Genomic DNA, 53,487 nt, shown 5'->3' with positions numbered 1-53,487 from the left:
TCTGCCTGACTCTTTCTAAAGCTAGTGGCCATCACCTTTATGGGCCGGGAGCACTTCTCCAGTTGCTTACAATTCCTGGGGCTTAGAGCAGCCTGGTTCCTCAGGGCAAGGCATCCTTTAATGGAGGGCTTGTTAAGCGGAAAATGAGAAGAGGTGTGGGATACGGATGCTCTTTCCATTTGCTCAGAGGATTCTCTCACTGATGGCCACTAGAGGTCCTCAAAAGTTGTTCTTTGATGACCAGCAACTGCAAGACTGGGGTGAAAGTCGAGAGCGGCAGAAGCAACAACTGGCAAGGTCAGTGATTCCCCTGGGCTTGGCCAGTGACGGTCAAATGCCATGTGTGTCCACTGGCCAGTCAAGAAGACATTGTGCGCTATGGAGGATGATGGAATTGTTGGAAGGGGAGGACTCAGCACTGTCCCTTCCCTCGGGTTTCACAGGGGGACAAACCAAAGAGTTAGAAAGGTAGAGAGGTCAGGGCACTCTGGTTACTGTTTACTGCTCTGACTGTCCTTTGATACGTAGATTGCTATTCTCAGGATCAGGGCCAGTGCCAGGGTTTCTGGCACCTGAGGCTGGGAGCAGCTTCAGGGCTGTGCGTGCACACCTGGACTGTGTGACGATGTCACTTCATATGATGTCATCACGCGGCATGCCGCTGCGAGCCGGCCCCATTGGCGCGGTAGGCAGCTGGGACGGCGTGTGGGTGGCCTCCCAGCCCTCCCACTCAGTTGCCCCACACCACCCCAGCTGCCTGCTGCACCTGGCCCGCAGCTGTGTGCTGGTGGTGGCGGCAGCGGCAGCACGGGACAACTGAATGGGAGTGCTGGGAGGCTGCCCGCTCAGACTGCCCCACACTGCCGCCGCTAGCACACGCTCCTGGCTGGGTGCAGCAGCTGCAGGCTAGGTGCAGCAGGTGGCTGGGGAGGCATGCGTGCGTCCTCCCAGCACTCCCTCTCAGTTGCTCCGTGCACCGCCCCGGCTGCCTGCCGCATCTGGCCAGAAGCTGCTGTGCCCAGCTAGGTGCTTGTGTTGGCGGCGGCGGCAGCACAAAGCAGATGAGTGGGAGGGCTGGGAGGCTGCAGCAGCTGCGGGCCAGGTGTGGCCGGCAGCCGGGGTGGCGCGTGGGTGGCTTCCCAGCCCTCCCGCTCAGCCGCCAGTGCTGCCACAGCCAGCTCCACAGCACACGCCCCCTCCCCGAGCACTCCCTCTGGCACCTCAGAGCCGGAGGTGGCTGCTGGACCCACCTCCATGGATGTGCCGGCCCTGTTCAGGATTTCCTCCTCCTGACTTCCTCCCTCTCCCCTCTCCTCTTCCAGGCATTGTTCCAGGCAACACCTTTCTCCTTCTCCTCCCTGCAACTTGGCAGCATGGATGCAGGACTTGTCTTGGCGTCCATGTCCATCCTTAGGGGGGTGGATCCTGGAGAGGGCAGAGTTTGGGGGGGGGGGCGCTCAGAATGGTATAATGCCATAGAGTCCAGCCTCCAAAGCAGCCATTTTCTCCAGGGGAACTGCTGTCACCTGGAGAGCAATTATAATTCCGGGAGATCTCCAGCCACCACCTGGAGGCTGGCAACCCTACTCCTTACCTCTGGGCAGTTTTGCCTCTCTTTGTTGATTATGTTGTTACAGGGTTAGCCACCCTGCCCCTGCTTTGTTCAGCTCTTAACCACTACACCAAAATAAGTAACAGTATAAAAATATTATTCGTCTTTTCTGCCCCCTTTTTAATTTTTTCAAGCCCTCTTGGGTCTTGACGGAGAAAGACGGGATAAAAAGAATTTAAATAAATAAATTCACAGGAGCCCTGAAACTCGGTCTGAAAATCACTGGAGATAGCAAGTTATTATTTTATTTTTATCCCACCTCTCCTCCAAGGAAAAGAGCCCCGTGGCACAGAGTGGTAAGCGGCAGTACTGCAGCCCAAGCTTTGCTCACGACCTGAGTTCGATCCTGGCGGAAGCCGGGTTCAGGTAGCCGGCTCAAGGTTGACTCAGCCTTCCATCCTTCCGAGGTTGGGAAAATGAGTACCCAGTTTCCTGGGGGTAAAGTGTAGATGACTGGGAAAGGCAATGGCAAAGCACCCCATAAAAAGTCTGACAAGAAAACGTCGTGATGCGACATCCCCCCATGGGCCAGTAATGACTCGGTGCTTGCACAGGGGACTACCTTTACCTTTACGTCCTCTAAGGAGCTTGGGACTGTGCGCACGGCCTCCGCTCCTCTATTTTATCCTCACAGCAAACCTAGGAGGCAGGTTAGACTGCGGGAGTGAATGGCCCAAGATCACCCAGAGTGTTTCATGGTGAGCAAAGAGCTTAATCAGGGGACCTCAGAGTCCACGTGTCAACTGGCTTCATTGGCTTTGTAACATATAAATCGGCCCTGACTTCTTGGGACACGGAGTGTTCATAGTTCTGTCGGAATCCCTTCAAACTGGCAATTTCTGTCTTCCAAAGATGCCAGGAATAGACTTGAGCTCCTGCAAGGTACAAAGGTGGCTAATATTTTTTTAAAATAAATAAAAATAAAACAGCTGCACAATGGCATGCCAGACCATTTTACCTATTCAAAAATAAAGAGGCTTTCCCCACAAGTAAATGCCAAACAACAAGAAACCCACACCAGGGAAAGATTCAATGAATAATATTTCTTAAATGCTATACTTAATGCAAACATACAGAATAATATTTCTTAAATGCTATACTTAATGCAAAAATAATGATCAACTCTCATACAACATTTTCAAAACACTTATCGTCCAATACACCCTTCAAGGTGATATTCAATGTCCCAGTGTCCAGAGGGGTGAACTTTGGAGTTCTGCAAGAAGGAATGTCCTTAAGCGACGATTCTCCATGTTGCAGACAGAAATCCGTCTGTATCTCCAATGCAATCAAACGACCACCGTCAGACGAGTGCGCTGAATTGTATGCACGTGAGAGTTTCTCTGGTGATTCTTTGAATATTGCTTGTCTGGTGGTCGTTTGATTGGCCCCTGAGGAAGTGGACATCACACAAAACAAGCTAATTTTGCTGGCCGCTTGTAGGGTGGGGGGGACCCCTTCGGGGGTCCCATTCCATCTCCACTGCTCCACCAACCTGAAAAAGAAAAAACAACAACTACAAAAGATATCATTCTAATTGCATTGGAGATACAGACGGATTTCTATCTGCAACACGGAGAATCGTCGCTTAAGGGCATTCCTTTGGACACTGGGACATTGAATATCACCTTGAAGGGTGTATTGGATGATAAGTCTTTTGAAAATATTGTATGAGAGTTGATCATTATTTTTGCATTAAGTAGACCATTTTACCGGGCACGTGAGGCTGGTCCTTTGCTAGGTTTGCCAGCCTCCAAGTGGTGGCTGGAGATCTCCTGGAATTACAACTAATCTCCAGGCCATAGAGATCAGGTCTTATGTATTTCTAGAGTTGGAATGGAGGGTCCTGAGGCCTACAGGGCCATTGGTGTTTGTGCAGGGGATGGCCAATCACAACTGTTGCTTTATCGCCCAATCGCTGGGCTGCAAGTAGTTACTTTGTAAATAGTTCATGCAAATGAAGGATTCTAGTTGCTTACTTTGTATTGGTTCTTGTTTAGGGCGGGTGTGGTTTCTGTGAGTATAAATTGAGTCCTGCTGAGCCTAGCAGGTTGTTCAGGCTGTTCTAGTTTCAATAAAGATAAAAATGCCTGTATGGTTAACAGCTGTTCCTGCCAATATATAATAAGTTCCCCTGGAGAAAATGACTGCTCTGGAAGGTGGACTTTGTGGCATTACACCCTGCTTATATCTCACCCCTCCCCAAACCTTGTCCTCTCCAAGCTCCATCCCCAAAATCTCCAGGAATTTTCTAACCTGGCATTGGCAACCCTAAAGGACCAAGATGAAGCCCTGAGGCAATGTGTTAGCCCTGAAGGTTGTGTTAGAACTCAGTTTATTCCCAAGGTGTCTGGTGAAGCAGTACCCCTCCACACCCCTGTTTGATGGCACACTGGTATCTTCACAACTGGGACAAACTGTTGCCTACCTGTTCACTGGTCATCGTTGGTGGCCCTGCCATTTGAGGCTAGACAGAGGGCAACCCGAGAAAGGGCCTTCTTGGTGTCAGGCTATGGATGACAGGATACAGCAGACAGATCTCTGGGCCGTTGCATCAAGACACAGGTTCCTGGTTAAATGACTTTTTATTCAGAAATCTGATCATTTCCATATACAGGTCCACAGCTTACTTAGAAACAAGAAAGCTTCTAGGCAGTACAGCTTCCTTGAGAGGACTAGAGGCTTGAGGAAAGTACAGGTCTAAATGCTCAAGCATTTTCCCCCTCCCTAACCCACCAGTTTTGAGCAGGAAGAAGTCTGGGAAACTTTTGCTGGAGATTATACATCAGCTAGACAAGACAGAGAGAAATGGTAACATTTTCAGACACCCCAAGGTCATTTCGGTGAGCTTCAAATAGATAGATAGAAATAGATAACCCAGCTGTGTTCTCAGGCTGGGAGAGAGAGAAACGAAAGTAATGCACATAGCATTTGCAATATGAAATCAAAACACAGCAACACAGTATTAGCAATTAGCATCCCCTAGAATAATGACACGGATGTAGGGGCTACACACATGACACTTGGTTGTGGCACTAAAACTTGGAACTCCCTCCCCATGAAGATTCTTCTATCCCCCTCTATTACTGTATTCAGCAGTGGGTGAAGACTCTTTTGTTTTGTTTAGCATATTCCCAATAACTCTTTATCAGCCTCCTCCCTGTACTCTGCGTTGTGTCTTTGCATGTGTGTTGATTTGTTTTTACACTATTTTAAATGCAGCTTTAAATTTAAATCGTTTTAAAACATTGTGTTAACGTTTTTAATGTTTTAATGTGTGCTGCCTTGGGTAGAAAAGCAAAAAGTCAAAAGCATGTATTAAGTACAAAATATTTCCTTCATATATAGTCAAAATTTCTCACACTGTTCACATAATTTGCAAGGTAAGTATCAAACAATCAACATTATCATCACGGTGCAGCTCAAATACGATCAGGAGAAATGTCCCACAGGTAAGCTTCCATGAAAGATTACAAGGTAAGTTGTAGAAAAGTCCCTTTTATAGTTTATTTTTCCAGGTGGAGCCGGCTCCACCTGGAAAAATAAACTTTGCACTTTACTATAAAAAGGACTTTTTGTGTGAGAAATTTTGACTATATATGAAGGAAATATTTTGCACTTAATACATGCTTTTGACTTTTTGAATTTGTTAACTGGTATTGTTTCCTACTCATGTGTTTTCACTTCCTAGTTGTAGATTTTGAGTAGGTACCTCTCTTAGTTGTTGCTTGGGTAGAAAAGCGGCATATAGATGTTTTGAAAGAATGAATGGATGGATGAATGAATATCCCTACTCTGTGTTGACCAAATCTTCTTACCCAGTGGCTCGTGGTTCTAGAAAAAAGACAAACATATTCCTTTCAAAAAGTTATTTCCCCTGACAATTCTGCCCTTGGGCTCATCCTTCCTTGCTTACAGTGGAGAGAGAGGTAAACTTGGCCTAGATCTGTGAGCTGGGCTGGGATCCTGTGCACGTGAACTTAGGAATTACTCCTGGGTAAACATGTATAGTCTTGGCCTACAGGAATCTCACTGGGATCTCCAGGCTGATAAAGCCATGAAAAGACAAAAACAGATTCAAAGAAGAAGAAACTGGCTGGCGGAAATATCCCCCTCCTCTCCTCTCCCCAAACCCCACTTTTTCCAGGATACACCCCTAGCATCTCCAAGAATTTCTCAACTTGGAACTAGCAACTATATGGGAAGGAGAAGCTGCCCCTGTTGGATTCCCACCCAGGGAACAGGTCAGGAGCCCCTCAGGAGATCTAAGCCGGGAATAAAAGGGGGGCTTCCTTGAAGGGTGGGTCAGCTCTTGGGCCTCCCACCATGTGCTGGAGAAGGCTCTACTTAAGGTTGCCAGTTCCAGGTTAGGAAATTCCTGGAGGCTTTGGGATGGACTGTACGGTTGCCATCCTCCAGGTGGTACAACAAAAGGGGACACCGTGGAGAACTGAAGAGGAAAAAAGATCGAAGGATCTCTTGCGGCAGAAACTTACAATTCCTATTAAATGTTAAAGTGCACCGTGCAAAAGTCAAGTAATAGTCAATAACTCTATATTTGAATATAAAGTGCAAGGTGTGCAATTTTCAATAAATAACAATAAGTAAGTACCAGAAGGAAATACAGTTCAGTGTTGGAGAAGGTTCTACATAAGGTTGCCAGTTCCAGGTTGGGAAATTCCTGGAGGCTTTGGGATGGACTGTAGGGTTGCCAGCCTTCAGGTGGTGGCTGGAGATCACCCAGAATCACAACTGATCTCCAGGCCAAAGAGATGAGTTCCCCTGGAGAAAACAGCTTCTTTGAAGGGTGGACTTTCCCCAAACCCTGCTCTCCCCAGGTTTCAACTCCCCCCCCCCCAAATCTCCAGGAATTTCTCAACCTGTTGCAGCGGGCAACCCTAGCTTTGGTGAGGTGGTCTCAGTGGGGTGGAGTGCCCCTCCAAAGCAACCCTTTCTCTGGGAAGCAGATCTCTACGGCCTGGAATGAAATGGTAAAGAGTCTAGCAGCACCTTAAAGACGAAGCAACTTTATTGTAGCAAAAGCTTTCGAGAACCACAGCTCTCTTCATCAGATGTATCATGCATCTGACGAAGAGAGCTGTGGTTCTCGAAAGCTTATGCTACAATGAAGTTGCTTCGTCTTAAAGATGCTACTGGACTCTTTACTATTTCGCAACTCCAGACTAACACGGCGAACTCCTCTAGTACTATGGAATTAAATTGTAACTCTAGCCACCCCCTGGAGGTTGGCAACGCCCTCCCTCCCCTCTCAAGGCGGCCCACTTCCGGGTTGGCGCGCGGTTCCGCCCGGACGGCTTTGGCGGTGCACCGGAGGCGCCGGGGGCCGGAAGTGCGTCGTCGCTTGCCGTCGGTTCCGGGCGGGAGCGGAGCGAGCGAGCCAAGGCCGGCGGCGGGGCCTGCTCGGCGTGGTGCGGGCGGCGGTTCTCGGGCGCGGGCGGCGGCGGCGCGAGGCTCAGACCGGAACGCGAGGCGCGCGGGGCGGGGTTTCCGCGGGGAGCGTCCTCCGGGGACACCGGCCCCCTGCCGCCCGCTTCCTGCCCGGTAACGGACGCGGCCGGCGATGGGCCGGGCGGCCTGAGGAGGCGGCCTGAGGCGGCGGCGCGGCGACCGAGGCATGGATCCCGGCGGGGGCGGCGGCTGCCCCGGGCCCGGCGGCGGCGGCGCGGGCAAGCCCAGCCTGCAGGTGGTGTACCAGGCCGTGCAGGCGCTCTACCACGACCCGGACCCCAGCGGCAAGGAGCGCGCCAGCCTGTGGCTCGGGGAGCTCCAGAGATCGGTGAGCGGGCGGGACCGGGCCGCCTGAGCCGGGCAGGGCCTGGCAGGGGCGAGGCCGCAGCCGGGCCCGCAGGGGTGGGGAGGTGCTGGGGAGGGGGCCTCCAGGCGAGGTCCAGCTGGGCCCCTCGCCTGGCCTCTAACCATGTGTCTGCTGAGGCCTCGTTGCTTCGGGGGGTGGCCGTGTTGGCCCGCGGCGGAAGGGCACGATTCGGGGCGGGGGCACCTTGGGGCTGGTCTTGAAGGTGCTGCTGGGACCAAACGCCCAGACCAGCTTCAGGTGGGGTCGCAGAAGGACAGCAGGATTTGAGTCTGGCGGCACCTTAGGGACCGACCAGATTTTCAGGGTGCAGGCTTTCGAGAGCCACAGCTCCCTTCTTCAGATAATCTCTTCTTGAGGTGGATAGATTTGCCCTCCATGCCACCGAGTGGGGTGCCTTCCCTGAAGATAGTTACATGGGTGGCCATGTTGGTCTGCAGTCGAACAGCAGGATTGGAGTCCGGTGGCACCCTTAGAGACCAACAAGATTTTCAGGGTAGAAGCTTTCGAGAGTCACAGCTCCTTTTTTCAGACACGAGTAGGAATGGAGATCCCTGAGCCTTTAAGTCGCAGTTAAAGGCTCATAGAATGGCAGGGTTTGGGCCCAGTGGCACCTTACAGACCAACAAGATTTTCAGGGGGTAAGCTTTTGAGAGTCAAGCTCCCTTCTTCAGAAGCAGGGGGCAACACTTTGGCATTGCCCGCCCCACCCCGTCCTTTGCAAGAGGTCCCAAGGCTGCTCCTGAGGAAAAGCCGTTGCTGTTCTCTTGGGCAGTGGCATGCCACAGCTTCGAATGCCCAGGTTTGGGGACAGTGAGGGGGGGGCTTTGTGTCTCCCAATCCTGGTGACTCCTGCCCCGAGGGGGCAATGGCCGCTTAACTCCAGAGAATCTGAAATGACACTTTTTCCCTGCCTCACATTCCTGCTCTGCTGAGACCTAACTGTTGCGACAGCACTTGGCATAGTTCTGCACTGAGCTTGGCAAATGTGTGCGTTGCTGTGCAGTGGAATCATGGTGCTTACTTTAAGGGGCAAGCTGCCAGACGCAGAGCCTTCCAAGGGTTAAGAGGCAAGAGGTGGCTTTTTGCCAGTGCAAGGATCCATCCCTGTTCGGGTGGTGATGCTGGTGGTGGAATTGGGCCTCTTGGACCTCCGTTGTGGTGTTTTTCTAATCTGTAATTTTCACACAATCTGTTTCTGCCCAGTGTCATGAATGCCAGGGGGAGACACTGCTTCCTTCTGCTCCCGGCCATGCGCTTGCATGCTTGGATAGCCCAGAAAGGGGCCGGATGTTTGAAGCACAGCTTAAATAAGCTGAGACACTGATAGGTTGCTCAGAAGCCCTGACATGCTGGGCCACTCTGTTTGGCACAGGAACCACCAAGCTCAAAGAGAAGGACACTTTAAAAAAAAAATCCAACGTTTCTTCTCGCTTGTGAAAGTTATTTCATGTGCTTGATAAAACTTGTAAAATAGCTTTGTACTTTACCACCCCGCCCTTTCCTGGGCTGAAGCTGAAAGTAGATCTGCTCCTGGTGGCAGCTAAGAGCGGTTACATGCGAGAAAACTCCGAACCTATTGATGAGCTTGAATAGCGGCTTGCAATTTCACTGCGGCTGAGAACTTGCATGCTTTCCGGTCTCTCCTCGCTCTCTTACCAGTCCAGTGGAAATGGGAAGCTGTGTAGTCAGCGGGGAATGGGGGTGACGTTGCTTCTGCATGTACAGGGTTTAGGGGGGAAATTAACTGAGTAGCAAGTTTGCTTCCTTGAACTGTTTCTCATAGATGTGGGTGTGTTCTTGGGACTTGCTCTGTTCTGAAGATGGGTGAAACTGGCAGTAGTTGGATCTAGGAGACTTGGGTTTGAGGCTAGTCTTTGCCAAGGAATCATCTTTGCCAGCACCCCTCTGTGAGCACTGAGAAAGTAAAGCTATGTAGCACATGCTATATAGGATCTGGCACTGGGTACATCCTTAATGTTCTTGCAGAAATCTCTGCTTTTTAAAATTTGATTCTTTAAAGAAAACATATATCCTGCTTTTCCATTCTGTGAATACACAAAGCGACCTACAAGGAAAACAAAAAGGTTAACAATTTCAAAAACATCAAACCCAATCTAGTTTAAGCCATCAGGCAAGACATAAAAATCCTTCAAATACTGTCAGGTGCATTCCAGACAAAATATATGTTAGTTTTTTTCCAGAAAGTGTGTGAGAATGAAGGTGAGCATTCTTCTTGTGGGAGGGAGTTCCACAGATGGGGGGGGGCAGCCAGGAAGGCCCTCCTGTGAATCTTTAATGAGCAAACTTCTGAAAAAGCAGGTCCTTGCAGGACCCCCCCCCCCCAATCTTTGTAGAATTTGGGCTGGGAAGTGGAGACATTCCTTTAGGAACAGTGGACTTTCTAGGACTGTACCTGGTTGCAAATGTTCTAGAGAGACAAGCCAAAGAGGTTTCCACAGGTGAATATTAGAGCAGCGACTGAACTAGAAACTCTTATTCACAACTGTCTGCTTTTATGGACATAGTGCAAGGAGGTGCTCAGAGTTTCTTCTCTGCCCTTCTTGTATCCTCACAACAGCACTCTGAGGTAGGTCAGGCAGAATAAGTGTAACTGGATCAGGTTCACCAGCTTCACAGCGTTTAAATTTTGGCCCCCAGTCAAAGGCCAACACAGTGGACAAATACTGCTCCGGTAGTCCATATTCCGGAATATTGGGCTACTTTTCAGGTTTTTTGTAAGAGTTATTGAGAGAGTTTACGGTTAATGCAGCAATCCGAACTCTTAAATGTTACCTGCTTCTTACTTGAAGCATAGAGTTTTATTAACTTTAATTATCTTTCTCTCCAGCGGGCCCCCAAAGTAGCTTACATTGTTCCCCTCGCCTCTATTTTATCCTCACAATTACCCTGTGAGGTTGGTTAGGCTGAGAGTATGACTGGCCCAAGGTCACAGAGCAAGTTTCCTGGCAGAGGCGGGATTCAAACCCAGGTCTCCTGAATCCTAGTCCAACACTAACCCAGGGCTTCCCAGCTTGGTGCCTGTGAGCACCATGGCACCTGCTGATACCTTTCCTGGTACCCACTAAGTGTGTTTAGAAGTAGGTGGGGCTCCTGATTGTCCATTAGAAACCCGATTAGCTGTGTGGATAAAAATAACATTGGTTCAGTGGCAGGTGCCATCGCAGTGTTGGTTTTATTCTCTTGCTGCTCTTTCCAGTGTATTTTTAAACATTTCTCCTCTTGTCTCCCGCACTTGGGACTTCCTATATATGTGAGTGGTTGGTTGGCTTTGCCTCCTGAGGTGGCCGTTTTATGGTTGCTCCCACCTCCCTGTGTTGGAATTCCAAAGCTGTCCACAGGCACAGAAAGGCTGGGGACCTCTGCACAAACCACTATACAACGCTGGCTCTCAGAAGAGCGGGGCCTTCCTGTCTTTGGGCAAAAGCCCGGGCTAGATGATCTGGGTTATAAAGGTGATATACTGGTTCTATTTTCACGTTGCAAGGAGGGCGAATTTCTGCCCAAATTGTGCTGGAGGTGATTATTGGTTCCTTTTTGTGTGCTGTAGGGATCCCAGACTCCTGGCTACCCGGGTCTTGAAATCTGACCCTGACCTAAGAGCATATGAATACATATTTGGTTCTCTGTAGAGTTTATCTGAGGAGTCTGAAATGTCTTTCTGCCACCAAATTTGGCATCATTTGGTGCAGGAACTCATTTGGTTTCATGGCTGCATTCGGTAGGTCTTTGGAACGGGTGCGCTTTGATTCCCTGTCCTCTTCCTGGCTATTGGGTGCCCCCATTTCCTAGGATAGGCCGTATCCCTTTCTCATTGCATCAAATGCCCTCTTAGCTTCCTTATGGCATTGTATTGAAATGTACTAGATACTGATTGTATTAACCTCACACTGTGTAATCCGCCTTGAGTCTCAGTGAGAAAGGCGGACTATAAATGACGTAAATAAAATAAATAAATACCTCTCATCTCTGTCCTTGTGCTTAATTGCCTGCACTGGGCAATCTGCAGGTTTTTTTCCTGCTGAGATGCTCACTGGCTGAGTTGCCAGCCCAGCCATGCAAGCTTATGGGCCTAGGGCTTGAGAAAAATTTGCAGTCAGCAGTCGGTGGTAAATATTTATTTATTTAAAATACTGGATATACTCGCCGTTCTCCCAGGTATCTCTAGCTGGGCGCATGGCAGTGCATCTTGTATCAAGCACAGAACTGGGTATTCTGAGGTCTGTGGCTTGAATTTTTCAAGTGTCTAGTCTTCATAATTGCTGAAAGAGCAGTTCTTTGATCTGGTTGGGGAGGGCCCTTGTGAACGCTGAGGAGCTGAGAATGTCTCTCTATTCTTTGGTTGCTCGATCTTTAAGAATCTGGGCAACGGGTTCTCATCACTGGCTCTCCCGAGGCCGACTGTCTAGGGTGGCTTAGTGGGCCCTGTCACTTGGTCATGTCTACGTGGCCGATGAGGCACCCTGTCTTTGCTCTCCCATCTGATTGGTAACTGCTGGCTCAGGGAGCCCGTCCTGCAGGGTTCACTGTAACGCCAGGCGAGGCACTGGTCAGAGATGGCTGCTTGGCTTAACCCGTTTTGCCTAGCTCCTGTGAAATGAGGTAAGGAAACAGTAGCGTTTGACCAGAGCCCTCCCGATTCTTTGGGAAGGAAATCCAAATTCTTAACCTCTTCTCCCCCCCCCCCACTTTCTCTGTCCCCCAAGCAGGGAAAGAAGACAAGAGATGATGTAGTCATCTCCAAGGTTGTCCAGGCGCTTTTCCCTAGGACTCAGAGAAGTTTACAGATAACGGTGGGGATGTGTTCCTCCTTGGCATAGTTTTCGTTGGCAGGAGTGTGGGGAAAGACAAATCACTGCTGGGAATGGGGCGCAGCACCCAAGAGGGAAGAGAAATGTTGACCGTAGTCAATGGGCACGCCTTCGTTCTGGGCTCAAGGTTTTGTTCTGAGTTTGGACAGCTTTGTAGCTTATTCGATATACAAAGGGCTTTCGAATTCCTCGTCTTTGGACCCATGACATTTATTGCAAGAAAACAATACCTGGTCATCAGTGATAACTGATTCTTTTTAAAAAGGGTGGGGGTAGATAAAACCCAAGGCAGATCAGCCTGTTGGTGGGTTGTGTAGCCCCAAATGCTCTATCACACACGCCTTTCTGATTAGCTGATGCTGGCACAAATAAGGGGCGTAGCGGCCTTCGTGTTGTAATTGTGCATGCCTGTGTGATGTGTCCCACTCAGCATTCTTGGGGGAAAGTGTTGAGTCAAATGGATTACTGTTCCATTCAGTACGACAGATTGTATGTTCTTTCTTTACAGCCACCCTATGAGATCAGTCACAATTACTCCCATTTTATAGCTAGGGACAAAAGAGACTCGGTTGTCCAGGACTGTGGAATTGTGGCTGAGCCCCAGTGTCCCAAGTCTAATAATCTCTCTGCTGGGGCATGCTGGAGCTTGGATTCCCCCCCCCCACCTTCATTTGTTTGAATCGAGGTCTAGTGGTGTTCTCGGAATACTATTTTTCTGTTTAGAAGGCAAGCTCTGTGGCACGTTGTTTGGATATGGGCCTTCAAGGGCCTTATGGCTGCTTCTGTGTCATTCTGCCTCCTGCTTCTAACTACCCTGTTAAGAAATGTAAGGATTTCCCCAGAGGTCTGCTTTGAAGGTGTTTACTGCAGGGAACAGCTAATCATTTCATCCAGTGCCTGGTGTGAACTTGACTTGGTTTCCAAGCAAGGTTGGATCAGTTTCCAGTCTCCGGGGCAATGCTGGATCACAATTTGAGAAGCAGAATTTGCTTCTGCAACTTTTTGGAATCCTGGGTCACCCGTCATTTTAAAAAAATGGGCGCGTTTTTGTCTTGCCTGCCTCAGGTTTTGTGTTTGACCAGCTTCTACTGAACTTCCTTCTCTGGCACCTTTTTTCCGCTGAGCCGTGCGATCCGGTCGCAAAACCACCTCCAGGAAGGCCCAGGAACCCGTTTCTCAACCAGGTTCCTCTTTGCTGGTTCAGGCAGGAGGGTTGGTGAGGGGGGGCTGGGGGGGCTCAACTGCTTGAAGGATCCCATTTCCAATTATAGGGAAACGAGACACTCTGGCCTCCTCTGTCAGGCTTTCCCCTTGATTGTCCATATTCACTTTCAAGCACTGCCCTGCAATTCCCCTCGCTTTTGAAAGAAGGAAAAACAAAGCCAGCCCACCCCCAAAGTTACACAATTCCTGTGGCATTTGGTGGCTGCACAGCGTCTGGGCCCTGGTGGAAAAGTCTTTTGAGGTCAAACGAGCGTTTCCTTAGAACACAAACATGAGCGCTGCCGAGGGATGAAATTCCATTCTGTTCCCAAGAGCAAGCGCCATTCCCCCACCTTTCGATATATATATTTTTATTGCTCTTAATCTTTTTGGTGGGAGGGGGTGTGCATTTGGAGATCTTGTTTCAATGTTGACCTTTGCGTAAATGACAGGGGTGCGGACATTTAGCAAAACCTTCGGAGCCTCTTGGAGGGCAGAAGAGGCAGGAATCTGCCTGCACCAGCAAGGGGGGGAGTCCCTTCTCAGTGGGACCCTGGCAGGGGTCACTTCGTAGAAAAAGAGCTGCAGGAACTCATTAGCATATGCCACACCCCTTGCCATCACTGGAAGTGTGTCATTAGCATAATTGATTTGCATATGCCGCACCTCCTGACGTCACCTGTCCTGGCTGTTTTGGACCCAATCCTGGCCATTCAGGGCCGAAAATGGGACCAAAATGGCAAAAAGGAGCTGAAAATGGCCGAAAAGGGGCCTGAAATGGTCAGGATTGGGCCGCTGCTGAGCGGGAGAGTGATCCACCACCTGTCAGAGGCCTGATTCTGGCCATTTTGGGACCAATCCTGGCTGTTTTGGGCCCAAATTGGGCCCAAAATGGCTGAAAGGGGCCCAAAATGGCCAGGATCGGGCCTGAAATGACTGGGATTTGGCTGCTGCCAGATGGGGGAGTGTTCCTCCTCCTGGCAGTGGCCCGATCAGGGCTGTTTTCGCCCCAATTCAGGACGAAACTGCCCAATCCAGGCCAAAATGGGCTCAAAATGGCCATTTTGGGCACATTTGGGCCTTCATCGGCCCAAAACAGCCCAGATCAGGTCAGTGCCAGGCAGGGGAGGGGTTCCTCGCCAGGCACCGACTCAATCCTGGTGGTTTTGGCCCTGATCCTGGCCGAAGTGGGCCCCAAATGGCCGACCTGACACTGCCATTTTCCTGCGTGCATTTCTGCAGTCCCTTTTGACCCTAGAAAAGTCATTCCTGAGGTTGCTGGACCTGAGCAAAGGAACAGCCATGAGAGTCAGGGGGCTGCAGTAAGGGGGCCAAAATGGCCAGGACCGGGTAGGTGCCGGGCAGGGGACGGTTCCCCCGCCCGGCACCAACCTGATCTGGGCTGTTCTGGCCCCAATCTGGGCTGTTCTGGCCCCAATCCGGGCCGAAGGGCCCAAAATGGCTCAGGTGGGCGGGGCCACCTGACACGTGACCTTTTCGGAGAACTGCTGGAACTGCGTTCCTGTGCGTCCCCCCTCAAAATGAGCCCTGGACTCTGGTGATGCTCAGCCCTGTGGGAGGCGCCCTCCTGCTGAGTGACTGCTGGCTGCACAGATTCCGTGGGGAGGAAAGATACTCTGCACATGCTTGCCGACACTATTCTGACTTGCACATACATGTCCTGCAGCCTGGCTCTTGCATCAAACGTTAGTCTGTAGTTGCAGAATAGTACAGAGCTGTGGTTCTCGAAAGCTTATGCTACGATAAAGTTGGTTAGCCTTAAAGGTGCTACTGGACTCCTTACTGTCTGGCAGTATAAAAAGTTACACATTTAATCGTTCCATATTATTGTATGTATGTGTTTGTGGTGGGGCACAGGGTTCACCGTAACTGTGTGTCTCTCACTGGGGGTGTAGGGGAGTAGTTGTGAATTTTCTGCACTGTGCAGGGGGTTGGACTAGAGCACCCCGGAGGGTCCTCTATGATTCTTTCGGTTGATGATAATAATAACATACTTTGTAAACTGCTCTGAATGGGTGTTAAGTTGTCCTGAAGATCGATATATAAATCGAATGTTGTTGTTGTTACTGTAAATATGGCTGTCTGTGAGCTGTGGAGTGTGTGCTGCTGGCATAGCGGATTAGAACGCGCCTCCTCTGGAATAGGTCCCGTCACACAGAAACCAGATCCGCTAAGAAGCAATTTAATTCCACCTCCAGTTACAGCAACCCTGTTACAAAGGGCGGGGGGGGGGCACCAGCTGTGAATGTTGCAGGCACGCCCTGAGAGTCCTGTTGGGACAGAAAGGCCCTGCGAGCTTTCCTCGATGCCTTCAGGTGGGTGTTCCCCGGGGGAGCCAGTTCCACAACATTTGGCTCAGATCTCAGTTATGTCGTAAACATGTGCTTGAGCTGTATCATGATTATAGCAGGGGATTAAATGCCTGAGCGCTGTTCTATAAGAGGGAACGATCTTTGCGCGTAGAAAGCTAGCATGTCAGGGGAAAGGATTCTAGCCTAGTTTTGTGTTCAGTCCCTGCCATTTCCAGTTAAAAGACAAAGGCGGGTCTGAGAGAGAGAGAGAGAGAGAGAGAGAGAGAGAGACCCTTCCCTTGCCTGAGAGCTGCCAGTCAAAGCGGACAGTGCTGAGCTGCGGTCTGGTTCAGTGTAGGGCGGCTGTGCAGGCGATGTTCCCCTGTGGTCCACTTTGCACTGAGTCAACTAGTTCTTCTGTGCATTAGCCATGAATGGACGGTGGGTATCCTGACCCTCTTTGGGCCGCCACTTACACCTGAGGCTGGAGGGCTCAAGAAGAAACATCTGTAGAAGGCAGCCTGGCAGAAGTTTGACCTTTGCTGCTGCTGCGTCGAACAGGTGCAGAATTTCTCTTAGAAACATTGAGCTGGAAGGGATCCCCAAGGGTCATCTAGTCCAACCCCCGTGCAATGCAAGAAATTCACAGCTATCTCCCCCCCTCCCCACAAGAGTACCACTCTTGATGGTGTGTGTCTTTGTGTGCAGAAGTCCAAGAAATAGTTATCTTGTTGCAAGTGCACTCTTTAGAAGCTGCTTGCTTTTTCACACCCTTGGTTTTGTTTTGAGTGCTGGGAAGGGGGGGGGGCTTTGGAGCAGCGCTGAGAGGGGTGGGAGCTCCTCAAGAACAGTCGTTGCCAGAGCCCACCTTAACCTTATACTCTAAGGTAATAGTTCAAAAAGATGTTTTGGCAAAAGGGTAGGGGCTGTAGACTACGCTGGACTCTATAGACTACGCTGTCTGTTGCTACGAGTTTGCTTCTGCTAGGTAATTTCGGCGTCATCTATGACAGTGACCAGCATCTGCACTAGAAGCCACAGTTTTGCACTTGGCATGAATTCTTAGGCTTTCTGATTGCAGCTTTTCAGGAGACTTCAGCAGACCTGCCAGGTTTCCCCCTGCCTGACTCTCCTATAAAACAGCCTCCGTATAGCTCACGCTGCTGATAAATCCTCCCGCCTGCCATGGCCTGACGTTGTCGTTCCATGTTGCCTCCCCCTGCAAGGTTCATGCCTGGGAGATTTCGGATCAGTTGCTGCAGATCCGGCAGGACGTGGAATCATGCTACTTTGCAGCCCAAACGATGAAAATGAAAATCCAGACCTCATTCTACGAGCTCCCGACGGACTCGCACGCCTCTTTGCGGGACTCTTTGCTTTCCCACATCCAGAACTTGAAAGACATGTCCCCTGTCATTGTCACGCAGGTAAGCCTGTTTGGTGTAGTGGTTAAGAGCGCAGGACTCTAATCTGGAGAGCCGGGTTTGATTCCCCCCTCCTCCACTTGAAGCCAGTTGGGTGACCTTGGGTGAGTCGCAGCTCTCTCAGAGCTCTCTCAGCCCCACCCACCTCACAGGGTGTTTGTTGTGGGGATAATAATAACATACTTTGTAAACTGCTCTGAGTGGGCATTGTTGTCCTGAAGGGTGGTATATAAATCGAAGTTACCCTTTATTGGCATATATCAGCAATTCAAGTTATTAAAATACAGGCACAATAAAAGGAAAAAGCAATCATAACTTAATTCTGTGATAACCTTTTGACGCCACTTCAAAGCAGCATGGAGAAACTTAGCCACCATCTTGGTTACCTCGGGAAAAGAATTGTTCAACGATCTCTAAGCTTTGAGCGAATCAGGGCAGTCCGTCCTATTAGCTAGAACAGATTTTAAATATGTGCGATATATATCAACATACAGATGACAATGCAGAAGAAAGTGTGATTGACTCAACACAATTTTGTTTCCATAGGCAATATCTGGTTGAATAGGGTGTCTTGTTAAATCTGCCATATAAAATGGCGGGCCGCATAGTATTACACCTAGCCAGTGAAAACACCCTACGTTGATGTGGAACTTGTAAGGAGGATAAATATGGAGATGTACCTATATCATTGGCGTGCTGTGCTGGGCCAGTAGCTCACCCAGAGCAGTCTGTAGCCATGCCACCAAGGCAGACCCTGTTCAGAGCAAGGTGGTGGTAGATGTGGTCTTCTCCTTCCTTGCTCCTCCTTTTCACAGTGTCTCCATGCTTGTATGTCCATCACATAAAGGTCTGGAACTTCCAGTGGCCCTGCTGCAACCCCCAACATCCCTTGGTGTTGTGTGTGGGGGTGTTGTGCACAGTTTTAGGGGGCTGGGGCAGGCAGTCTGGAAGCTGCAGGCCTCGCATCCTCTTGCAACATTGTGAGAAACCTCAGGGGGTGGGCTTCTCGGATAGTAGACTATGTTGCTGGGGCCCGTATGCAGATTGCTTCTTTAAGCCACTACTCGAGATTGCTTTTGCAGCCAGGCCAGCTCTGGTTCCTCCAGGCGTCTCTCCACATCTTGTCAGTCTGGGAGACCTTATGCTCACCGGCCTGGTGTCTCTGGAACCCCCTCACCGAAATCTTCTTGTTTCATTCTTAGTCTACTGTGAGAATCCAGGAGATCTGGTCATAGCAGTAGGCCAGTGTAGTGCCTTGCAGTGCTTGTCTGAAGACGCCAGTAGCATTGGGCGCCGTTTCATGGTTTTTCAGGGCTGGGGGAGGAGGTCGACCATTGCTTGTGAAAGCTTTTTTGACTCTGGCGCTGTTTCCTTCTCCTTTTTGCAGCTTGCATTAGCAATAGCAGACCTTGCCCTGCAGATGGCCTCTTGGAAGGGCTGTGTACACACACTGGTTGAAAAGTAAGTGATGAATGCCCAGACGGTGAAAAACATCAGAATGTATAACAGTTGTGCGAGCTGTTATTTAATGTAGCTTCTAGGTAGATGTGCTTGAAATATAACTCCCTTTATGTATGTATGTATGCATGTATGTATGTATTTATTTATGTCAGTCATTTATATTCCGCCCTTCTCACTGAGACTCAAGGCGGATTACATAGTGTGAGATTAGTACAATCAGTGTCAAGGACAAGGGCAGGCATTCCCATACAGTGTCAAGAACATTTCCATAAACAATGTCATAGGCTAAATGAATACAAGTTCACAAAGACCTAGCATTAGCAAGGATTCAATACGGGGTTGGAGAATTGCTAAACAGAACACAATCCGTTCTAGAACTTAGATTAAACAACATGAAGCATAGGTAGTATATGGGAGTACGTATTTAAAGCAACAGATAATATGGAAGGCAACATAATGGTGAAGTCTATGCTTCCTAACTCATTAGCGAAACATCTGGGACCCCTTTCCTACAATACCGCCCTCTTAGCTGAGAAAAAAAGCCTATAATAGGGTGGTAGTGCATGCTTTTGGGCCCCTTCCTGTCCTTGGGCCCATTCGCTAGCACAGGTGGGGATGTGTTCTGTGCGTCTCAGGCGGCCTAGAGGAGCTGGCCTCTCCCTCGACACGGCGTGGCCCCTCTTCTGTCCCTGTTCTGGTCTTGTCCTGCTCCCTTGGCAGTGCTGTGCGCCGTCCATAGATTCCCCCTCCCCGCAGCGTTTTCACCTCTCCTCTTCCCCCCCTGCCACTTCAGGTACAATAACGATGTGATGTCGCTGCCCTTCTTGCTGGAAATCCTGACGGTGCTGCCAGAGGAAGTTCACAGTCGATCCTTGCGCATCGGAGCCAACCGCCGCACTGAGATCATCGAGGACCTGGCCTTCTACTCCAGCACAGTGGTCTCGTTACTGGTAGGTCGGAGCTTTCCGAACAGACAGCCGAGGAGGGGAGCTCAGGAGGACGTGTCTGTGGCCCGGCACGGTCCTGCAGCCAGGGCGCTGCTCTCGGCCAGTGCAGACTTCTTTGAGATCGGCTCCTGCCCAGTTCTCAAACCAGTTGCCCTCCCCAGCTGTTAGAAGGGCAGGATGGAGAAAGGGAGAGCTGCATAAGTTTTGCAAAGCTGTCGGCTGCTTGTTGTTAGCCAGTCCGTTAAGAGTGACAGATTTTCAGTCCCGCAGACCTGGTCTGGGAAGGGTCTTCTTTGGGGAGGGGGTGTGGTTCTGCTGTAATTGAACGCCTGCTTTATGCTGAGAAAGTCCAGTCAACGCTGCCCTATGCTGAGTCAGGCCTTTGGTCTATCAAAGCCAGTATTGCCTACTCAGACTGGCAGCTGCTCCCCGGACGAGGTCACCTGCTGCTCTCAGTCCTTTTAAGGATTGAAACTGGCACCTTCTGCATGCTCGGCAGGTGTTCTGCCACTGAGCCACAGTCCTCAGCCCTGGCATCTCACATGGCTGCTGCCAGTCTTAGCAGGCAGCACAGTGCTAAACAGGTAAGGGCTTGACTGCTTGCAAGTGTCACGTATGCCTCCCGCATTAACCTGCCATTAATATGTTTTGTTCTGTTCATGTATTGCATTCTGTATTCTGTATGGTTCATCTGAGAGCGTGTAAAATGTATTCACAGATGTACCCTGCTAGGGGCGGGGGGCGGTGTCTGGCGACTGTTATCTGTAGGAAAGAATGTTCTTTCACTTATACAGCAAGTGTCCTTGAAGCCGGGCTGGGAGCGCCGGAGCGTTTGTATCTTGCTCTGCTATGAATCATTCTGTAACACGTCTAGACTAAACTAAGCAGTTCCCATGTAACTCCTGGGGGTTCGCGCCAGAATGCCAACAGACCCTAAAGGGCGGGAAGTTTCCCTACAATAACAAGTGACCAAGTCTGAATAATCACTTCTGCCAATGCCTGCTTCATAGTGCCTTGTACTGAATAGATCTCTAATCAGGTCTCCTTCAACCAATGCACCTGAGTGCTTGCTGTGAGGGACTTGGGGGTCTAACTGCCCAGGGCTGACAGTGAGGCAGCTTTGGATGGGGTGATGTCATGTCACATTGGTGTGGGCTTCATCGGTAATCTGGATGGGGGCTCACAGGGAGCTCCACAGGGAGGCCCAGTTTTCATCTTCCGTTAACGCTGTGGTTGATCCATCTTGCTGACTAACTGAGGAAAGCTTTTAGCAAATGGAAATAATGGCAGCCTTCCTTCGAGGTGTGATCAGGGGACGAGCAAGGTTTGATGTTCCCTCGAGTCTGCTCTTGACAGGACGGGACAGGCACTCAGCACCTCAGGTCTGGAGGATTCTTCCTCTTTCGCCCTGTGCTGGCTTTTGCTGAGCTTTCGTTTTCATGTGGCTTGGGGTTCCGTGGAATAGCTTGCAACTGACTGACACAGTGCGTTTCCTGTCTGGGTCACTCCTGGATTCCCGGGCTCTCTTGACGAATTCCCAGAGGGAACTGCAGCCAGCTCAGTCTATGCCATAATGGCGGCCATCGATTGCATTTGCAGCTCCTGGTTTATGTTGGTTAGCAGCTTATGAGGTTCTTACTGTAGACAGGGCTGTGTGTGTGTTACCCACTGCTGTTTTCATAATGTTGTCGGGGGGGGGGGTCAGTGCTTTATTTTTAAAATAGTTTCTCAGAGTTGCGAGGGACCTCTGCCCTTTGCCCCTGAGGTGTGCCCTGCTTTGTGTGTGGAAATGTATTTACTTTATTTATCACCTGCCTTTCTCGCAGAGACTCAAGGTAGATTCCACAGTGTAAAACAATGCACTCAGATAGGATGAGATGTCCAACAATGACGCAATAGGACTAGGGTCACAAACATTGGAAACAATGCAAAAATGCATAATGACCTGTCATAAACAGTGCCAGAAAGAATGGCATTGCCGAAGTAGAAAGCAGTGCAGTAAGAGCAAGGTAATGCGCGCAATAAACTGCGGAATAGACTTCAGTCATGTTGTAGGATGCGGTTGCCAAACGTTGAAGGAAAGTCATCCTGTGCATGGTTGGAGATACTTTATTGGGTCTTTTATCGGGATCAGTTCCTTGAACAAAGGATATAGTGCTGAATTTTCTCTCTCAAAGGTTAGCAGGGACCTGAAGGCCATTGACCTCTCCCCTGCACCGAGGCATTGCTCCATGGAGCCATCGACCTCGTTCCGAACGGGGTACGCAGAGCATAGTGCTGCTCCAAACATGCTGAAGTGTGGGTCGTGCCGACAAAAGTGACTCTGGATAACTCCAAAGTTAGTCATCGAGAAACTCCCCATCAGTTCCGCCTCTCCTTTTCCTTCTCTGCAGGTGACCTGCGTAGAGAAGACCGGCAACGATGAGAAGATGCTCATCAAAATTTTCCGCTGCCTGGGAAGCTGGTTCAACCTGGGGGTCCTGGATAGCACCTTCATGGCCAACAGCAAGTTGCTCTCGTTGCTCTTCGAGGTTCTGGTGCGTCGTCTGTTCTCCCAAATTGGGCACGTTCTGTGATGGGCAGCCGGAAGTAGTTAGCTGTTAATGCTGCGGTGGGGCAGTAAGAGATTTCTGGAGGCTGCATCTGTGTCCTCTCTCCTTGGCCACTGTTGCTGAGGCCAGGGGTCACCCTATCTGGGCTTGGCTTGCTAGCCATCCTCTCTTTGCACTTGTCAACCCTCGCTCATCTCTCAAAAACGGCACGGGATGCCAAACGGTGGCCAGACTCCAGTGCAAGGTTTGTCTGATCCACGGCTGCTGTTGGGAGACCATTCCAGACTCCTAGTGTCTCCTTATGAATGTTTTTCCTGATACTGGCGTAAATTTATTGTAGCAGCAGGTTTTGTGGGTTGAAGCTGACTTTGTCGAAAGTGTGATGTTATGTCATCTTCTGAGTTGGTAGATATACACACCGAGGTTCAGATTGGCAAGAACAGGGACTGTTTTCTCACTGTGTAACACTAAGAGGTGTTACAGCTTTATCTGTGTATTTATTTAAACCTCCTTTGCCCCACCTTTCTCTGCATAGCAAACTCAAGGTGATATACAGAGCCAGTTTAAAAAGAGATACCATACCATTTCACATTAATAAATATCCAAATGGCTTTATCAGCTCACCCCCATATAGACTATGTCCACAGTTAAAACAATCGGTTATAAAGGCCCTCCTAAACCAGCTCTGCTTAGGAAGATGAGGTGGGGGCATTTCTGACATACTCGGTGGAAAAGCTGCCCTGTAATGTGGGGGCCACCGCAGAAAAGGCTCAGATGTAAGCTGCAGCAGAATGGACCAGTTTCCGGGAGGAGAGGAGGTGCCACCTGGGGATGTATAAGGAAGGGTAGTCTTGCAGATATGTGGGTCCTGGACCATAAAGAACTCTGTAGGTAAGGACCTGTGCCTTGAGTTGAACTCAAACAAATAGGCAGCTGGTGTAAAGATCTTAATATTGGTGTGATATTTATAACACAGCTTGTTGCAGACGATAAACAAGCTGCCACACTTCCTACCAACTGAAGCCTTGGAATTGTCCTCAAGGGCAGCCCCATGGAGACTGTGTTACAGTAGTCTAGCTTCGGATTTATTGTGGTGTGGTTCAACATGGCTAGGTTGGCCAAGTCCAGCAAGGGGGCCATTTTACATGTTAAATGAAGTTGCTGCAGCATTCCCCCGTTTCTCAAGGAACAAAGCAGGCTCCAATGATACTTCAAGAGTCCTAACTGAGTCTGGAAGGGGTTATTGAACCCTGTCAAAGGTGGGAAAGCATAATGTCCTCGAGAGCCATCAGCTTTGCCAACCAGCATCACCTCCATCTTGTCTGGATTTATCTTCAGCATGTCCCCCCTCAGCCATTTGACCCCAGCTGACAGATATTGGCCCAGGACAGAGACAGCCACTTCTGGAGGCTTAAATAAAGTAATATACTGCTGGGTGTTGTCAGCATATTGAGGATGCCCAACTTCAAAGCTACGGATGATCTCATTTAAAGGTATCACATTGATCTTAAACAACATAGAACCCTGTGGCCTTCTGTAGTACAAATCCTATAAAGCAGACTTGGTCTCATAAGACGTAACCTGGTGGACTTAAATCGCCTAGGAAAGCACAGAACCGCCCTCTGTAATCTACTAGTTTAGGAGGTGGTGGTGGAGAGTGCCCTCAAGTCATAGCTGACTTATGGCGACCCCTGGTGGGGTTTTCATGGCAAGAGACTCACAGAGGTGGCTTGCCATTGCCTGCCTCTGCAACACTAGTCTTTGCTGGAGGTCTCCCATCCAGTTACTAACCAAGGCCCACCCTGCTTAGCTTCTGAGATCTGATGAGGTCAGGCTCACCTGTGCAAGGAAGGCCACTTCATTCATTGGATGAAGTGAACTGTAAGCCTTTGAAAGTTCATGCCATGCAGTAAAATATGCTTTTCTGTGCGATGTCACGGAGTCTGTTGCATGATGTCCCGCTCCCTATCATTGTGGGATTTGAGCTAAGCTTGTTAGAGTCTTGTTGGCAGCAGCTGGTTCTTGCACATATCTTCCCTTTTCAGTAATTCCAGGACTGATTTATTTAAAACATTTTAACGCTGCCTTTCCACCCAGCTCAGGGTCCCCGAGGCGACAAACCATTACAAACATTAAAGCAAACTTTTGAAGTACATAGTATAAAAAACAATGGAAAGCAATCAAATAAAACAGAACAATTTTAAATCCAGAGGAATTAGCTGTGTAGTTTCAAAATAGTAGAGTCCAGTAGCACCTTTAAGACGAACCAACTTTATCATAGCATAAGATTTTGAGAACCACAGCTCTCTTCGCCAGATGCAACTTTATTGTAGCATAAGCTTTCGAGAACCACAGCTCTCTTCGCCAGATGCAACTTTATTGTAGCATAAGCTTTCGAGAACCACAGCTCTCTTCGTCAGATGCAACTTTATTGTAGCCTAAGCTTTCGAGAACCACAGCTCTCTTCGCCAGATGCAACTTTATTGTAGCATAAGCTTTCGAGAACCACAGCTCTCTTCGCCAGATGCAACTTTATTGTAGCATAAGCTTTCGAGAACCACAGCTCTCTTCGCCAGATGCAACTTTATTGTAGCCTAAGCTTTCGAGAACCACAGCTCTCTTCGCCAGATGCAACTTTATTGTAGCATAAGATTTCGAGAACCACAGCTCTCTTCGCCAGATGCAACTTTATTGTAGCATAAGCTTTCGAGAACCACAGCTCTCTTCGTCAGATGCAACTTTATTGTAGCCTAAGCTTTCGAGAACCACAGCTCTCTTCGCCAGATGCAACTTTATTGTAGCATAAGCTTTCGAGAACCACAGCTCTCTTCGCCAGATGCAACTTTATTGTAGCATAAGCTTTCGAGAACCACAGCTCTCTTCGCCAGATGCAACTTTATTGTAGCCTAAGCTTTCGAGAACCACAGCTCTCTTCGCCAGATGCAACTTTATTGTAGCATAAGATTTTGAGAACCACAGCTCTCTTCGCCAGATGCAACTTTATTGTAGCATAAGCTTTCGAGAACCACAGCTCTCTTCGTCAGATGCAACTTTATTGTAGCCTAAGCTTTCGAGAACCACAGCTCTCTTCGCCAGATGCAACTTTATTGTAGCATAAGCTTTCGAGAACCACAGCTCTCTGCATCAGATGCATCTGATGAAGAGAGCTGTGGTTCTTGAAAGCTTATGCTACAATAAAGTTGGTTAGTCTTAAAGGTGCTACTGGACTCTTTATTATTTAATTTTTTTAAAAAACACGTAAACAGGAAGGGGTCAGTGAGGGAATGCCAAACAAAATAGAAAAGTCTTCACCCTCCAGCAGGAGACGGGTTGAGGGGGACAGACGGAGCTCCCTGGGGAGAGAATTCCGTCATTTTGCTGCGCAATGAGGAACTGGGTTGCTTTCCACCTTGTGTCAGACGGTGAAGGCCCCTGAAAATGAATCCAGTGGTCCAGTAGCTTCCCTTGGGATCCCAGGCTTTCTAGCAAAACAATCATAAGCAAGTCAGGTGTCATAAACCAGTCTAGCACCAATAAAGTTGAGATCCCTCCAGTGCCTTTTAAAGTGGGCTGTTTCCCTCCTATATGTCAGTCTGTCTCTCTGTCTTCCTCCCCCATTCCCTCCTCTAAGCACTTCCGAGCCTTTTTGAAAGCTCGCTGCATGGGCAGCACCCTCTTTGGCCCACTGGAGTCCCCCTTCTCTGCTCCCTGCAGCTCACCTGCCCCCTTCCCTCTTCCTCATCTTCAGACCCTGGCACATCCCTGACTTTGCCATCGAATGCAGACTAAGCACCATCTGGGTCTTTTCCGTGTATCCCCTGGCTTTTAGCTATTCTGGTCGCTAAAGTGATACTGACATTAGCAGTTCTAGGAGATGGGAAATGCAGCTGACTAGGGAATGTGCAATGATAGAAGCAGCCCCAAAAGTTAGTGGCCAGGCAGGCCCCGCGGGATGTCTCAGCCAGCTTACGCTCCGTTGCCTTCCAGCAACAGGACAAGACGTCGTCGAATCTGCACGAAGCCGCTTCGGACTGCGTCTGTTCGGCGCTCTATGCCATTGAGAACGTGGAGACCAACCTGCCCCTGGCGTTGCAGCTCTTCCAGGGGGTGCTGACCCTTGAGACGGCCTACCACATGGCCGTGGCCAGAGAGGATCTGGACAAGTGAGTAGCCCCATTGGAAGGCCTTGAGGGTGCCTGTAGTAGCGAAGGCACGTTGCCTTTTCCGCATTAAGCAGTCTAAAAATTCTGTTCACGAGGTTGAGCTAATTGGCACTGATGAGAAAATATGTGACAACCCTTCCATTTTATCTTTTCCTAGTTTATTTTTAGTAGGGAAAATTCTCAGATGTTCCAGGGGTCTCATCTCACTGCTTTGATGAAAATCCATTTGTCAAGTTAACGAGACATGAAAGTTTCCATTTAAGTTATCCATTCAAGAAAGGGAAACTCTTGACTATGTTCATAGTTGGGAAATGTGGCTCTTATATAGAATATTTTCCCTGCAAAGAAAATAGCTGCCGCCTGGAATGGAAACTTATTGGAAACTCATTGAAACTCACAGTTACTACTCATTGGAATATATGAGGGTTAAATCCTTGCAAGCTTATAGCTGCTATGGATATATTTTTTGGTCTGTCACTCATTAAGTCTAATGTTTAGTGTTCAAATCATTGCAAGCTTGTAGCTGCCTCTGATAATTTTGTTTGATCTCTTACTTACTGAGTTTGTACACTCACTATTGTACTCTGTGGTATACGGGAGTACAGCTGTTCGTTGCGAGCACTTGCATCTTAAACTGAATACTGTTTAGCACTTTTGCACTTTGTAAATCTGTATGTTGTATGATGCTGCTAGCTCGCTCCTACACTGTACTTCCTATGAACTGTTTGTAGCCAGTTTTATAACTGCTTAAGAGTCTTGGTTGAATTGCAGTTAACTTCACATATATAAAAAAGAGCCTTTGACTATATTAGATATACTGTATTTATAAATTGCTTTAGTTAGTTGGTCACGGTTTGATATTTGTTTGTCGGTTACGCTTTTCCGTGACTCTGTTTTGGAAAGGCAGCCTGCTGAGCAGCTGGATTGGGTTACCTGGAGAGTGCGACCTGGAGGCGGGGGGGAGTGTGCATTCCCATATTTCTGTGTATTGCCTCAGCCAGTTACTTGATTAAGCTAGGAGACCTGGTGCACAAAAGCGAGCAGGGACCCCTGAAGTGAAATGTACATAATAGATATTGGGCATACCTTGGGTGTTGAAGGGTTTTTCTTTTTATGCTGAAGAAGAGCTCCTTTGTAACATAAAAACGAAAACATGATGTGAACTCCTTCAAAATTAACCTCGTGGGTTTTAAAAATGTGTGTTTTTGTGCAGAAGGAGAATTTCTAAAGGTTTTTTTATTTTTTCACTGGAGAAGATTGCAGTCCTGCTTCAGAATTTTAAAATGCATCCCCCCCCAGTCTTTTTACATCCCGTAGCTGTGTTGCTGGGCTTTGGAAGGACAAGAAAAATAATTAAAATTTTGCATACACCTTCCAACGTAGAATGGTCATACAACCAGTGATCAGCTTGAACACCTCCTCAAAAATACTTCTGGTTCAAGAATTTGGGGCTAAAACACCCAGGGAAGAAGTTGAAGCATAAGTTTGAAACAGGCTCAAAAAGGCTGCGCGTCCAAGAAAGGCACTTTGATTTTAGAATTAATTTCCTCTTCCCGATGCTTTCTGTCCCCTTGACACACAGGTCCCCATGATGAAGGCTGCCACTTGGTGACCCACCTTGCCCAATTCTCTCTTTCAGGGTTCTGAATTACTGCCGGATTTTTACTGAGCTCTGTGAGACACTTCTGGATAAAATTGTTTGCACTCCGGGCCGCGGCCTGGGGGACCTGCGGACTATAGAGCTGCTCTTGATCTGTGCAGGCCACCCGCAGTATGAGGTAGGAAGCCCCCCTGGTGGTTGACGGGACTGAAGGAGGATTGAATTGCTGGGGCACCATGAGAGGGGTGTGTGCAGTGATCGTGAGTGGAGGTGCTGGGCATCGCTCTTGTGTGTGTCTGCCAGTTGAAAATGCTCTTCTGCCTGCAACAGGTGGTGGAAATTTCCTTCAATTTCTGGTACCGGCTGGGGGAGCACCTTTACAAGACGGACGATGCCGTCATCCATAGTATCTTCAAGGCCTACATTCAAAGGCTGCTCCATGCCTTGGCTCGACACTGTCAGCTAGATCCAGACCACGTAAGCGTTGCTGGTGCCCCTCTTTGCCCCTTGAACGAAATGCACACAGCTTCTTGAGTGTGGTCACCAGCCAAGCGGCTCCCCCCCCCCGCCCCCCCACCAAGAGAGGCAAGAGTTTTTCCCACATGAGGTTCTTTCCTCTCAAAGAGGCAGTTCTTTCTCGCACAACTGTGGGCAGAGATCACCAAGCCCCCAATACCCCCCTCCCCAAATACAAATGGCAAATGATGACTGGTTTGGTTTGGGAAGCGAGCAAGGAATGCAGCAGAAGAGATGTTGGATACTTATGTGCAGTTTACGCCGAGGTGGAAGAACTTCCCCCTGTGTTTTGCAGTTTAAGCCCCCAGTAGTTCTGGCTTGACGCCACGATCACCAGCCTCCAGGTAGGGCCGGGAGATCCGCTAGAATCACGACTCATCTACAGACTACAGAGGTCACTTCCCCTGGAGGAAATGGCGGCTTTGGAGAGTGAGCTCTGCGGCCTTATACCCTGCCGAGGTCCCTCCCCAGGCTCCAGCCCCAAACCTCAAGGAATTTTCCATCCCAGAGTTGGCAACCCTACCTGGCTCAGATGAGGGTTCTGGAATGATTTCCTTGAACAGGAAAATATTGTGTTAACTAGCACAACAATGAAACTTGCTGCAATCACGGAATCGGCATCCTTGGGATCTTAGGCACGCAGAGCAGGGGCTGCGACTGAGCAGTAGCCCCTCCCTCCCAAACAATCGTCTTGTGCTTCCTGTTTCTTTACTTCCCGTGTGTTGCAATGAAACGGTTCCCTCTGCTGCTTTTCCCCCCTCCCTGCGGTGGTTGTGGACTCGCTCATCTGCAGAGGTAACTGAATCAAATCAACACTGTAAAGATGCCACGTCGCACAAAATTTTTTTTTTCAGCAGTGGTGCTAGCTTTTCTCACCGCACCCTCTGCAGTCCTGTGAAAAGACCCATTAAGACAGGATTTTGGCTTTTCACCGCTTTGAGCTTCCGAAGAAGCAGTTTGTAAGGTTTTTTAAAATAAACAAAGCTGCAAGCGAGAAATGAGCATGGACTTTGTCTGGATATCCAAAGAATGACGTTGGCAAGGTCTAGAGAAAACCCATTTCCCAGCTGTGTTAGTGTATTTGCCTTTTCTCTCGCTGTGTGGATCAGTTTGTCAGTTTAAAACATGGTTTCTTTCCATTTCATGCACCCCCCACTGCTGAATTTCCTCTACTAGGAAGGGATCCCCGAAGAGACGGATGACTTTGGGGAGTTCCGAATGAGGGTGTCGGACCTGGTGAAGGACTTGATCTTCCTTGTTGGCTCTGTGGAATGTTTTGCCCAGGTGGGGAGACCGTGCAAAAAAGCGGGGGGGGGGGGGGAAGTGATCTTGTGTGGTTTCCATTTTTTTCACATTGCCTGAGATGCGCCAATGTTTATTTTCGTTGTGGGCGGAGAACTGACGTTCCAAAGGGGCTGCGTTCTGTATCCCGTGTGCATCTCCAATCTGTGCTTGCTTGCGTGCCTGTCTTGGTGCCTTGCTGACTTGGAAGTTGTCTGCAGGCTGTACCATTCTCTAACTGTGCAGATGTTTAGTTACGGCTTTGCTGGCTCTGTGCTCCCAAACCATTAGACTGTTGGCTGGAAAGCCCCAGTTGCTGACTGTGGTTCCATGGAACTGGGGTCTCAATGAAGGCGAGAAAGGGCTTGGCCAGCAGTCCTGGGGACTCATTCTCTCTCCCTTGCTCCATTCCTTGCTGAAATCTCTTCTTTAGCATCTCTCATCCTTTCTCTCCACAGCTTTATGCTACCCTGAAAGAAGGAAATCCTCCTTGGGAAGTAACGGAAGCTGTTCTTTTCATCATGGCCTCGATTGCCAAGAGCGTTGATCAGTGAGTAGTGGGGGAGCCATTTGGTTGCCTGGTGGTGTTTGCGCTTGGGCTGTGGATAACCACCCTCTGTGTGCATGCCAGGTGGGTTGAGCTGTACTCACCTGTGCCATCCACCTGTGCCTTTTCCTGTTGACTCCAAAGGAGCTTTCACTGCTGTCTGGGGGAGGAAAAGATTGGCCTGAGCCACGTGGGGTCCTCCTCCTCAGTGCTGGCTGCCCTTCTTCTCCCAGGAAGCCTGGTGCTTTCCCCCTCTTTCCAGTGTGAATTTGCTGGTGGAAATCAGTGGGGAAGCGAGAGGGAGGAGGCGGGAGGAATTTTGCCCACGGGAGGGCATAGACTTAAGGGGCTGATTGCTTGTCAATTCCAGATGTGAGGAAGGCATGTTGTGTTGAGGATACATGCCCAAGTCCTAGGAAAGGAATTTCTGCCTGCTGTGTGTTTGTGGATAGACTTTTGATGAATGTCCAAGAATCCTCAATGTAATTTATTCCTAGCAGCCGCCGTTATAGAGCAACTCTTTTAAAATGAAATTGCAGACTCAGACTGTGTAGATTGAAGAAGCCTTCTTCAATCTTCTTTTTTTTAAAAAGAAGGTTTGACACCAGTCCTGGTTAGAACAAACACCCCGAAATTTCAAAAATAGGTTTTGAAAAGGATCCTAGTGTGATTTTTTTTGGTAGTTTCTAACCCTGTGTATATATGGTTTTTAAACATTTTCCTAGCCTTTGTTGCCCTGACAACTTGACAGTAGGTTTATAGTTGCTTTCGTCCACAGAAGGTGAAGTAAAGTAGAATAGTAATTCACCAAAGTCAGGCTCAAAGTTTCAGTTGCCGGCAGAGAAGTTTGAAAGAGAGAGGCAAGAAATACTGGAAAAATCACCATCGGCCTGGATGCTACCACTCTGTGCAGCAAGTCTGAAGCCTGTCTGAAGCCTCCTTCCAGCCGAATTGGCTCTTCCTCCAAGGGGAAAAGCCACTTAAGTTTGGAGGGAGGCTCCCTAGGCTGGCAGGGGGCTTCATATTTTGCTGAACGGAGCGGGAAACCTTAAGCAAAGGCAATCCCTGGCCAAAAGCCAGTTCTAGTGCAAGCCCCACTCCCCGTGCAGGCTGAACCAGCAAAGCCCAACAGAACCAAACTACGGCAAGGGAACCTATGTCCAACCAGAGCACCCCAATATCAAACCAGAGAATCCTCCTAAACTGAAATGGGGGTGCGGGGGTGAGGCTCACTGGAGCCACAGAGTTAAAAAGGCTGCCTGAAGTGCTCTGCTGGAGTTTGGGCAGGGGTGGAGAGGTGGGATGGGAATCCACACGGCCCTCCTCGTGCTGTTCTCCTGCTGCAGCGTAGAACTTCCTTGCAGCTGAATGATCCGGCCTGTCAAAGTACAGTTTCCTGGATCCGATTTGGGATTCTCCATAGTGATCTGACATAGTTGAATTATGCCAAATTGGCATAAATCTGGCTGTTTCGCCAGTTCACAAATCCCGGTTCACACACCCCTAGTTAGGATGGCACTGCAAAGGTGACTATGCCGAAGAGTGCAGTTTTAAATGCTGACTTGAGTGATACATGGTGCACTGTATGAAAACAGTAAAATAACTGAGAAAGTATATATATTACCCCTTTCATTGTGGCTTGGCCTGCGTTCGGTGCCTCAGTGACTGATCTGCTGCCTTCTGTTCTCAGGGAGAACAATCCGACGCTGGTGGAGGTGCTGGATGGGGTCGTGCGCCTGCCTGAAACAGTGCACGTGGCTGTCCGCTACACAAGCATCGAGCTGGTCGGTGAGATGAGCGAAGTGGTGGACAGGAACCCCCATTTCCTTGGTGAGTTCTTAAGGGGGATGTGCGTTTTCCCTCTGCCAGGTTTTCTCTCCAGCCGAGCAGCTTCAGGGACAGGATTGGCTCCCTGCCGTCGTTTGTTGATAGCAGTGCAGGTTTGATTGGCGGCCGTGCTAGGTGGAAGCTTCAATCACAACATTAACAAGCTGTTTGTTTATCCCAAAGATAATCCTTCGCGTTTAGATGGCACTTGGGAGAGTTTCAAAAGTCTTGTTACGGACCTTGTAAGGCAGGCCAGTTATTTCCCCAGATTGCAGGTAAGGGGCAGAGGCCCTTTGCCTGAGGCTGCCTGGAGGTGGCTATCCGGGGGCTTCCGGGTTTGCAGCTCATGATCTCGGCCTTGAAGCCGCTCTTGATCGCAGGCAAGTGGCTTGACTGGCAGGGCAGCCGTGTCTCCTGCTTCCCAGGGGACCTTTGCTTCAGCACACCGAGCTCGGGGGCGTGGGGAGGCGCGTTTGGCATTGCCGCTGCTGCGGTCTGGGTGTCCCTTGATGCAGCTGCTGTTAATGAACCTGCCAGGATGAGTGAGCCTGTCTGGGGAGCAGCCCTGCAAGGCTGTTGCCTTGGGTTGCCCTGGAGGCCGGGTCCCTGTGGCACTGCCAAGGCTTTTACTGTGTTTCCCTTTCTGTGCTTCAGTTCTTGCCTCAAGCAGAGAGTGCTGGGAGACTGACGTAGCTCCTTCCGTGAAAACGAGGGGCTTCCGTCCCACCATTTTTCTGCCCAAGGCTGCAGGTCTCGTGACCTTCTGTGTCACACGAGCGGGGGGAGGGGGGGCGGCGTTACTGGACGCAGGAGCATCTGAACTCACTTTTGGAGACCACACATGGATCACATGATGTGTTGGATTCCATGGGTCTGTTCTGCTGATGGTGGTGCTTCGCTCCAGCATAAGGAGCCTTCTCCTTGCACTGGAGGGAAGCACCACACCTGGCACAACAGGTAAGTGCTCTTCAGCCCATCTAGGTACATTCTGTAGTGGGAGAATTCTCGAGTTGCACCACCTCAGACTGCAGAGGGGTGTTTCTGTATTTTGTTTTTTAATGACTCTGCCCTGCTATAAAAAGTTCGCTGCTTGTAGTAAACTTAATACTTCAAGGGCTATGCTGGATATTTCTTCCTGCTAGCTTTCTGTAAGTGGGGATGAGTTTTTAAAAGTGGGGAGTCCATTTGAAAAGGCAATCACAGCTGCTGCCTTGAACTATCAGCTTTCCTTGCTAGATTGTTCTTGCTAGATTGTTCTGCGCTGTTTGGGTTTGGTGGGCTTGGGAAGAAGCACAATAGTATCTATGGTGTTGCTGCGGGAGCAGGAATACCATTTTTAAATGCTCACTAATTAAAAAAACGCTTGCAAGAAGAAAGCTAGAACATCAAGGTGAGAAGTTCTAGCTCTGTCCTCTCCCTGCTGGGCTGGCTTTCTAGTGGGGGGGGCATTTTAAAATGCCACACATCTTTGTAGTCTTAAGTGACGTGGTCCTTTTTACTTAGTTAATTGGCTAAAAGATCTTTCCAGTAAGTTTGTTGGCCACCCGGGGTGGGGGGGGCAGCGTAATTTCCAGCTCTTCAACTGGGTGAGGCACTCTTCCCGCACCACCCTTGGAACGCTTCCTCTTAAAGCCTTTTTCTTTTAATGGTCTGTGCAGAGAAGAAAATGACACCAAACCCCCGTTAACTGATTGTGTTCTGGTTTCTGTCCCTTCCCAAAGATCCAGTGCTTGGCTTTCTGATGAAGGGCCTTTGCGAGAAGTCGCTGGCCTCGGTCGCTGCCAAAGCCATTCACAACATCTGCTCCGTGTGCCGGGACCACATGGCCCAGCACTTCAGCGGGCTGCTGGAAATCGCCCGTTCCCTGGACTCCTTCATGCTCTCGCCGGAGGCGGCTGTCGGGCTGCTTAAAGGTACATGTCCCTCCAGGACGGTTTTAGACCCCAGGCCTTCTGATCCTCGAGGCCTTCAGGGGAGAGGCCTTGTGGCTCCCGTGGCTCACGGAAGGGCCTGGGCGTGATCTCCGACATCTCCAGTTAAATAAGGCTCAGACAGCAGGGGGGACCCCGATGGGACCCCAGGGAGCTCCTGCCAGCCAGAGAAGACGAGGCTGACCTTGAGCTCCCCAAAGGTCTTGCTCAGGAGCTTCCCCACCTTCAGGCCTTGCTCCTCCAAAACGTAAGCCAGAGCGGGTAACTGGGCTTTCACAGGGCCATTTTGTACCTTGATTGGGATCAGATAGCAAAGCCCCTGCTGGTCATTCCGGGCTGTCAGTTAGGCTATTGCATGCGGAAGTGTGAGGAAATAACATCCTTTTGCCGATGCCTGCCCTATGAGCCCTCCAGGAACATAGGCCGTGTGTTCCGCCCCTGCAGTGCATGCACAATGCTGCATGTGGGGATCCAGAAGGCACCATCCGCTTCGAAGAGGCACTCGGGGAAGCTGCTAGGCAGTGTCAGGGCTGGAGCACCTGCTTTGGTGTGTGTGTGTGTGTGGAGGGGGGGGCATTGTGTACAAGGTTTGCTCCCATTCTTCCTTCCCTCTTGGCGAAACAAGGCTCTCTGAGTTCAGGTTTGGAGCGATGAAAGGTCCTGCTGACACAAGCAGTCAGTTTTAAGCAGGCTGCCACGGGGACAGCAGAAGAACGTAGAGCCTTGGTGGCCACCTTGAGTTGGAGGGCAGCCTCTCCCTTTGACTCCAATGGACCTACTTCAGCGTGGGACTTAGAGAGCTGCTGGCCGCTAGAGGGGTTGGCACAAGGCAGCAGCAGATCCTGCGTTTCGGTCCCTGGATCTCAAACAGCAGAGCTGGGAAGGATCTGGGCCTCGGACCAGGGAGGGTTGCTGTCGGTGGGGATCATAAGCTGTAACGAGCCTCTTGGAAATCTGGGTGGTTTTTTTTTTGTGTGTGTCTTGGCTTGCAGGGACCGCATTGGTGCTGGCCAGGCTCCCCCTAGAGAAGATCTCAGCGTGTCTCAGTGAACTTTGTGCCGTTCAGGTGATGGCTCTGAAAAAGGTATGCTGCTGCTAAGCATGGCTGTTTGGCTTTTTTTAAGCGGGGGCATTTCTCAAGAAAAATACCACATTTAGGATATAAACTGCGGCGAGAAGGCTCATGGAACGAGTCCCCAGTATTTGAGAGACAAGCCCTGTGTTTTAACCTCTGCAAATGCCACAAACGTCTTTATTTTCCGCTAAGGGCAGAGCTGGATTGTTGCCAAGCTGCCGTTGAATATGACACCTCTGATTTAAATCCGCTTAGCTCAGGGCCTGATATCGTGCGCCTTTCACCCCCTGCCCTCACCGGCCATTGATGGTGGGAGCTGGGGAGGGAAGTGCACGTCGGCGTGGTGTCCGAACATGGGATATGAAGCATGCCTGGTTTCCAGTAGGGAGAGTGAGCGTTACGATGCTGCGCTCAGTTTTCAGTGGCAGCTCTGTATTCCTCCATAGTTCTGCTTTAAGTTACGATCATCAAGCCCAAATGTGGAAGTGCCCGTCTCCTGGCCCTGCTGGGTGGTGTGTCCTTGGGGCCGCCCCCACCGTGTTCCTTCTCTTTCTCCAGCTGCTGTCTCAGGAGCCGAGCAACGGCCTGTCCTCGGACCCCACCGTGCCCCTCGATCGCCTTGCTGTCATATTTAGGTAAGACGCTGCCCGTCTGTGAGACTCTTGCGATGTGCCTGCGGTGGCTGGTGGATCTCGTTGTAAGGAATTAATCCGGAAGCTGAAGTTCTGAGGTCAGAGTGAACACTGGACACCAGGAAGGGGAACTCCACCCACCGTGGCTGTTGGATTAATGTTCTCTGCCTGCCTCCCCTTTGTCTCCCTCTCAGTTCTGCCCAAACAGGAGGATGGAGGATTCTTTGACAGGAATTTGCCATTCCTTGCGCTCTTTTGTGGAAGCCCCGGCAGTTAAACTGGTGTCCAATCAGTAGTGTCGTTTGGCCTTTTTGTCTTTTCTGCTGCTTGAGCCCCAGATAGGTGCTCCCCTTTGCTTAGATGATGTCCCCTCTCAGGACTTCTGTTGTATGTAGCCAAAGCCGTTTCCACTCCTACTTGGACTGGCCTTGCCACATCTGCCCCCTCAAGCTGCCCGAGTCTTGCCCCATTTCCTCCCCTCCAGCACCCTTCTCTGGCTTTGTCCCCCGTCCCCCCCACCTCCTTCTGTCTGACTTGGGAGCAACAGGTGATGAAGTTTCAACGTCTGCTCTTGGAGAGGGTAGAAATGTTTCTCAGTCCAGATGTGACCACACAGGGACCGCATGCCTTCGTTTCTCGTCATTTGTGTGTGTGGACTGTGACTGTGTTGTTCACATGTGCAGCCTGCAGGGAGACAACATCACTTGGGCTTGCAGAAGAAGCACGTGCACACCGTCCCTTGGCTGAACGGTTCTCTGGGCTGCCCTCCTGCAGTGGGAGCATGGGCTCTGCCCGCCTCCCTGATCAGGGCGGAGCTGGACATGCAGTAAGGCTAGCCTGCCATGAGGGCTACGTGAGGTTGGGGGTTTGATGGTCACGGCCACCCCCCAAGCCAGACTGGATGCCAACTGGCTTTTGCACCCCCTTCTCTCTCTCTCTTTCCTCAGGCATACCAACCCTATTGTAGAAAATGGACAGACACATCCGTGCCAAAAAGTCATCCAGGAGGTAAGGGGAGATTGGGTGGGAGGGTTGCCATTGGACGCCTAGACCGAGGCAAGGCACTCTTGAAAAGACAGGAATGCTAGGAAAAGGGGGAGGCAGTAGGAAAAGGGGAAGACCCAGCAAGAGATGAGTGGATGCAGTAAAGGAAGCCATGGCCATTGGTTTGCAAGAGCTGAGCAACGCTGGGAACGACAGGGTGTTTTGTAGGTCATGAATTCACAGGTGAGTGCATGAGAGGGGGCCTTTTGGGTGGCAGTCCCAGGATTATGGGATGGCGTCCCCAGGGAGGTGTGCCTGGCCCCCCCTCACTGTCGATCTTCAGGAGGCAGCTGAAGACATTTTTATTTAGGACTGCTTTTAATTAACTTTTGCTTTTATGTTATTGGCCGTCATAAACAGTTTTGAAACCTTTGTTTTATGCACTTTTGATTATTTATATTGCAAATTGCCTTGAGGTCTTGCAAGGCAGAAAGGCAGCCCATAAAAGATTTCAATATAAATACGTAAATAGCGTTGCCATAAGTCATAAGTCATAAGCCGGCCCCTGGCAAACCCTCACAGGCCCACCGAGGTCAGTCTCGTCTTCCCTGCCTGGCAGCCGCTGCTCTAGGGGCTCCAGCAGAGAAAAGGCTCTTCCAGCGTCTGGGAGTCTTTCCCTGGAGATGCTGAGGGTTTTGCCTGGGCCCCTTCTGTACACAAAGCTTGCCACCGAGCGACAGCCTTGGGGGCGTGGCTCTCTCTAACCACAGTGATCACCTCTGGCCACGTGCCTGCTCTCTCCCACAGCAGCACACCGTGGCCCCAGTTTGTAGCAAAGGATCTCTGTGGGGCCTGGCAGATGAGGGCTGCCAAGCTAGAGGGCTGCTTGCTTTGAGTCCCAGGTTGGAGGGAGGGGGGATGTGTTAGCCAGGTTAGCATTTGGGGGGTGCTAGAAAAGATTTTGACAGGGCTCTCCTGCTGCTGTTTCACTCCCCACCCCAGTAGACTGAAGGGTGGGCAGAAGGATGACGGCCACGTCTTTCTCGGCTTCAGCCCTTTCCCTGGCCCAGCACTGGTTGCTGTGTGGTAGCACCCAGGTGAGGGGCGGACAGCTGTGTTGCAAGTCAGACTCCGTTTTTCCGTAGCGCTTGACTTGCTTGAAGTGTTTCGCAGCAGTCCTTCCAGCAGCCCCGTAAAGCAGGTCAGCGTCATCCCTGCCAGGGCAGGTGAGGGTGGTGTGGCAGAGAAACGGGCGCTTGCCTAAAACTACCCAGCGAATTCATGGCGAGATTTGAACCAGCGTAGTCCAGCTTCTCTGCCCTGTGCTTGTGGGAGGGGCCTTCCTTTGCAGAGTTTGAGGCCGCCGTCTGCCACCCCAGCACTGGTCCCAGCCCCACACCCGCTCCTCATTCAAAATTAAACCATCCCCTCTCTTCTGGATAAAGGAATAAGCTAAACAGATCCCTGGCGCTTTGCAAACAGAGCCCCTCTGGAACCGCTTGGTTGCCGACTTCCCTGCCGATGCCGACTTTGTGGAATTTGCAAGGTCTGGTGTCAGTGGAACTGGGCATCGAGCCCAGTGGATCCGGAGCTTTTGGAAGGGGGAAGCGCTTCTAAGGGTCCCTGGCTTTTCGGGACCCTCTTGCAGCATTACACCTCTTCCCTCATCCCCAACATAAAATTTGCAGATCGTAGATGGGTAAACAAGCTTATTTGCTTGTTTACAAATCCTTGACCACACTTCTCTTCTGCATTGCATGGAGTTTATATTTAATTTTATGTGTTCAATATGCCTAAATAACAGTGAAGGACTTGCGAGGACTCGTGGGTGAGGGAAGGTGCCCTCCGCTCTTCTTGCTGGCTCCTGCTTTCCCCACCCTTCTTACAGCCTCCCCGGCCCCAACTCCCCTTTGCCCCTCCCTTCCCCATCGTGCTCGGCTTCCTCCCCCTCCCCGCTCATCGCTTGCCCTGTTCTCCTTCCACCCCCTCCAGCTCTCCTCCCCCCCCCGCCTCACAGAACCCACAGCCCGTCCCCTAACCCTGCGTCTCAAAAAGGCATTAAATAAAATACAGAAACGTTTAAAAGCACGAAGATCACACATGAGTCAGCCTTGGAAGACCTCTGCCGCCGTTTTGGATTGCCTGGGATACATTGTCTGGGCTTGCCTAGGTGACCAAAAAATGGCAGGTGAGGTTTCATGAGATCGTCTCTCTAGATCTTGGTGTTTTATTTAGACCCAGAGGAATTAGCCGTGTTAGTCTGTCGTTGCAAAGTAGTAAAGAGTCCAGTAGCAACTTCAAGACTAACTAACATTATTGTATAGCATAAGCATTCGAGAACCACAGCTCTCTTCATCAGATGCAACTGTGTAAAGTTGGTTAGTTGCTTCTGACGAAGAGAGCTGTGGTTCTCGAAAGCTGACAATGCATCTGCCGAAGAGAGCTGTGGTTCTCGAAAACTTATGCTACAATAAAGTGGTTAGTCGTAAAGGTGCTGCTGGACTCTTTATGATTTTATTTAGTCCCTCTTCCCTTAAAAAACTTTCATGTGCTTTGTGGAAACATCTACCCTAGCCCTGGGCAGCCCCAATGTATGGATGTATTGATCCATGTGGTGGGGACCACCCATGGCTATTGGATATATGATCGCATCGCTAACCGACAGACTGTATTGTATTCATATATTATGCAGAGTCAAACTGAAACGTCCCAGAGCCGCCTCTCCTCTCCCAACTTAGCAAGCTCCCCCTTATTCTCCCCCACCATTTGAGAAGCGCTGCTAGACCGGACTAGATGTGGTTTCCATTGTGCTACTCTGAGGCTCGCTCTCTTCCCAGCCACAGGATCCGCCTGATGTCCTATTAGGCTTTGCAGTCTGGGTAGTGGCTGATTCCTCTGCTGTGTTGCAAAGAGGCCATTTCAGTACTACGGGGGGCGGTGGCTGGGGTAGGAGCGGGTTGTACCTCGGAGCCCTTTGGGGGTCCCGTGCGCTGTGGCTCCTCAGCTGTCTCCTGTCGCTCAGTCTTTGTAATCCTTCTGCCTAGATCTGGCCAGTCCTGTCAGAGACCCTGAACAAACACCGTGCCGATAACCGCATTGTGGAACGCTGCTGCCGATGCCTGCGCTTCGCTGTCCGCTGCGTAGGCAAAGGTTCGGCGGCGCTCCTGCAGCCGCTGGTCACTCAGGTAAAGGAGCGATTCCGTCGAGGTGGTCATCATTTCCACACCCTGTTTATTGGCTTCACTCCCTGCCTTTCTACCCAGTGGGGACTCAGAGGGGCGCGGATCGCTCTCTTCTCCTCCGTTTTATCCTCACAACCAGGGCTGGATCGAGGGGGGGGGGTCACGGGGGGTGCTGGGAGCAGCTGCCAGTCCCCGGGAGTGCACTGTGGCTCCCCATGCGGGAGGCTGAGCGCCGATGGGGCAGCTGTCTTGCCGCACGTGCGCAGGACCTCAACCACCCGCACAGGAAGCCAGCTGCCCCATCGGCAGCGCATGCTCTCGCTGCCGCCACCAGCTCCACGGCGCTCCGTGCGCTGGGGCGGCCGGCTTGCTGCATCGGCGGCACAGGGCAGCGGGGCAGGTGAACCGTGCGGAGGGCCTCCTAGCCCTGCGTTCAGCTGCCCGCACAGCAAGCCGGCCGCCCCAGCGCACAGAGCGCTGCAGAGCTGGCGGCGGCGGTGAGGGCGTGCGCTGGGGCAACTGGCTTGCCGCGCAAGCGGCTGAGCGCAGGGCTAGGAGGCCCTCCGTGTGTGGCAAGCCAGCTGGCTGCCCTAGCGTACACCTGTGCTGCCGCCACCAGCTCCGCAGCGCACTGGGTGCTGGAGCGGCCAGCTTGCTGTGCGGGCGGCATGCCTCCCGCCCTGCATGATGATGTCACAAAAGTGACATCATCACGCAGCGCTAGGAGCACGCACACATGCACAAACCCAGGCAGGGTTGCACCGGGCGCCTGCGCCCGTACATCTGGCCCTGCTCCCAGCAATCCTAAGTGGCAGATTAGGCTGAATGTGTATGACTGGACCAAGGTCACCCAGTGAGCTTCTATGGCAGAGCGGGATTTGAACTCGGGTCTCTCAGATCCTAGTCTAGTACCCTATCCACTGCACCACACTGCCTCTCAGAAATCAGTTCTACCATTGGGCGGTACTGTCTGCTGAGATTCAGCGGCTGAGCCTCCCAGCACTGAGTGCCGTGTGAAAGCAAATGGCGTGCCATTGAAATGATCGTCCGCGCATCACCCACGCTGTGGGTCTTGGACTTCAGTCCCGGTGCTGATGGGTCTTGAGCGTGTTTCGTTTTGAAGCTGCCTGCCCCTTGTCAAGAGGCGCCGAGGCTCCCGTGGATGCATCTCCTTTGACAGCTTTGTGCTTTTCTTGGCAGATGGTGAGCGTCTACCAGGAGCACCAGCACTCCTGTTTCCTGTACCTGGGGAGCATCCTGGTGGACGAGTACGGGATGGAGGAGGGCTGCCGGCAGGGGCTGCTCGACATGCTGCAGGTGGGTCTGGTCCGTGGGCTTTGGCGCTGCCTCGTGCTGCTGGACGCTGGCCAGGCGACCTTGGGAAGCACAGAGTGACGCGCCGGGACTGCTTTGAAGACGCCCCCCCCCCCTGAATTTCCCGGAAATAAAATCTCCCAGCTTGAGGGGCAGCATTTGGGGATTCCAGTTTGAACCTCCTTGGATTCCTTCTCGCCAAGACTGTGCCGATTCTGCTTTGTGTGTGTTTTGCACGTGCCCCCTGCAGAACCGCCTTCTGGACGGCCTTCTGCACTTTGGTGCTGGAAAAAAGACTTCAGCCCGCAATTCTCTAGACTGCTGGGCAGAGCAACACTCACATGCTGTGGGAGGCACGAGAGTTCCGCTACTCGGTTGGGTGCGTCTGCACCCCTGTTCTGCTCACAGTGCTGGTTTTTTCCCAGTGCAAGGAGCCTCCCTCTGATACAAGAACCTCTGGCCGTTGTTAGCAGAAACAAGCCCACAGGACCCAACCCTGTATCCACCAGAGGGGGTGGGGGTTGCAGCATTAATCTCCCTTCTCTTTATGCTTGTATATACCACGACACCGCTGCCAGAGAGGGGGCACAGATGGGTTATGGCTCCCTGACACAGGATTCCTAATGAATCTTGGGGGCATTCTCCTTCCCTTGAAGGCCTGGATCCATCTATCCCTGAGCCCTGCCAGACCATGTTGAGAGGCAGAATTGGCTGGGCTGTCCTGCTGTAGCAGTAAGGGTGCCTGCCCCTTGTTAATAACAACAACAACATTTGATTTATATACCGCCCTTCAGGATGACTTAGCACCCACTCAGAGCAGTTTACAAAGTATGTCATTATTATCCCACAACAAGACACCCTGGGAGGTGGGTGGGACTGAGAGAGCTAGAAGCTGTGACTGGCCCAAGGTCACCCAGCTGGCTTCAAGTGGAGGAGTGGGGAATCAAATCCGGCTCTCCAGATTAGAATCCCGCACTCTTAACCACTACACCAAACTGGCTCTCTTTTTGGGCGCTGATTAGCTGATTGTTGTGGGCGCTGATCGTGAAAAACGTGTGCATCTCAGATGGGAACGAAGGGGGCCTTCCGTTTCATTTCAAAAAGAAAGCTGTGTCCCACAGTTTGGGTCTGAACTAGCCGAGGCCGAGATGGAAAAAGACTTTGGAAAGTTCAATGAACACATTAACCCAGTGTGCCACAGCAGTGAAAAATGCAGACTCTACACTGGGGATTATTAGGAAAGGGACTGATAATAAAATGTTCATTATTATAATGCCCCTGCATAGATCTGTGGTGTGGCCTCATTTGGAGAACAGTGTGCTGTTCTGTTGGCCACATCTCAAAAAGGGCATTGCAGAGCTGGAAGTCGTACAGAAGAGGCAACTGAAATGGGCTGGAGCACGTTTCCTATGAGGGAAGGGTGAAGAGTCTAGTTTAGAAAAGATCCAGGGAAGTTAGCCGTGTTAGTTTGTAGTTGCAAAATAGTAAAGAGTTCACTAGCATCTTTAAGACTAACCAACTTTATTGTAACATAGGCTTTCAAGAACCACAGCTCTCTTTGTCAGATGCATTGTCAGCTTTTGAGAGCCACAGTTCTCTTAGTCAGATGCATTGTCAGCTTTTGAGAACCACAGCTCTCTTTGTCAGATGCATCTGACAAAGAGAGCTGTGGTTCTCAAAAGCTTATGCTACAATAAAGTTGCTTAGTCTTAAAGGTGCTACTGGACTCTTTACTAGTTTAGAAAAGAGAAGACTTAACAGAGGGACTGTGATAGAGGTTTGATAATGCATGGGTTAGAGAGAACGGATAGAGAGAACTTTTTCTCCCTTGCCCAAAATACTGAAACTTGAGGGCATCCAGTGAAGTTCATGAGCAGTAGATTCCGGACATACAAAAAAGGAGTTTCTTTACTCAAAGAAGGATTAAAATGAGAGGACAACGTGATGGCCACAGTCATAGATGGTTTTAAAAGGGGATTTGATGGATCCATGGAGGCGAGGTCTACCAGGAGATGAGCCATGGTGACTCCACATTCAGAGGCAGGAAACGTCAGAATGCCTGTGCCAGGATGCAACTTCCAGGGAAGGTCTCTGCCTCTGTTCCCTGTTGCTGGCCCTTCAGAATAACCGGTGGGTGCCCAGGGTGCTGGACTAGTTGGACCCTGGTCCAATCCAGCGGGGCTCTTCCTCTTTTCCTAAGTTCAGAAAATGCTGTGTAAGGTTGGCAGCCCCCACCAGTGACATGTGCTGGCGCCTGCAGGTGTGACTGTGTTTTGTGTTGAAGTTTTAAGTGCCCCATCTGTTCCTTGTCCTAGGCTCTGTGTGTCCCCACGTTCCGGCTTGTTGAGCAACCAAATGGCCTCCAGAACCACCCAGACACTGTGGATGACCTCTTTCGGCTGGCAACCAGGTACACAAGTCCTGTGCCCGCAGCCCTTGGCTTATGCATGCCAGAATGACGCTTAACAGACCTTTGGCGATTGGATCCCAATGGCTTGGCCTTTTTTTCTGTGAGCCCCTGAGTAGCATGCTGGCCATGCCAGTAGGGAAGGGTAATCTTGATCCTATCTTCTCTGCAAGGCACAAAACGCTCCGCTGTTTTTCTAAAGGTCAGCATTTCTAGACCTTTGGATTAGGGGAAATGCCTTCCAAAGCTTAGGGGCCACTTCCATCAAGGCCCTGCACTGCCCTCAGAGGTCTTTGAAGAGCAAGACTTGAGTCCAGTAGCACCTTTTAAAGACCAACAAGATTTCCAGGGTATCAGCTTTCAGGCATCAAAGCTCCCTTTGTCAGATACAAGAGAGCGTTGACTCTCAAAAGCTGTCCACCTGAACTTTTCCTTTGAGGTGCGGTTTCTTCAGGAGATTGGAGGTGGTCGCTTGGGTGGGTGGAGAGGAACAGTTACGGCAGGGCCCAAGTGGCAAGGCGGCTGCACCGGCCAATAAAATTGGGCCTGGCAGCCAGCAAGACATTGGCGGGGCTGCTGCGTTCTGGGCCCGAGAGGAGGCACGTTGCAGTGGTGTGGGAGAAGCTGGCCCTAATGGGACCTCTCTGCCCAGGTTCATCCAGCGCAGCCCAGTCACATTGCTCCGCAGCCAGGTGATCCTGCCCATCCTGCAGTGGGCCATCGCTGCCACCACCCTGGACCACCGCGATGCCAACTGCAGCGTCATGAAGTTCTTGCGCGATCTTGTCCACACGGGAGTGGCCAATGATGTGAGTGGCGGCAGGTGAAGGAGGGCGGGGGGTGCGTGTGGCTCTTCCGGGGGAAATGAGGACTAGAAGCTCTTTTCCAAGCCCTTGCGAAGACTGCCAGGGGCCCGGGAGGAGTCGGAGGGCCCCAGTTTACAAGCAAAGCCTTTCCGGATAGGGCAGCCGCTCAGCTCCTGAACCACCAGATCCCCAGCCCCACAAGTTCTTGCCCCTAGTCCTGGGTTGCAAGGTCTGGCTGTGGCTTTTCAGCGGTGAGGGGAAATGCACTCCGTGTCTGCTCAGATGCATTCTGAACATGTTCTCGGTGTGAGCTGTGCTGTCGGCAATTAGGAGTATGCCAGGGGCTGTACAGGGCCAGGGAATTACAGAGGCTCTGATGTGAGGGCAGATGACTCGTTGCAGGCACATCCATGCCACAAAGCCAGCCAGGAGGAAATTGGCCTTGGTTCTTGCTCATTCCTAAGCCTTCAGCTGTCTGCTAAGATGGGGAGCAGTTGCGGAGCCGCAAGGCAAAAGGGTGGCAGGCTCACCCTCACCGTGATGGCACCCCCCCTGCAGAGAGAAGACTAGATGCAGCAGACCAGACAGTAGCCCCCGGGGGAGGGGGGGAAGCAGAGGGTGTTCACTGGTTGCCGTGGGGACCATCAGTGACCCCCCCTCCCCTCCCCTAGCTAAAAGGAGCCTCCAGATTCAGAGGCTGTATACCTCTGAAGAGCAGGTGTGTGAGAGGGATCGGTCGCGTTACCCTGCGTGCGTCTCTCCCCCTGCAGCACGAAGAGGACTTTGAAGCCCGGAAGGAGCTCATCGGGCAGGTGATGACCCAGCTGGGACAGCAGCTCGTGAACCAGCTGCTGCACACGAGCTGCTTCTGCCTGCCGCCTTACACCCTGCCCGACGTGGCGGAAGTGCTGTGGGAGATCATGCAGGTTGACCGGCCGGTAAGGAGGACGTGGGGCTGGGCAGGGGTGTGTGTGTGAGTGGAGGGGTGGAATGGCAGGGCACCCAGCCTGCCCCTGCCCGGTGCAGACCAGCAGTCTCATCGTAGGCAAATATGGCCAGTTCTCTTCTCTGGATGAAGGCTTGCAAATGTGCAGACTCTTTCCAGCGCACTGCACCAGCAGTACTGTGTTTTGGGAGTATCCTGCCTTTGCTTTGAAACAAGTTTCTAGCCCTCATGGGTTGGAGAGGAGTTTGGAAGCGCCTAGGCGGCAGCTTCTGGAGAGGCTTTTGGTGGTCCCGTCTTGAACTGCGGGTATGAAATGGAGCTTAATTGACGTGAAGGGCCCAGTGCTGGCCTTCTAGCCCTGCAGTGGTTCTCCAGGACTTGTGGCCCAGAGAGGCCTTTCCCCAGCCCTTGAGGTGCCAGGGATTGTCCCCGGGACCCGCAGATGTTGGGTCCAGCCCTCTCTTAGTGTTGAGCCCCAGTAATTCTGTGGGAGTTTGCCCTGCAGGCGAGGAGAGCTGAGTTTCCAGCTAATCGGGTCCTCCTTTGGGGGAGGTGTGGAATAGCGGTTTTATTTTCCTGTTAAAAATTGCGCTGGGGTGACACTGGTCCACCAGTTGTGCTCTTGTGAGGCTTCCCCCCGTTTTGTTTAGATGGTTTTTAAGCCTCTCGATGTATAACATTTATCGTGGCGTTAATGTTGTGAATGGCTTTGGGCATCGTTTCGAGGAAGAGGCGGTCTAAAAATTGGGAAAATAAAAAATAAATAAAATGAAGTGGTGCCCCATTGCCTCTGGGCACATCAGCATCCACAGACCAATGCAGGGGGCTGATGTGCTCAACTTGGACGGGGCTTCCTGGGAGACGGCTTGAGAATCCCTTTCTTGTCATTTGCTTCTTCCTTGTCGAAAATTCATGATTCGTCGTCGCGTCTTCTGTGCAGTCCCCACATGGGACTGCATGCGCAGTTCCCATGTGGTCCTGCTCAGGAGACCACTTGATGAATAACAGTTACAGGTGAGTGCAACCCTGTTTGATTTTTCATTTTTGGTCCTTCTCCCACCCCCCACCCCAGACCTTTTGCCGCTGGCTGGAGAACTCGTTGAAGGGCTTACCAAAGGAAACAACAGGGGGAGCGATGCAAGTGACGCACAAGCAGCTGACGGACTTCCACAAGCAGGTCACGAGGTCAGGAGCAGCCGTGCTGGGGGAAGGGTAGCGGAGGGGGCTGGTTTGGAAAGTTGGAAGAAGAAGGGTGGGGGAGCCCAGGAGTGCCGTTTGGGATACAGTCCCCTGGGAGCATCCCCCGGCTAGTGCCCATGGGCTGGTTCCTTAGGGTTGCCTTCCTCCAGTGGGGCCTGGAGATCTCCCCAAATGACAGCTGATCTCCAGACTATAGAGATCAGTTCCCTGGGAGAAAACAGCTGCTTCGGTGGGTGGACTCTGTGGCATTATACCCCGCTGAGGTCTCTCTCTCCCACAAACCCTGCCTTCTCCCAGGCTGCATCCCCAAACTCCTAGGAATCTCCAGCCTGGCGTTGGCGGCCCCGCTGTCTCAACAAATAGCTTGAGTGTGGATGAAAATTTGGGGAGGAGAGTGAAGGTAGCAGGCCACGATTTATGCTGGTGCTCTAGTGGGTGCCCTTGGCCGTTCCCTTCTGGCCCCTCCCCTCCTTTTAAGAACATCCACTTAGTCCCCGTACCCTCCCCTCTTTGAGTCTGCCCCTCAGGTGGCCACAAAGGCTGCCCTTCAGAAGAGAGAGAAAGACGGCTCAGTGGGAGGTGCAATTGAACGAAATGGAGCAAGGAGATCTATTACTGTGCAATCATTGGGGTGAGGCTGGGTTGGAGGAATAGCTCTAGATGTTCAGCCCGCAGAGCACCTGAAGACGTCCTGCCAGCCCTGCCCTGCCCCTCCATGAAAGCTGCGGACAGCTGAACTGCAGTCTACGGAAACGTACTCAGCTCTTCTGTTGCTCCAGCTTAGAGAAACGGCCTGCACTACTGGTGGGGGTGGCTTGGCATAGCGTCAGCGCTTGCCAGGTTGGGGAGGGGTCAGAAGATGGGGAAGCACTTCTGTAGTCTTTGGCAGGGAGTGACGATAAAAAGATGCTCTTGTGGCCGGAGCGAGTTCTCTAACGAAGCAAGGTTTCGGAGCAGGGGCTGGCAGCAGCCTCCACTGCCTACCCTTTGCTGTTGCTGCCTCCACCTTCTGCCAGCAGCTGACACCGCTCACACTTTTACCCCTTCCAGGCTCCCCTGGTATCTTTCAACACAGAACAGTGAGCCATGTGTGCCTTTTAGGGCCTCCGGAACTCTTGAAAGGGTTCTGTAGGGCTTGTGTGACTCGCTGTGCTTGTCAGACACTGGGAGGGAGGGAGGGAAGGCAGGGTGGAAATCTCGCACTGCTGCTACAAGCCACTTGTCCCTGTGGGAACGACCTTGAGTCCCTCTTCAGCTAGCCTGCAGGTGGCTTCAGGCCTGCCTGCTCCCTTGGACTTCCTCTGTGCCTTTTCACTTCTTTCTCAAGCCCGGCCTTTGCAGTCCCTATTTATGACATGCACACATGTGTAGCCTTACCTGAAGGAAATGCAGCAGAGGAGCTTGTAGTGCAGAGCCCATGTAGCATATATTGTCGAAGGCTTTCACGGCGATGGTTGTTGTGGATTTTCCGGGCTGTATTGCCGTGGTCTTGGCATTGGCATTGTAGTCTCTGACGTTTGACACTGAGAGATCTCTGTCTTTTGGTGCTACACCTCTAAAGATGCCCGTCACAGCTGCTGGCGAAACGTCAGGGACTACAATGCCAAGACCACGGCGATACAGCCCAGAAAATCCACAACACCCATGTAGCATGTATGAAGCTGTCTTCTTCCGAGTCAGACCCTCGGGCTGTCCAGGTCAGACTTGTCTACTATGGCTGGCAGCAGCACACCAAAGTCTCAGGCTTAGAAGTCTTTTTTAAACTGGAGGTGCCAGGGGGTCAAACCTGAGACCGTCTGCGTGTCGAGCGGATGCTCTGCCACTGAGCCAGGGGTCCCGCCTGCTGGGACTGGAGAGACTTGGGTTCACATCCCCTTAGCTAAGAACAGCAGGGGCCAGTTGTTTGCTTTTAGCCCAAGCTGCCTTGCAGTGGTGGTGTGAGTTTAAAGTGGGGGGGCCGTATAGGTTGTTGCCCTGGGATGCCTGGGGAGGGCTGAGATCAGAACTGGTGGGGGGGTGGGAGGTGGGGCATGGCCACGCAGAGCAGCACAGAAGTGTTTAGCAGGCAGCTGCCCCAGAACACGAGACCAGCTTAGGGGGGGAGGGTTAAGCCCGCTTGAGAATGCCTCTTCGGCTGGCACGCACACCCAGAGATGGGGCACGGAGTTGTGCCCAAGAACTTGGACCGCTTCGGTTAGGGGTTTTTTGGTGCATTTTTGGGTACGTGTTCTGCTGGTCCCATGCAAAGCCAGGCTGACCCTTCAGGCAGGGCGTTTGGGGCCCCGGACAGGGAGGCGGGCAGGTCTGTCCTGTGAAGCGAGGCCCACCAGGACGTTCTCCTGCACAAACTTCACTGGAATGAATTGGAGTGTGTTGTAAAGCTCCTGTGTGGAAGAACTTCCTGGCAGGTGGTGCCCCTTGGCAACTAGCATGCACACGAGGGAGCACACCAGTTGGGGCGTTTCACCCCTTGGTCCGGGCCCGAGTTATGCGTGCTGAAACCTTGCCGTTTCTGTCCCAAAGCCTGTGTCGGGCCCAGGAAATTCCAGAGTGGCTGCCCCTCCCTCCCTCCCTCCCTGCGTAGAGAAGCGGGGTGCCTCTTGATAATCCTGCCGTGAGAGAGCCCAGCAGGTTCCCGGGTCCAGCCAGCTCTCAGCTGGGGTCTGGCTTCCCCCTCCTCTTCTCAGCTGCCAATCAGGTTATTCTGGTCTTGTGCATGCCAGTGCTTTGCACCTTACGGGAGGGGGAAACCACATGGGGTGTTCGGGCCTGCTTCGGAGCCTTTGCCAGCACCGTTTGGCTGGCTCGGGCAAGTCAGCACCTGGCCTGGGCCCTCTTCATACCTGTGGCTCTGCCGTCACCTACAGGTGGGACTCCCTTCCCCAGCAGGTCTTGGGGGCAAGCCCTGGCCTGCCGCTCTGCGCCTTGCTTGACAAGCTCACACCCAAGTGCCACCACCACCAGCAGCCGGCCGGCCCCTCCTGGCGGGGCTTCCTTCCCCAGCTGGTGCAGAGTTGGCTCTTCAGAGTTGGCTTATCTAGGCATGCCTGTTGAAGGCCTGCTCCCTGCTTTCACAGTCCAGGTTCGGAAGAAAGCACTGGGCGGTGGAAGCAGGCGCAGAGCCCCAGTGAACGAAGACTCTGGTGAGATATGCAGAGCCACCTAGCACTGGTAGGATGAAGCACACTGAAACGACACATCCTAATTTAAAATATGTGCTGGCGAGTCCTGGGAAGGCCCTCTTCAGTACAGATCCCAATTCCTAACACGGTTTTCCCAAGGCACTGTGCCAAGTGCCAAGTCTCTGGCCTCTGTCGACGCTGAGTTTATTTCGAGCCAGAGGGTTGCAGCATTTCTAGTTTCTTTCCTGCAAAATAACAAGACTCCCCCTCCGTCTCCCCCTTCAACCCGCCTCTAGCGCTGAGGAGTGCAAACAGGTTTGCTGGGCTCTGAGGGACTTCACCAGGCTGTTCCGGTAGCGTGCTGCGCCTTCTGTCTGCCTGTCTCCCAGGTGAGCGGAACCCGTCTCCTGGGCATGGAGGTTGAGGCGGGGGTGTCTGGCTAATAAGACTTGCATTTACTCATGTTTTGGGGTTTTTTCTCCTTTTGCGTTGGGTCACTGGATTTGAGTGAATATCTAGGTTATTCTTTGCATTTAAAGTTTCTTTTTGCTGGATTGGCGAAATTTGTAACTTCGTTTGAAAACCTTTGACTGGAGTAGCAGTATAAAAAACTTAAAATCACTTGCTCGACGACAACATAACGTGGACGTCTTCACCCTTGTTTAGACCCGGGACCCTCACTGAGTTGTGCCCTGCATCTTCTATCCCTGCTACCGAGTGACCGACTGCTGTAGATCAGAAAACCTTTCTTGAATCAGACTCCCAAATATCAGAACTGCTATGCAAACACCTCCGAAAAGCTTTCCAGTTCTGTAAAACTTCTCTTTCCAGAGCCCGTGCTTCCTGTTGATGATGGATTGAGTCCCGCAGACCTGTTCTGCTAATGGGTGTGCGCGCGTGCGCGCTAGCTCTTTCCTCTGGTGCCAGCACCTTCTTCCAGGGGCCTCTTGTGTCAGGAAATGCTCCGTAAGCTGGAGGGAAGCTTCCCTGTTAGAGGAACAGGACATCAGGATCCGACCCTGTCCTGGCAACTGATCACGAGAGCGGCCGGTCTTACGTGGGTCAGGAAATACCTGAAGCTGATCCGTTATCTTTTTCCCCCCCTTCTCAGGACTGTCTTATTTTCAGAAGAGGAAATAAAACACAACCAAGACTCTGTCCCACAACCAGCAAACTTCATTGTGGCCGAGGACTCTGACTCGCTCTGGGGTGTCCCGCCAAACCAGAAGAGACGCTTCGCCGCAAGATCCGAGCCGGTGAAGTTCCTGTTTGTGAGTGAGAGAGAGAGGAAAAAAAAAAGGGGGCGCAACTTATCCGCGACTATCGATGGCTGCAGCCGACCTACGGCATTGCGGGGGGAGGGGAGCTGCTTTCCAGATGGACTTGCTTTAAAAAAAAAAAAAAAAAGACAAAAAAGTAATAAAATGTTTTAAAAAAAGAGCAAACCACGAAATGATAGAAAACTAATTTGCCTGGCAGCAAAACAAGAAAATTAAAAAAAAAAAAAGCAAAGTAGAAAACTTTCTGTGAAATGAAAATAATTGCTTACGGATCCGTGGGGATTAAAAAAATCGTATCTGTCTCGCAAACCCAGAGTCTGCCCTGCAGGGAGGGGGGGGAGGAAGGGGGGAGTGTCTCAGTTTTTTGCAAACTCTCCTTCCAGGTATCCAGAGCTCTGCCTCTCCTCCTCGCCCAGTCCACAAGGAAAGATTGCGCGAAGCTGGTAACTGCCGTGGGCACGATCTTTTGGGAGTGGGCAGGAGGAGGGCAGCCCCGCTCGCTGCCCCTCAGAGAGGGTTCGCAAAACGGAGCGCGGCTCCTCTCCGGCCCCTCGATGTGTTGCTGACTTCGATAAACTGTTATAATATATATTATATTATATATTTTTTTCTTTTTTTAGTTGATTTGGGTTTTTTGAAAATTTGGTTTAAATTTGTTTGGAATATTTTTTTTTACCGGGGCAGGGGAGGGAGGGGGGACTCTGGAGAAGAGAGGGATAGGCATGCTGCTTTGGCTGAACCGATCCGGCTGCGACTGGGGAGGGGGGAGTCACGGGCCCTGCGCAGACGTTTAAGACAGGAGGGGGCGCTGTTCCGTCTGGTGTTGTAGCCATCTCGAGAACAAGGAGGGGGGGAAAACCACACAAACACAAAAAGAAATAAAAACGGATTTAAAAAAAATAAAAAATGCCACTTGATCTTGTCTTGTTTTTGTCTCTGGCTTGCTGTGGCCCTGTCAGTAAAGAGGGCCACCGTGGTTGAGGTTTGGATTGCAGAGGGGGGTTTGTGGCTGGGAGGCCTAGCCTTGCCTTTCACTGTGTGTGTAATTAAATCAGTGTGCAAGAAGCTGCTTGGTGAGTTTGCTGTCTGTTCCCTCTGGTGTCTTCCACACAAGGACTGTATTTTGTAGTTTCCCTGTTGCTGGTGCGGCTGCAGATTAAGCGCAGCAATTTATAGGGCTTCCACATGGCAGGTTTCTGTACTCTAATCCTTCACGGTTGAAACTAAATCCCACAAAGACGGAGGCCCTGCATGTGGGTCTGGGGTCCATGGGTATGGGACTCCGGCTCCCCGCTCTTGATGGAGCGCCGCTTGTGCCGCTTGTGAGAGTGAGGAGCCTGGGGGTAATCCTGGATTCCTCCATGACTATGGAGGCACAGGTCGCTGCGGTTGCTGGGTCTTCATTTTTCTAAGACAGGCCCGGCAGCTTGTCCCCTGCCTGTCGACCCACGACCTAACTGCAGTGATCCAAGCAACGGTCACCTCTAGACTAGACTACTGCAACTCGCTCTACTCAGGGCTTCCCCTGGGCTTGATCCGGAGATTACAGCAGGTTCAAAATGCAGCTGCGCGCGTGATTGCAAGAGTCCCAATAGGGGAACATATAAGACCTATATTACGCCAGCTGCATTGGCTACCAGTTGAGTACCGGATCTGGTTCAAGGTTTTGGTGCTGACCTATAAAGCCCTATGCGGACTGGGTCCAGCATATCTGTGGGACCGCCTCTCCCTGTATATATCCCAGAGAAAACAGGGTTAACATACCTGTAACTTATGTTCATCGAGTTCTTCTGTGCCGACACACATGGGTACTGCGCACGCGCAGGCCAGCCGCCGGAAGATTTTTTAATCGCTTTCCCAGCTCCGAAGGGGCCGTTTGCCGCGCGCCTCAGCGACCGTTTCCCGCCCAAACGGTCACATGCTCCTCAGCGGCCAACGGCCCCTTCCCTCAGTTCTCCCTTGCCGCCGCTCAACCAACACACAGAGCCATAGCCCCGATAAGACTAGAGCCATAGCCCAGCCATAGTACAGCGATCTGTGTTGGAGTTCACAGCGGGGTAGGAGGGAGGGTTGTGTGTCGGCACAGAAGAACTCGATGAACATAAGTTACAGGTATGTTAACCCTGTTTTCATCTTCGTTCTTCTGTGCCTCCACACATGGGAGAGTACCAAGCTTCACACAATAAGGAAGGTGGGGTGAAATCCAACTCAATTTTATTATACAACAAGAAAGGAACAAAACAACATATATACACATACCCATATGTTACAAAAGAAACATACCAACCCCACAACATCCAGCAAGTATAAATACATATCTATATATATATATATACACCATATACAGCGACTTCACCTCCCCATTGGAGTATATTAACCAGCATACTCCTAGGGAAACAAGGAATGGAGGACAGCCCTTGCAACAGCTACATCCTCATTGGCATTTACATCCACAGCGTAATGCCGTACAAAGGTATCGGCGGACGACCAAGTTGCAG

The 53,487-nt window shown here is 51.1% G+C and overlaps 1 protein-coding gene across 1 annotated transcript; it reads left to right on the top strand.

Moving 5' to 3' along the window:
- The first annotated feature begins 6,997 nt into the window (after positions 1-6,997).
- On the top strand, positions 6,998-51,870 carry TNPO3 (transportin 3). The gene is made up of 23 exons (XM_054988339.1): positions 6,998-7,409; positions 17,019-17,219; positions 18,604-18,677; positions 19,471-19,627; positions 22,018-22,161; positions 26,164-26,339; positions 27,979-28,117; positions 28,270-28,416; positions 29,632-29,739; positions 30,195-30,286; positions 31,974-32,113; positions 33,832-34,023; positions 35,034-35,125; positions 35,675-35,751; positions 36,696-36,756; positions 39,777-39,917; positions 41,115-41,231; positions 43,544-43,638; positions 44,288-44,444; positions 45,212-45,379; positions 46,460-46,572; positions 50,006-50,098; positions 50,821-51,870. The coding sequence occupies exons 1-22, from the start codon at positions 7,248-7,250 to the stop codon at positions 50,064-50,066; spliced, it is 2,814 nt and encodes a 937-aa protein (XP_054844314.1). The 5' UTR covers positions 6,998-7,247; the 3' UTR covers positions 50,067-50,098; positions 50,821-51,870.
- The last annotated feature ends 1,617 nt before the right edge of the window (positions 51,871-53,487 follow it).

The sequence above is a fragment of the Eublepharis macularius genome, chromosome 9 (assembly GCF_028583425.1).
Source record: "Eublepharis macularius isolate TG4126 chromosome 9, MPM_Emac_v1.0, whole genome shotgun sequence".
NCBI lineage: Eukaryota > Metazoa > Chordata > Lepidosauria > Squamata > Eublepharidae > Eublepharis > Eublepharis macularius.
Note: the sequence above shows the minus strand (reverse complement) of the source record. Positions and strands in the feature narration are given on the sequence as shown.

Excerpts from the sequence above, each read along its gene's own strand:
- TNPO3 (XM_054988339.1), top strand. The coding sequence starts at position 7,248 with ATGGATCCCGGCGGGGGCGGCGGCTGCCCCGGGCCCGGCGGCGGCGGC. Across the intron at positions 30,287-31,973 it reads ATTGCCAAGAGCGTTGATCA|GGAGAACAATCCGACGCTGG; the intron begins GTGAGTAGTGGG and ends TTCTGTTCTCAG. Across the intron at positions 41,232-43,543 it reads GGCTGCTCGACATGCTGCAG|GCTCTGTGTGTCCCCACGTT; the intron begins GTGGGTCTGGTC and ends TCCTTGTCCTAG.